At 49.3% G+C, this 72089-nt stretch overlaps 1 protein-coding gene across 4 annotated transcripts; it reads right to left on the bottom strand.

Annotated features, from left to right (window-relative positions):
• Positions 1-11968: 11968 nt before the first annotated feature.
• LOC119112131 (allantoicase) lies at positions 11969-70176 on the bottom strand. Of its 4 annotated transcripts, XM_037236165.1 has the most exons (11): positions 70072-70176; positions 49763-49887; positions 49383-49461; positions 48465-48524; positions 30316-30430; positions 27442-27543; positions 25682-25770; positions 23229-23420; positions 15300-15459; positions 14005-14219; positions 11969-13318 (listed from the first exon to the last, which is right to left on the bottom strand). In XM_037236165.1, exons 3-11 carry the CDS (start codon positions 49455-49457, stop codon positions 13058-13060), a joined length of 1269 nt encoding a protein of 422 aa, XP_037092060.1. In that variant the 5' UTR covers positions 49458-49461; positions 49763-49887; positions 70072-70176; the 3' UTR covers positions 11969-13057. The 4 variants fall into 4 exon arrangements, with proteins under 4 accessions (XP_037092060.1, XP_037092058.1, XP_037092059.1 ...); XM_037236163.1 differs by lacking the exon at positions 49763-49887; XM_037236164.1 differs by lacking the exons at positions 49763-49887; positions 70072-70176 and adding an exon at positions 64626-64696.
• Between the last annotated feature and the right edge of the window lie 1913 nt (positions 70177-72089).

Below are 72089 nucleotides of genomic sequence, written 5' to 3'. Positions count from 1 at the left end.
CGTCGGTAACAGCAACGGCCACTAAAGATGTGTCAACATTGTTATTCACAATGTTGACAAGGACACGCTGACGTCGTGCATATCAACGACAGCGGAGGGTAGAGGAGCCGGAGTCGGAGTCATAGGGAACGGAGGGAGAGGAGCCAGCTACGTCGTGAATATCAACGAGAGCTGAGGGTCACAGGTGGTACCGGGGTGGCAGTCAAAGGGAGCGGAGGGAAAAGAGCCAGCTACGTCGTGGATATCAACGAGAGCCGGCTTACCTTCCCGGCGCCGCCCGGACCATCTCTGACCTACCGCCGACCCCGACCCCAGGCGTGACCTACTCCCCGGCCTGTGATTGGCCGGGTCATGTGACCACGTAGCTTCGGGAACAGACGCGAAAATAAAAAGGTCTCCTTACAAAAGAAAGGCAGCCACTGTTGAGATTTGAACCCAACACGAGATGCGCATACGCTCACAACGTAGGCGCTCTAAGCCACTGTGCCACCAGGGCGATGGTCACGTTGGCAGGTTAGAAGGCAACTTATCACGTACACAACAATAACATCCCATGTGCCGAAAAGGCACCTCTCATCTTTTAGGCCCGGGATGAGCCCACGTCTGGTTAAACCCGAAAATGGCACATGTTAGGTCTGAGAAGTATCATTTTTTCATGCCCAGACAAGCCAAAGGTCAAGTCCGGAAAGATCAAATTTTGCTCTTAGACCTGAGAACATGGCCTGCAAAGACCTGGGAGGGGATGATCCTATTTAGGTCCATAATGGGGACGGAGATGAGCCCAGATGATCAGCCCAGAATGAGCTATCCATTCTGGGCCTCTCCCCATCTCCATTGTCGGGTGAGGACCGATGTTGGCACACCCACCGGCAAAACACATCGATAGCATGGCCAGAGCTGTTTTCTGTCACCAATATTTTCAGTATTCGATAGAATTTGGAAGGTCTAGAACCGGCTAATGTTTCTGCTTCTGAAACAGTAGCGCAGGCAGAGGGGGCAGGGTGCTGGGCTATGTGCCCCCGCTTCGTAACCGAGAGGCCTGAAGGTACCCTCGGGACCTACGATTAGTGGTCCGACTTGAGGGCCCGAAGGGTGCAAAAGGCCATTCGGAGGTCCGGTCACTTCCATGCCTGCCAGACGGCCCTGTACGGATCAGGGGCCCCTGAGTCGGTAACAAGCTATATGTCGGATCAAACACCATCAGAAACGCAGTCGGCTTTGTGGCGGCATGGGCCGCATTGCTCATTTCTCAAGCAGGTAAAAAAACCGGAGCCAGCGATTTACATTGGTCGCGGACCCACAGCGCCTAATTTGCAAAGGAGCCCTGTGCCACAGCGCCTAACCTGTGCTAGCAAAGGGCTCCAAATCGGTCTGAGGCAATGTTGGAGGAGGCCCGAAGAGCCTGGAGGACCCACCGGGTCCGATGATCGAGAGCTCGATTGGAAGGTGTAAGAATACGAAGGACTGGTCGGTGTGTTGTTCAGAGGTGCCGGCCTGCGGGGACTGACCCTTGAATGACAGTCAGAGGGCCGTTTGTACCGAGCAGGGGCGTCCTGATCCGATATATGTCTATATGTCGGTCAGGCACCACCAGTGCTGCACAGCCCGCTCCGCATTGGTTTATGAGCGGACTGGGAAGTAGGCCTGAGGGCTCACTTCCCAACCAGCTACAAAGCTGGGACCAGTGATTTACACTGGTTGGTGCACCTGTATTTATCAGTGGTACCCAGTACCTAACAGAGGGCCCTATACTCGCAATGGGCCCGAAGCCACCAAGGGTAGGTGTTTTATGAGGCCCGAAGAGGGACCGGGGCGGCCCAACAGAACAGACTATCGAAGGCCCGGCTGAGGGGCATAAGGGCCCGCAAGATTGGCTGTGGGTCACATAAAGAATCGTGGTCCGTAGGGTGATGACCTGAAATATCGGTCAGAGGTCCTCTTGTACCGTTAAGGATCCCCTGAGACAATGCGGATGTCTAACTCGGCCAGAGACCGCGAACACCGAGCAGGTGGCTCCCTGTCATCCTGAACCTTTGGGGCCCAGTTGCCAAACAGGAGCAAGATCAGGGGCCTTCTAGGATCTACGAAACTTTAGGTACGGGGTTCAATCCCTCGCGGTGCTCGCCCTTCCCGCCAGGGCGAGAGACTGGCGACGCCGTGTCGCTCTGGCTGCGCCCTTGGTCCCTGGCTGTCATTTTAAAACTTGATTAATCTGGTCCAGCTTATTTTTTAATGTGGCGTGAAGGGAAAGGAATACGCTTAAAGCTACCAGCGGTATTGACTTAATAACATCGTGAGGGTCCGGGTGTAATAACCAAGCACTTTGCTGATCTCTGGAAGTCCTAAAATTGAATGCGGCTAAAGATGAGTTAAATTGCCGTAATCAGCATGTCAAACATTGATCTTGACGAAATTTCAGAAAAAAAATCGCTGATCACATCCATTGTCAGTACGTCATAAACCTCCCATGACTTCGAGCAAAATGGAAGGGGTCTGGGTTTGAATGTAAATAAGAATATGACCGGCCTGAAAATGCAAACTGGTCTTCTGATCCATCAAACATACTTAGCCGGAAGAAGAAGGCAGCCGCTTGCTTAGAATCTTTCCAACGAACATGACTTCAAGGCATCGAAAACAGACCCTTGATACGTACCTCCCATCGTACCGCAACCTATACGTTGTACCCGAGACGGGATGCGTCGCGCCGCCCGAGACCAATCCAAATCGAATGAATGCTAATGAAATAATTGAATGCTTGCATATCTTTTTGCTTAAACCTTGTTTCAAGCTTTCGTAGTATTTATTACACAAACAATTTGGCACATTGGTGTGTTGCAAACATTGCAGAACACACACGTTGAAAAGCACGGGGCAAATGAAGTGCAATGCTGTGATGCGGTGAACAGAAAGTGAAATGAGGTTTCTCTCGCAGGGGCAGCTGCTTCAAATCACAATTCTTGGCTATTCAAAGGGATTTCGAGAGGACTGGTGTTGCTGATCAAATCTTTCGTGCCTGGTGTCACAAGAAGTCAAAAGTAAGGAAGTGGGATGCTCCCTTTAACTAGCAGCAACGACGTCTGAGATGTAATGGTCGTACCACCGCCAATGCACCTAGCAGTTAAGGCATATGCCCGTCCCACCACCCTACAGACGTCATCGTATCCACAGCCGCGGTGTTTGATCGGCGAAGCAAATAAAGGTGGGGAAAACTAGGTTTCAGCGTGACTGACATGCTGCTTGCATATGATCTGAACTGAGCCAGCGAGCCTCCACTGAGCCTGCGCCTCGTTCCGAGTTTTTGTGGCCCGTTGACGTTGTCACGAGCGTTCTGCGCGGCCGGGGCGGAAGGCGGAGGCTCCGGAGGACGGAGCGCCGAGCGAGCGTGGGGCCCCGCCGCCACAGCAACCGAACTTGGGAAGCTCCGCCGGCCGGGTCCATCGCTACACGGGCTAGATTCAGGTTACTTTACCATTCGGGTGGCATTAAAACGCTTCGGCGTGCGCCAGCAGGTAGTGAGGCCGGAAATAGCAAGGAGAGCGAAGCGCAGGGAGAGAGAGGATTGACGTCCAGCCGCTCTCGCGGTGTCCAATCAACAATGAGCTCGGATTCTCTGCTAAGCTGCAAAGTATCGGCCCATGAGCCGTCAAACGCAAAACTAAAGTATCGGCCCATGAGCCGTCAAGCGCACAACTAAAGTATCGACCCATGAGCCGTCAAACGCACAACTAAAGTATCGGCCCATGAGCCGTCAAACGCACAACTAAAGTATCGACCCATGAGCCGTCAAGCGCACAACTAAAGTATCGGCCCATGAGCCGTCAAACGCACAACTAAAGTATCGGCCCATGAGCCGTCAAGCGCACAACTAAAGTATCGGCCCATGAGCCGTCAAACGCACAACTAAAGTATCGGCCCATGGGCCGTCAAGCGCACAACCAAGCACGACGCGCAGCTCAGGCCTGGCCATCCTCATTGGATGCGAGACAACCCCAGCGGCCATGGCAGCCATGCCGTGATCACTCGCCTTCTTCTGAACAACCCCAGCGGCCGTGGCAGCCATGCCGTGATCACTCGCCTTCTTCTGAACAACCCCAGCAGGCCGTGGCAGCCATGCCGTGATCACTCGCCTTCTTCTGAACAACCCCAGCGGCCATGGCAGCCGTGCCGTGATCACTCGTCCTTGTTCTGAACAACCCCAGCGGCCGTGGCAGCCATGCCGTGATCACTCGCCTTCTTCTGAACAACCCCAGCGGCCGTGGCAGCCATGCCGTGATCACTCGCCTTCTTCTGAACAACCCTAGCGGCCGTGGCAGCCATGCCGTGATCACTCGCCTTCTTCTGAGCCACTTCCTGCCGGTCTGAATGCTGTACCACTTCCAGGCCTGGTTGGCTGGGAATGGGGCCCATCGGCTGCCGCTGATTAGCACGCAACTGAGCAAGAAAAGTCCTGGCCTAGTCCGTCCTTATTGGACGCAAGGCAATCTTTAATGTTGTGACGCAAATCTCTCATCACCTTCTCCAAATGACTCTGTTCCGGCTGGAAGGCTTTACTACTGGCAGAACACGGCGGCCGCGAATGGGGCGAGCTGTATTGACCGCGATCCGGGGCAAATAGGAAGGGTTGCCAGAAGCGATGGTGCCACAAAACTAGCAGTCTCCGTGCATCGATCACCGAGGCGCTGCGACCAATCAAGGATGACTGCCGCGAGCGCAGTCCGAGTGAGCACTACCGCCGATGGTGGTCTAGTCAGGATTGGGGCCAGGAGGGGCTAAATCGGCTCATCGCTAGCCAAGCTAGCCAAGCTGAGTCCCCCTTTGCCTCTCAGTGACCTGTTTTTATGTGGATGCCTTACAGAGTCGGGATCATATTTTAACTCATCACGCTGGCGTGTAAAAGAATTCATTTGTGTAGCCGCAGAGGGGCAGGATCAAAGAATTTCACGTGAAAATTTAGTTCAATGTGCCGCATATGAGTGTAAATTTATTGTTAACTGGGGATGAGCTGCGACCGCAACGTCTCAGAAACTTAGCAGTAGGTCTATGCCGCTATATAGAAGGAGTGGCCTCGGACACGACAGTTAATCACGTGTCCAACGCTTTGTGAAGTTTCTTTTCTGATGCCGCAGCCACGCAAAAAGTTTTACGTGGCGTAAAACAGCATCACATATTCTCGATCTGTTTACAGTTGTGCGTGTCCACCCTGGTATTTTCACTTACCAGCATGCATTTTCTGATGCTAGCAGCTATTGCCCCATGGGCATCTTTCACCTGCGCCCAGGGGGGGGGGGGGTATGCGGACATAGCCCCTCCTATGAGACAAACGACATATGCGAGCTGTGACATGTCGTGTCAGGTCAAAGTGGTGACTGTGATTGCTACTTTGATCCGTCCGGCCATATCCAGAGCTCAGCGAGCCACGTCAATGGAGATAGTCCTTTAAAGCTGTGCATATGTGCTATTAAAATTATGTGCAAAAATGTCTGTTTCCTCAAAAGATGGGAAAACATCTTTTCGGGTGGGGGCAACACTATCTTTTTGCCCCCACTTATTTCAGGTAGCCTTGAAGAGGCCATGGGATATGTGGAAGCAGCTCGCTTACTACGTCACCAAAGTTGGCGCACGATGTCAATTGGTTCCTAAAAGGGACGATCTTAGGGCGCTTTCGTAGATGAAAAATTATTCAACGAGTTATTTTTTCTTCGAAAATCAACCAAGGGCAGCCTCCATTTCCGTTAAGTGGGTGGGTCCGGAAATTATTCCTCAGTTTCGTCTCGCATGCATCATATACACCCAAAAGTCATAGCTAGCTATGGCGAAAATGGTTCTTCTTGATGGGTATTTTCTCTCGGTACGGATGATGATCTGCTTCAGGGGCGGGAAGGGTTCATTTATTGCATGGAAAGAGTCTATCTCTGACTTCGAAAGGCTCATCTCGGACTTGAAGTGCCAATCTTGGATCATGATCATGGAAGACCCATTATGAACTTAGAAAGGGCCAGTCTCAAGGCTGGAGAGAGCCCAGTATGTGTTTAGGGAGATCCCTGTCAGATCTGGAAAGGGGTCATCAGAAACTGAGAGGCACATTTTCTTAAGTCAGGAATGGCCCAATTTTAGACTGAGTAAATAAGCATCTCAGACCCGGAAAAGGCCTATCTGACGTAGTAGGTTTTTTTAAATTTCTAATCTGCCCCTGTGGCATAGCATCAAAGTAGTGATAGGATCTTCCGTCCTATAATAAATGACTGTCAAGCCTCAACAGTTGGTCCGCCTTTTCCGCTTCGTAAATTCGCCCGAGGTTATCCAAGTCGGATTTCTCAAGCTCAGCCTGAATTTACCGGTTGGCAAGAGCAGGGAGGAGGCACTCTTATCTCACACTGGTCTTATTGCGCACAGCCATCCGTCTCGCATGACCAGAGCGGACTGTAATTATTCACGGAAGTCTGCGCGCCGTTATTGCGGGACAAGTTTAAAGTTGGTATTTTTAGCCGGCCCGGGATGGGCGCGCATCCGTGATGGAGTCGTCCGTGACGGCGCGCGCCGCCCGCACGGCCGGCAGGCGCGCCGCTCGGCCGGCGCCCACGGGTGGCACAGCACCGCACATGTCAGCCTGCGCCGTTTGGACTGCCCGTGGCGAGAAGTGTAGTCCGCTTCTCATTGACTCAGTCGACTCACTGAAACCAACGGTGGGCGTTCGTGACACTTGGAACTCTGAACAATAATTGAAACACGTTGGTGTTGGGAAAAGAGGGCATCTTGTGGACCGTGGAATTCAGATAGTGATCATTGAAATACTCACCTGACACTAACTTATCAAAACCAGCGCCCTCTATCGGTAACTATGTCGCTGACGTTTACAAACCCCTACCCTGACGTATTGGCGCAAGTGCATTTCAAGCCCAAGCCAACATGGTCCTGTGGTTTTCAAATATGCTGTTGGAACACATCACCGGGAGGAATTCTTACAAAATCGCGCAGCACTAAATTTAGGAAGTTTGCTCGTAGCACGGGACTCTTTACTTACTGTTGAGACTAAGCAGAACGTCATATAAATGCTACAGGATGTGTTGTTACTATAATGTTTGAGGTCTACATGCATTCGATCGCAAGTACAAATTTCGTATTTTTTTATTAGTAGCATGATGATCCACTGCAATTCATTATTATCCACCTTATTTTTTACATTACATGGAGACAACGCCTCAAATGTCCACCACATAGGCGCAAAATGGCTATTGTGTTGACGCGCCTTTAACCGCAAATAAACAACAGCCCACCCCACGCTCCAAAACGGGAGACGTGTTCAGCGCCCGCTCTCCCCAAGTGGCGTGCATCGGACGCGTCCGTACGCCGAGCAGCACTCTTCACTGGTTGATCAGACACCACGCCGACCCTACTTGAGCCGGGCCTGTGGACACCAAGCTGGCGCCTAGCCCGAGCCCGGTCACTTTCAAGGCATGTGGTCCAAGGGCCGGCCCGGCATGAAACTGAGAGATGGTTAAACATTTGCTCTACCTTGTTGGAGGTGACCTTGACATTGCTTTGATGTAAATGTTAATACATGCCACAAATGAGCAGCCAATTTACAATGTGGGCATGCTTTGGTTGTCATTTTGTTACGCGTGGCTAAACCGGCATTGCAAAAATTACCAGACAAAAGAAACAGGTACTCGACAGGTATTCGCCCCGATGGTACTGATAATTCATGGTCGTGAAAAACTGTCAAACAAAGAATGACCCTCTTATGGCTGTTTCCGGGACATCAGTGTAGGGATATAGTGCGGATAGGGATAGTGTATCAGTGTAGGGATATAGTGCGGGTAGGGATAGTGTGTCAGTGTAGGGATATAGTGCGGGTAGGGATAGTGTATCAGTGTAGGGATATAGTGCGGGTAGGGATAGTGTATCGGTGTAGGGGTATAGTGCGGGTAGGGATAGTGTATCAGTGTAGGGATGTAGTGCGGGTAAGGATAGTGTATCAGTGTAGGGATATAGTGCGGGCACGGATAGAATATCAGTGTAGCGATATAGTGCGGGTACCGATAGTGTATCAGTGTAGGGATATAGTGCGGCGAACATGATTGAGGGAAGAAATGCGATCGTTGTCTAACGAGTCTAGTGCGTATATGCTGTACTTTGCAGCCACCTCAAACTGGGAACATGCTGGCAATTGCCCTGGGGCACAGTATGAACGAACCCAACAGAGCTATTGATCCGAAGCATGCTTATGTGACTAACCCGCCTCGGAATTATCTGAAACCAGTGCCTTTGAGCCCATTGCCACGAGCAGGAGCACGCCAAGGTACCACTGATGACTGAGGGCACGGGAAACTGCCTGCCAAACTGTCAGATACCTGAGCTCAGAAAATGCGATGAAGTCTGGGCCTGGAAAAGCTACCAGATGGGACATTGTTAGTGTAAAACGCATTGCCATGCAACAATTTCAACGCTGGACAATAATGCACGATGATACAACTGCGTATTATAAAAGTTGTACATCATCCTGCTGGTAGGGTCACTCAATAGGGCCATGTTTTGTAATTTTCACTGAAAAACATGCTGTATAATGTAGGCAAATGAACTGGCTACAACTGGCTGATGGATCTTAAAGCTGTCCTACCCACAGGCTCGCCAGCAGTCGGCCGGAGAGCGGCCCGTGACACCTTCTCCGAAGCTGTTCTACCCACAGGCTCGCCAGCTGTCGGCCGGAGAGCGGCCCGTGTCACCTTCTCCGAAGCTGTTCTACCCACAGGCTCGCCAGCAGTCGGCCGGAGAGCGGCCGGTGTCACCTTCTCCGAAGTTGCCCTACCCACAGACTCGCCAGCAGTCGGGCGGGGAGCGCCCGGTGTCACCTTCTCCGAACCTGCCCTACCCACAGGCTCGTCAGCAGTCGGCCGGAGAGCGGCCTGTGTCACCTTCTCCGAAGTTGCCCTACCCACAGACTCGCCAGCAGTCGGCCGGAGAGCGGCCTGTGTCACCTTCTCCGAAGCTGTTCTACCCACAGGCTCGCCAGCTGTCGGCCGGAAAGCGGTCCGGGTCACCTTCTCCGAAGCTGGTATTCCAGAGTTGATCGTGAGCAATATTTGCTGTAAACATTTGGGGTTTTTGCAGTGATTTTCAAAAAAAGAAAACAACAAAATTCCAGCTTTAAAACCAAAGAAAAGCACCATCACAACTGTATCAACTACTTTGATCAGAACAGCCCAGCAGGGGCATCATAATTGGTGATCAGACCATTACAACTGCCGATCGGGGCGTCATAAGTGCCGATCAGAGCGTCATAACTGCCGATCAGAGCGTCATAACTGCCGATCAGAGCGTCATAACTGCCGCACAGAGCGTCATAACTGTCGATCAGAGCGTCATAACTGCCGCACAGAGCAACATAAGTGCCGATCAGAGTATCACAACTGCCGAGCATACCATCACAAACGCTGAACCTACTATCACAACCACAGAGCAGAGCACCACAACTTCCGAGCGTACCATGAAAATTGTCCAGCATACCACCACAACTGCCGGGCATACCATGAAAATTTCCAGCATACCACAACTGCCGGGCATACCATGAAAATTTTCAGCATACCACAACTGCCGGGCATACCATGAAAATTTCCAGCATACCACAACTGCCGGGTATACCATGAAAATTTCCAGCATACCACCACAACTGCCGGGCATACCATTAAAATTTTCAGCATACCACAACTGCCGGGCATACCGTGACAATTTCCAGCATACCACAACTGCCGGGCATACCATGACAATTTCCAGCATACCACCACAACTGCCGGGCATACCATCACAACTGCATCGTCAGCAGTCCGACCGGGCTCAGTCCGCCATTGGCAAGCAAATGAGGCATGGATTTGCGAGTGAGAGCAACATCATGCGACAGTGAAACTTTCCCTGTTAATTATCATGGAAGACATACTTTCTAATGCATTGGCGAAAGCTGTGGGTGTCGGCTGCCGAAGTGGCTGGTTGCATTTATTTAACTTTTGGTGACTGCGTAAAAACTTCATGAATGAATGATTGAATATAAAGATAAATGAATGTTAATATGAATGGATGAAGACATGAATGAATGAATACATAGATGTATGAATGCATGCATGAGTTCATGGCCCATGGTTCGTGGTTCCGGTTAATGAAGAACCTTTAGATTTGTTGTCAGCTAGAGGGCTTTACGTTAGATTCTCTGTATTGGTCTGCCATGCGTCGGTTGATTTTGAAGCAGTGCAGCTCCGCGTGGCTTCGCCCCGGCCCATGGGCCATCTGGCCCGTGGCCAAGACCAATGCCGAAGCATGACGGTGGATACCAGAGCTGTACCTATCTGAATTCTTGTCACACGAGGCAAACATCACACCACCGCTAATCAGCACTCCTTGTGGTCGACATTGGCTTTGTATATATCTTATCCTTTCACTTACGGCAGCTGGTTAAAAAAACAACGCGCTTTTCTTTCCTAGTTTTATTTCCTCCCCATATTCTGGTTTTTCAATAGACATGCACCCAATGTCGGCATCCAAAGTACAGTCTAAGATATATGACAGACCTCACGTAACAGACTTATCGATCGACAGACGCGGCACAGCCGTCGCTGGCGTGCTAGATTCAAGGTTTGTTTGCTGCACACCAGTGCTGACTGGTGTGCAGTTAGCTGCTAGAGACGCATTCCTTGCACGAAATGGTGAGCATGCGTAACGCTCGCACTGTCGCACACGTTTGCTCCCCTAGCCCCTCCGTGCAGCTACGTTGACAGTATTGGTTATGCAGTCACCAAAACGCTCAGGTCAACAGCACCAGGCTTCTGAAAACATAGGGATTAAGGTGGATTTGAGTTGTAGCGGAACATCCCAAGAGTCATGCGAGTGCGAAAACCACTAAAATTTTGGCATTTAAGCTGTTCACCGCATGTTTAGAGCTTCAAAAGACATTTTGCTTTCCTCTGATATGCCGTGTTATAATGTCGTAGCCGCGCGTCCGCCGATTGCCCATTTGGGAACTTGAGTACGGAAACACCTGTCGTGTCCCAGCCCCAGCCTAGAAAACTGAATGACATTTTCACATTCTTCGAAAGAAAGAAAAGTCGGTATATGACTGACTTCCTATGAAATCACTCGGATTAGAGTATTTGGTTAAGTAATTGACAGTGATCGAAGCTGTTTTGAGTTCAGTTCCGTCTGTGCTCTTATCTCACGTTGCTCTGTTGTCCCTTAACACGCGCTCGAGTGGGGGTCAATTTACCCCTTGGTTGCACCCCTTGGAATTTGGTTGTACCCTGTAGTACCCTGGTTGTACTTCCGGCAGGTCAAAGTGAGGCTATAGATTCAGAAATGTCAATTTCTAGGGAATCGTTCAATCTGATGCAACAACGTTAAAAGTGTTAGACAAGGCCATACATCTCCGAGATACTTTCTTAGGCAATACAACAATTGAATGAACAAATTCAATTAGCCTAGGGTCAAGAATGGAGATCAGACAATAGCCAAAGAACAGCCGCTTGGTTACTCCGGATCTTGCAGTATGGATACTTTCTGGTGCCCGTTTTAGATTTATTGATTACAATGAGCCGCATGATACGCCTTCCAGGAACTTTTTAAAGGTCAGAATAGGTTACTGATCTAAAATGTCCAAGGTCAACATTATACTTTAAGAATATACTGCCTAGCACAATCTTGGTCACTTATCAAATACAAATTGTGCATTGGTGCAGATCTTGGTGGTAGTAGCTAATACACAAGCAAGATCCCTGTGGACCGATGTGGAGAAGGGTTCCCCGCGAACAGTACTTGGACGCGGGTGAGTCGGCCGTAAGACAACGGGTAATTCCCGCATCCCGTGTTGCTGGCCAATCATTAGCGAATAACATGGGTTGATGGCGAAAGGTAATGCGGTCAATATTCCGCAACCGGACGCGGGCACAACGCCCAATTGTTGTGACCATGTCGGAAAGAAAAAAACGCCTTCATCTCCAAAATGTGTATTAGAATGCAATGCCACAGTCTCGTCGTGAACGTTGACCGATCACATGGTCAGGAGAGAAATCACCCTCGGAGTATGTGAGCATCATCATCACCATTTTTTGACATCACTGCTACCAAGGATACCAAGACGGCTTTCCGACACTGCATCCAACCAAACCACAGTTCATCGTTTGTGACCAGGATACCATGTCGCGCTGTGCGAATTAATGCGTGATCATTTGTCTCACGGCCCGGCTTCGTGACGGCCGATCTGACAGTTCGGCAGCGTGACGGCCGATCTGACAGTTCGGCGGCGTGACGGCCGATCTGACAGTCCGGCAGCGTGACGGCCGATCTGACAGTCCGGCAGCGTGACGGCTGAGTCATGGAAGCCGAATCCTGCGCCCATTCTCGAGTCCGCATTGTGACCGTTATCTGTACGCCTGCCGGTTTTGTGGTTGCTCAGTCGCAGACCGACAACGTCAGTCCTCCCGTGACTCTCCGCTTCGGACGCAGCTCTACGCCGACTCTTTTGTTTGGCGATCAATCATGTCATAACCGAATTGTTCGAACATGCACGGCGTGGAAACGGGTTGAGCCGGGCTGGTCGGGTCGGCCATGGTCCCCTCACGTTCCGTGTGTCCGTGCGTACGATGACGAGAGAAAAGGCCTACCTCTGATACAAGGCCCGCCCATTTTAGACACGATCATACGCCCGTATGGACGCGGAACTGCGTGCCCATAGCTGCGGCTTTGTGCCTATTCAGTGTGCCCTCCACCTTCATCTGTGCCTCATATTCACGCGAAGTCATCTCGCACTTAAATAATCACGTCGTTGAAGAATACCAAAAACAGCAAAAATACGACGTGCCCTTGCCATCCCGCGATTAATTTTACAAAGTGCAGACTCGGTCCCTGGACGTAACATTGTCCTGCCGCGCGTTGATGCTCCAGTTTCGTTACTTATGCGCGCGAGCACGTGACGGCCCGGCTGTTTGCCGACACTGTGCGCTGTTTCCGCCTACCAGCCGTGACGTTCATCCGCAGGAGCACCGGGTCGCCAAGTCGGGGTGGGGCGGTGAAGCGACGGTTACGCCCCGGGCTGTGCGGCGGCGGGCGGCTCGATGGCTCCGTTCCTCGCCTTGTCACCGTCGCCACCGTTGCCGCTCAGGCTCTGCGTGACAGACTCGATGCCGTGCGTCCACGTCTGGAACCGGTCGAACTGAAGCGTGCCGTTGATGCGCACGCGGCTGATGCCACCGTCGGGAGACATGGTGATGCGTACGTACGTCATGGGTGCGTGCGGCAGGATGTCGTCACCCTGGAAGAGGTGCTGGTGGTGCGGCTGCATCTGTTGGGCGATGCGGACAGCAGTGTCAGCCTGTGTCGTTCAGGGCGAACAGTATCGTCACCAGCCGACATGATTAATGCCGTAGCTTTACGACGCACTCAGCAGCTGAGACTGCATGGTGTGGCCCGTTGCTCACCCTTGCAGGGAGGGCGGAAGACCCAAACCGCGAATCAAACCTCGCACAATGTCGCTCACAGCTGACCGAGCACGCCATTTTGCTCCAAGTGATTTATATCTGGCACCGCACGTACACACTTTCCTGGTTCCCCACCCAGCCTGGCCTGGGTTCTTGCGTGCTCTCCACTCCGGCCACGCGGCAGTGCCTTGCTGCGAAGCACCGCGGGAATGCCGGCAGGCAGCGAAAGCCCGGGCATGCCACACCGGCCAGTGGACGGTCGGACTTTAGGGGCAGAGAGCTCGTCTTGTTTGGTTGTACTGACGCGGAAAGTCAGCAGGTGACCAGCCAGAGCTTCAGTCTGGTCCTGGACGGTGTCTTCACGGGGTTTAGCACGCACAAACTCTGCACTTCTGTCCGACAAAAAATGCAGGATAAAAACGAGTGAAAGAACTGATCAGCCCGCCACGGGCGCCGATCTCTGGGTATGCCGAATGAGGTCTGCCCGGTAAATGCTCTAAACCCAGGGCGACCCATGCAGGTCCCTCGAAACCAGTATGCATTAGAGAACCTTCTGTGGATGCAGTATCGGTGTCCAGTTGTAGTATGTATCCAGGTGGTCCTCGGTGTAGCGCTCCACATCGCAGGCGTCCACCTTCACGGCGTCCGGAAAGTTGCCCTTGAAGTGGCACGTATCTATCTCGATCTCCATGATGCTGCCGCGATGGCCCAGACGGAAGATGGCCCACTCCTGACCGGGCACCCGCAGCACGCCGCGAGCGTCGGCTGCACAGAAACACAGTGGCGTCAGATGGGTGCCTGCGCAGCGCACCACGCAACATTGCCAGCTCGACAAACAAACCAAACACAGGAAATCGATGAAAACAAAAGCTGTTTTATGCAAGGTGATACAACAGTGGCTTAGCAAGCGTTTGAACGCGTCGAACATCATGACATCCCAAGCTCAAAATCAGTAGGCCCAACGTTACACTAAAGGGGCATATTTGCTAGCTCGGAAGATTCCGTTACGAACTGGGAGGTTCCTGCTCGGGCTAAGGAGGCACCCGGTATGTTCAGGAGGCCCCATTCCTGGATCATAAGGCACTTTCATGCACCAAATGGCCGAGGTTCCGGATCAGGATGCCTTATTTTGGATAACTAGGTCACTTGGTTAGATTTAGAGACCCCTTCCGTGAATGGGAAGCCTCCTATCAATACGTTATCAGAGAATCAGATAACCATGCAGATAATCAGAAGGCCCAATACCGGATTTTCAATCGTCGATATTTTTAACTTGCATATGGCACTCATAAACATTTGACAATGGGGCACATGTCCTCCGTGCAGCTCTCCCTTGAATACGACACTGTCCAGGACGCCACTCTGTGAGGAGACCCCTGGAAAATCCTTGCCCTCGCACCCCCCCCCCCCCCTCCCTCAAAAGTCGTGGCGTCGTTCCTGGGAGCACCTGTGTTCAAAGTTCCTGGAGGTTTAGATAAATTGAACAAAATAAACCAAAAGTACTTATTTTCATTCAATACTTCTCCAATGAAGGTCCCAGTACGCACCAAAGTTCTTTCCGAGCACAATCTCACATGTCCAATAGAGCGAGTCGGCCCAGGCCCTGACCTCGGCGGCCTGCCCTCGAGGACCGCAGCCCAGTCGGACAGCACCCCGGCTGGTCACCCTCGAGGATGGCGAGTCGACCCAGGCCCTGACCTCGGCGGCCTGCCCTCGAGGACCGCAGCCCAGTCGGACGGCACCCCGGCTGGTCACCCTCGAGGATGGCGAGTCGACCCAGGCCCTGACCTCGGCGGCCTGCCCTCGAGGACCGCAGCCCAGTCGGACAGCACCCCGGCCACTGACCTTCGAGGATGGCGGGCCGATCCAGACGGCGCGCCGTCTCCCAGCCGTCGCCCATGTTGGCGCCGCGGCCGGGTGCGATAAGGTTCCGCGGGTGGCCGTAGTGGGCGTTCGAGTGCGCCACGCACACGCCGCCGGTCTTGGCCAGGATGAGGTCGACGACCTGCCACAGGCAGACGACTGCTGCCGGTGAGAGCGCCGGAGATCGCAAACCGATGGCCGGCTGCGACGTCAGTGATGAGGACGCTCGTGATGCAGGCCCATGCTGATGGCGAAAGTTTTTCTAACACGCCGACGGCCAGGGATTATCACGGCAGGACAGAATTACGAGCTGGTCGACCCGTAAAATCCCATTAACAATAACCAGCTTGCCCATCTCAGCCTGCTACAGCGAAGGCTCGCAAGTTTCCACTCCCTCGGGGGCTGGCCGGGCACGATGTCTGGTGACGTACGCGGTAGTTCAGAGGGCCCCGCCGTCATGGAAGCTGAGTCGGTCGCTCCGTCCTCCCATCATGCCGCCCTGTCACTTCCCACATTTCGCAACTGCACGGCGGCGAGGTGACGGATATACATACATTCAGCATTCAATAGTTAGAGTTATCAATATTCACCCGTACTATATATATATATATATATATATATATATATATATATAATTCGTCAACGTTTCGATATCTTGTGTAACATCATCAGCATCATCATCATCAGCAGCACAAGAGAACAATGGTAATGTTATGTCATTGGGGCTTTACGACGCACTCAGCTTCTGAGGCTATACGGCGTCGCCTGCCTCTCACCCTGGCAGGAAGGGCGGGTACCGCGGGGAATCGAACCCTGTACCTCTGGTTTCCCAGACGGGCAGTGGTTGACCGAAATGCATTAACCACTACACTACCGGTACCCCACAAGAGAGCAATGGTACAATGTGTAAAGTTAACACAGTTCAACACGACCTCTCTGGGTGTACACAGGACAGCTTGAAAAACATAAAAACCAAGCGACGAAATATCTTTTTGACTCAGTGTGAAATGGATGCGTTATAATTCACGAAGGATATGCAGAACCCATGGCATCCGATGCCAGCTTTTTGGCAAAAATGAAGCGAGTCTAGAAGTATAAGATCGAGAGATTACTGCAATACCCTAATACGGACAACTTTTAATGTTAAATTAAGCGTCACACACCAATAAATGGTCTCAGATGGACGACAGGTCTAGCTAAGAAAGAGCATTACCTATACGGTCAGACCTAGCCAAATGTTGCTGTAGTCTGCAGTGCAGCCTACAAATGGTTGAACCCACGTCAGATGTTCCACACAAAGCACGACAACATTTAGAAATGACGGCAGAGACAGAAACTTCGAACCGTTCTGTCAACGCACTCAGAAATCGTGTTGAGTTGTGCTAATTTTTAACTTTGAGCCATTGAACTCTTGCCCTGACGACAAAAAGCGATGTATTGAAACTTTGACGAACAACATAACTGATGGCGATCCTTGCCATCGAATTTTTACTTCGTCTTGCTATCCGAGGATGTTCCAATCTCTGCGCCGGTAGTGTAAGATTCAAACACGGAATCCCGCTTCATGCTACATGATACAAGAAGCTAGACATGGGTATGCTGCAGCAACTGGACTTGTAATCGAAAATTTATGAGTAGCGACCTAACAGGGTGTGTGTATATAAATGAACTACTTAAACTCACGCACAAATATGCAAAAGCACCACGAGAAATAGTCAAAACACGGGCCCATAACGATATTCCCTTCAGCAAACATGTCCAGCGGCGCCACGTCCATTTGCCGGCGAGTTGATGCACACACAGGACTGCTGGGGCGCTAATTTTGCGTGGCTAATTTGGCAGCACCTCTAATATCATACAAACGTTACAATACGCAACCATATAATGACCGTTTTTCTACTTAAAGGCATATTAATAGCTACAAGTGAGCTCATTTCATCACATCTAATGCCTGCCTTAATATCTTCAAATGTGAAGTATTCCGTTCAAGTCGATTTGACTTGACTTGACCACGGAATGCCTTTCTAGCTTCCTTCGTAAGCACGTTTCTCTTCAGTTTAATTAACCCAGATTAACCTGGAGACACCTTGCAGCATGAGGTGTTTGTGGCTGGGCCACGACGTTATGAAAACGGCCAGTTTACAGAGAGTGATGTAAGATGGCAGACGGTCGGCCAACCCTCTACAGACGCGCTTGAACACGAGACTGACTGGTCCACTAATTTGGCGCGTCAGCGGGACCTCGCTCAAGCTCAGAGCCGACGATGATCATCTTTCACCAGCGCGCCGACGCGCTCTTGCGCGGCCGCCCAAAAACGGGACACGCTCATAACCAATCCCACTGTCGCTCCTTGAACGAAGAGCGTCAGTCGTCATTGGCCTTGCGTTGCACCGGACTGAGTCCTAGTTTTAGCCCGGAAAAGAACTGCGACGAGAAGTCGGGTCGCGTTAGATTAGATCTCCGGGCTCCAAGCGGGTAGCGAACAAAAGAGGAAATGTTATCACGCTTCGTTCACGACAAGCTTACTTCAGACTTCCGCTGGAGGCGTCCGTGATCTCCGGTGTTCAACACACAAATATGCAAGGGAAATCAGCTCTTTGGTGCACTTTTGTGATGACAATTTAGGACGAGCTTCAAAGCATGGTAAATGTGTGGAAAAGATATGCTGATGTATCTTAGTATCAGTTGCCTCCCGTGCTCCATTTAATGTGTCCCTATCGTGTGTAACATTTTCCGCAAATTGTGTGTGCATATCGGTTTTACTTTTTCCTTGAAACAATTTTCTTCAACAGATTAAGCTGTCAGAAGTTTATGTTATGTTTGATGCATGTGTATGATTGGTGATTGAATTCCAACGTAGTCATTTATTCTCAGCATACTTGGCATCACTGCATCTTTTTCTGGTGGTTCAAAGTATATTCCCGCATGTCAATTGAGTTTATTTTGTGCCTAAAGCAATGCTTATCCGGAGAAATAACGCCCGTCTGTCACACTGTCTTCCCTTCAAACGACCAGGGTCGTGTTTCTTCATCGTTTTTCTTTCGAATGTGGTTTCGAATATGTTTGGCTTTTGGACAACCTATGTAATATTCCCCCTTTCAAAGTGAAAAGTTTTTGACCGACTCAGATACAGACTTACCCACGCAGAACGTGCGTGCACTCCACGCCCCGAATCCACTGTCTTATCCCTGGCCAATAGCAAAACACGAACGCTAACAAAACCTAAGGAGCTTTCCTTCGTTCGCTCCTATTCAAATCTGGCGACTGAGGGGAAAGGATGGGGAGTCACTTACTTGCTGCTTGCGAATGTGAGACTACAAATCACAATAATCCAATGGTAGTGCCCGATTCCTGGTATTTTGGACAGAAAATCTAGAACTCATCGTTCTTGGCACCTTACGCGAATACGACCCACTCTATGTCACCAATGCCAATTAAAGTGGAATTTATTTGGCAGCTCCAACAGCTTGAGGGGGTAACACACGCACAATTTACGACGTTCCTGAGCTGCCGGAAATTCGCTGAAGCGCTGAACTAAAATGCATCAATGGGCTAATTTAGGTACGTGAGTAGCTCTTTACGCTTGCCTTAAGCTCATTACTGATATATGTTGTGTCAAATACATTTTCCCTCTGGCTAACGCAGTTTATAGAATGTTCGAAGCTCGGTGTAAGGATGGTTAACGAGAATGGCAACGCAAAACGCCACAGGGAAGCCCGTATAGCCTGACGCAGCAAAAAAAATTGTCATTCTTTAGACAGCATCATGCAACCAACGTTAAGATACATTTCGTCCATATTTCTGGGGAAAATCGGCTGAAGGATGTAATTAAACGTCCAGGACGAGAAGTCGCGGCTCTGCAAAGAAAAGTGCACATTTAATTTACTTTAATAGGTAATCCAGGACAGACGAGATTTCATGGCGGTGCACAATGGGCAGAAATAAGGAAAAAGCCCAGCAATCACTGCTTGCGTCTTTACAAGTCAAGGGCGGAGGCTAACTGCTTCAAACATACTCACTCTACAAACGTTATTTTCACCATTGCCGCCCTACGAAGTCAGAACAGCCTCAGTGATCCCCCTCCCCCCAATTTAAAAAAAAAAACGTTCCACCTTTACATGGGATTTTGAACTGAAATAGCCAACTTGAGGACCTTTTCATGCAATTCATGGCCATGCTCCTTTTAAGGCCCAAAGCCCTCTGGTTCCTGAGTTAAACGCCTGCGAAAGTGCAAAAAGGTTTATTGAGAGACCACCTCAGTCACCGTGGCATTGATGTCGTCATAGAAACGTCATAGGATTGCCGTTATATTGCAGGCCGTTTTCTGCTTATGGCCAAAAGCATGACCGCTGGTACATTTGTAAGTGTGATGATACGGCACGTATGATACAATCCGCGGAAGGTGATTGGCTGTTTAGCTGTTTGTAAGATTTCGCTGCTGATTGCGTGTCGCGAACGTAAGTGTGAGCACTTTCGGGTTGTGCGGCATCCGTCGCCAACGGATCTTTGTTTTTCTTATTTCTAGATGAGAAGTCAATGTTATGAAAAGAGAACGCTGCAGTCTGCAAAAAAGTACAACACCAAAAAAAGAACGGCACTCACCCGAATATCATGGCGGTCGGCTGCACCTGCTCCTGATTGGTCTGACGTTACAATACGAACGCTGCGGCTGTCGGCCGGTACCGCCAGCTGCAGCGCCCCAGAAAAGAAGCCGAAACTTCCGGCTTGTGGTTTCTGAATGTGTTTGTAATTGACCGTAGTATGAAACTGGACCACCGTTTTCTATGAGCCTCCCAACAGGTGTCAAATGCAGACCTCGGTACAATAATTGGCGGCTCCAGAGGGATAGAGCGGAATGCGCTAACGACGCCGTGCTTTACTGTATCGCTTCGGCGCTGTCATGGGGGCTTTTTTCACCTGGCGGTCGACGTGTCGGCCTCCCCTGCTGATACAGAGTAGGCACTGGCTAGCATCGAATGCGAGAAGAGATTGGTCCGGGGCGGGATGAGACGCCCTCTTATCTGCCTGCTACCCGATCCTTATCCTCGTTTCATTTCCACCGACATTGGGTCTACCGTTGCGGTGGGGGAACAGTTGACCCTCCAGCCTGTCACTTCTTCCGACGGGGAGCGGGCATCCCCCGAGCTCCCCGACCTGAAACGAGCGAACTGAGAAAATGAGTCGGCTCCCATCCTGCCGAAACTGAAGGGATCGCTTGATGGGCCACCTGTCCTGACGCTTCCTATTTCTCGGCTTTAGAAGTTTTTACTTGCCCAGATCGCTGTCATTATCATGGAGTTAGCCCTTTTAAGCAAAGTTGTTGACAGATCGTGTCCATGTTAAGCTTGAAACGTTGGACTGCATTAACGCCGAGTTACGGTGTACACGGCATGATTCCTTGATGTAACCAGGACAGAGGCGAAGCACTTTGCAGCAGCGGGGATACTTCCGCGGAACAGCAATTTGTTGTAAATGACATGGGAGCAAGCTGACTCGATGATTGGTCCGGAGGTGCTGCGTCCCAGCACCTGTCACGCCGCGCCACTCTTGCCTGCACGCCGCCAGCTGGCCGGGGAGCCACCTACCTCCTACTGACGGGGAGGCGGCTGCCCTTGCCTGCACGCCGCCAGCTGGCCGGGGAGCCACCTACCTCCTACTGACGGGGAGGCGGCTGCCGCCATTATAAGCACGCGGCACATGGCCGCAGACCTCAAACGTGCTAAGGCTCCCGCAATGCTCAGCGTCGCCGAAAACATTACAACTCGGCCCAACAGCCGTTGGACGGGACTGCAGAAGCCATGTAAATGAGCGGAAACTAATCACCGACTTCTGGCGAAAAGGTGGCCGTTTCGCGTTGGCGGTTATGAACTGGCTCGTGTCTCTACTACCCAGCACCAGCGGGCGTCTACCCTGTTGCTCTGGTCCCCATCTCTCATCACATGCGTTGGTATTCACCCACAAATCTTTGTGAAAAAGTAGCTGTCAAAAGAAGCATCAAGCAGCCCGTTATCGGCGTTTGTAGAGTTGCTGCACGGTATCTAGATAAAGTGTCCCCATTTATCCTTACGATGCTTAACTGGCGACCTCGGATGATCGAGCTGGAGTAGTTCAGGTACATTCAATAACCACTCTTGTTTTGCTGCACATGATTTAGAGCCATACCCTGCATAAGTTACGAGCATTCCGTGAGGTTTCTGGTTTGGCTTTCCGACCCACCCTGTTCATAGATGTCTACTTTCTCTCTACTCGCTCTGGAACGTGTTCGAATCCGCAGCTGGGGGGGGGGGGGGGGGGAGAGGATATCGTCACGATATCCTCGGATATCGTGACGATCGTCGCGACCATTTTTAACCGCCATCATATTTTCACCTGCTGGCAAGCGACTTCCCAGTCGCAAAATATGCGCTCTGCGCGGTCCCATTAACAACACAAGGATTGGTAAATCGCACTGGGAATTGCAGGATTTCTTACAGGCGGATCAACAACTTGAAGGGCGGGCAACCAAAAATAACAAGGGAGACGAAATTACATGACGTCCTGATACGTCCCGCACACTCCTGCAGATGATACAGATGATACAGATGATAATATCTGCTACGATGAGTGGATACTCCCACAGAACAACACAGAATGACCGTGGTTAATTTAAAACTGTGCAGGAAACATGGTGCATAGCCTTAAAGTCTGGACTAAGAAATAGACCAACAAAAGAGAATATGACTGGTTGATTACATTACTGAGAGATCATCATGATGAACTACTAAAGATACCAAAAAAGCAAGAAAAAAAACACAGCTGCCAGCTGAAGAGGGGATTAGGGTATATGTGGCCTTGAAAAAAGAACACTTTCATTCTCAAAATGGGCCAATAGGTTCTACACGGAGCGACTTTGCTCCTTAGTTCACCTGGATATGGCGGAAAATGCAGGGCAGTGAACGAGCAGCGAGAACTATGCTTTCGAAAATTGAATAGATGGGGAGGATAACTAGGAACCGAACATCACTACCTTGATCCTATGATACAGCATTAACATAGAAAATGGTTAAGCGATGTCCCTACCTCAGAAGAACAGATACTCCCTGTTGTCATTGCAGTGGAAGACTGTTCTTCGTCGCGAAGTGCGGAATTACTGAAACATTCCATCACAAGAGCGTCCTCAGAAAAACCGATGCATTGTCCCATGCACTGTGGCGGTCAATCATGGAAAATGTAAGCCAAAGGATGTAACTGACGGCCGTCGGCCAAACGGCTTGCTAAACGCACTTAATCGCGTGCTTATTTAAGATTTGTTGAGAAAACTTTGTTAAGTCTTTGTGACGTTATCAGCGGGGACCAGGCAGGTTTATCAGTGGAGTTTTCTTGCAAACGTTAAGCTCATTTTGGATTTAATCGCCAAAACAAGACAATTTTTCGCGCACCTTCCTTCTGGACCTTCCGGGAGTAAATCAACCACAAAAAGGAGAAAATTCCCGGTGAGATGTGAATGGAATCGTGTGAAGGAAATGATGGGTAGCTTCGGTTTTGTATAAGGCTTGTGCAGATGGATCAACATTATTCATTCAACAAGATTAGACAGAAGCTCCTCAGCAAGCACCCAATCAACGCGTATTTGTGGCTGGAATGTAGCATGCAAAGAGATCAGGTTTGGGCTGTAGCTTAGGCAGTATACTGTTTCTGCTCACGATCAAGCCGCTGCCACAGCCGGCAAGGAAACGTATTTAACATACAAAAAATATCAGCATACTGGGATATATTTATTGCTATTACGCATAGGTTCCAGGCTACGGAAACGCATGAAATGTTGGGAGGTATGGGATCCCATAATGGCAGGCCACTGACACATGGCGTCACGACCGGGCGGTAATGTAGTGTGTGACGTCACACCGGGTCGGCGCGGGGGGGGGAGCTCACCTCGCCCGGCTTGACGGCGCTCCAGTCGGGGTAGGCGTGGCCGAACACGTTCAGCCGGGCGATGCCACCGTCCGGGTAGGCGTTCAGTCGCACCACATTGTAGACGCTCCTGTCGCTGACCGGCACGAAGTTGTGCCGCGACGGCTTGTAGCCCGGCCGCAGGCGACTCATGGGCGTGATACGCGTCCAGCGCTGAAGGCACAGACGGTATGATAGATACTCTGCAGCGCTGGTGACTCATGGGCGTGGCGAACGTCCAACTCTCAAGGCACAGACGGTATGATAGATACTCTGCAGCGCTGGTGACTCATGGGCGTGGCGAACGTCCAACTCTCAAGGCACAGACGGCATGGTAGATACTCTGCAGCGCTGGTGACTCATGGGCGTGGCGAACGTCCAACTCTCAAGGCACAGACGGCATGGCAGATAGTCTGTAACGCTGGTGACTCATAGGCGTGGCAAACGTCCAGAGCTCAAGGCACAGACGGCATGGTAGATAGTCAGCACCGCTGGAGGGCACGTATGACGCGCCCATTGTGTTTATTGAAAGCACTTTTTAAGAAACATGTCATCTGAAGAAACATATCCTTGCGTCTTAACAAGCGAATGCCACGCTTTTTGCCACGAAATAAAATATGATCTATTATGAGCTAGATCGGTGTAAATTGTGTTGTTTTTACAAAGCGTGACTGGCCGGGCGAGACCTTCGGAGCTACAAAATCATCGGTTTGCTGGTGTTATGGCACCGCTAGGTCTGCGGTCGCACTCGTAGCCAAAACATATTGATGCCTACTAGATTAACTTCCACGTTGAACCCCATACAATACTGCAAATGCCCCTAATGTTGAAGCATTCCGTCGATTTGTCTTCAGCTCTCCAGAGATCCCGCGAGCTGCACCATATCCACGTTTGCCTATTCTCATCACTAGCAGATCCCGATTATGCCATGGCCCCTGAACGCTGATACGATCCTGCGGTGACTGGCGCCCCACGGCAGCGTTCGTCGTCTGTGTCGCGTTCCGTCTTGTTCTTGTTGTTAAATAGCGTCAGTAGCCAGCGGTTCACCAGACGCCAACCAGGCCCGGATCGGGCCGATCACCGGGCCCGGTTATCGCAAGGACGTTCCTAATCATGGGACCTAATCATAATGGGGACCCGGTCAGGCCCATGAACTGAAATAACATGAAAAAGAACTGTAGTCTGAACTATTGCTGTACAATACCTTGCGTGCATATGTTGATAAGAGTGGCCATATTAAATCATTTTCTAAGAAGTATTTTATAAGTAGCTTTGTATGGATTACTTTGGCATAAATAAGCACAAACGTAAGTTTAGGTGTAACTTTTCCTGAACAAATCGTCACCAATTCATATATTCAATCGTCACCTGGAAAACCGCAATAGGGTGGGTAACGAGCGAGTAAAACTGATCAGCAATGGTTACCGAGTGGATTGGGGAAGACATCATCGTACGTGAAGGCCCTTTATATACATTCAGCCTCAGCCTCGCACCTTTCACCCGTGGCGCTGTCCCTTTTCCTGAATTTGTAGGCACGTTGCTTGGAGTTTTTCCTTCGGCATTTTAAAATGTTCTTTACCCGAACTGAGGTTGCCAAAGACAAAATGGTACACAAAGCAGTTTTCCGAATAGTTTGAAAACAAAACCAACAGCACGAAGCTTTGCATTTTATTACCTTACAGGATACATGCGATATGTGTCCTCAAATCACGTAATAGAATGGCGCGATATGTGCCATCAAATCGCGTAATCAAATTACAATTACGTGTCCTGTACAAATCAAGTAGAGTGACGACGTGTTTTTCACTTTATATACAAGATGTTATTGGGTTGGGTCTTTATCCCATCCCATATCACATCCCATCCCAAAATATCAGATATAGAAAACCGTTAGCAGGGTGCATGATAATACTTCGCCTATTGCGGAGTACCTTCCAAGGAGAACGGTACGTTAGTTGTTTGCACTGAGCAGACATTTATCTTAACGACCTTTTTGCTGGATTTACGAAATTTGAGAGGAAACACTAGGTGGAAATTATGGCAACAGGGTCTCTCAGTACCAGTTGGTCGACTATCGAGTGCACGAACATTTACCTATTTCAGAAGCCTGCAAGCCTGCAAGACCGTTCATGTGGACAAGCCTGATTCGGGCCTCGCGAGTCAAATGCCTCTGGCGGTTTCAAACGGGCGTTTTCAGCGCGAATAATGCCAGCAGTGTTTAGTGCGATTCGTTTTTTGAATTAGGAGCCATCCGGCCGGCCCTGAAGGCACAGCCTACCGTTCATGCCCACTGCCGTGTGTTATCAAGTGTCGCTGTGTGCTCGGGGCTAAAAAGAGCACCATCGTACTTCCGTGAGTTCACACACCGCTGCACGTGACTACCGCCCCCCCCCCCCCCCCCCGCTGGACCAGCTGAACGACATTCCACTACCTACCTCTGTTTTGAGAGACTTCACTGTCTTCAGTTCATGGTCTTCAGCTGCCTTTCCCGCCCCCGTCGCCCGCGGTGGAAACTTCGCGAACTCTGTCAAGAAAAGAGTTTAAATCAGTTTCGAATGCAACGAACGGCGTTCCCACATTCTGAGGTTAGCGATATATCTAATACCAATGCCCCCCTCATGCTAAGCTGCTGAAGTAAACTGAAAATGCGAAAAACAAAAAAACAGCTTTTCGACCCCATCAAGTCCTGAATAACTGAGACATTGCAACCGTTGTGTTTCATCTTAGTCTTAGCGTTATGGATTAAAACCTGCGAAAACAGAAGTGACAAGCACATGTATAGGGGTCATACTCACATCATACTTTTGCTGAACCATTACAGCATAAAAAGCTTACGGAAAAAGGAAGCCACCGAGACAAAAAATATGGCGTAAGCTTTCTGACTATTTCATTCGAAAACGTTTTCGGTGGCGCAATCTCCTTTACGCCGGCGGTGCCAGAACACCGGATACACTCTAGGTGTTTCATTCAAAGTTGTGTTTTATTCACATCTGGCGAAAGTACTGGTTTTGCCGATTTTAGTTTGCCAATGAGTTTCAGACTGGTACCGACATGGTGACAAAAGAAGGTTTTCGGAACAGATCGGTTTATTGCTTACCTGCATACTGCATATGCATACTGCATACTGCATACCTGCATACCTGCATACTGCATACTGCATATTGACTGCATATGAAGAACCGTACCCAATATTCATACTCATATATATGTGAATATTGAATGACAAACTTAGAGTTGTGCGATCGACTTGTCTTTTGTGATTGCGTTAAAGCCAAAAAGTCACATGTATTACGGAAATTCAGTGGTCTGAGGGAAGTCTATCCCGAAATACCTTTGGCTCGAATCCAGTGGCATAGAAAGGGGTCCATTTCAGTCTAGAGGTCCCTCATCGTCGCAACAGGGACCGTGTTTTATATCTGGAAGACCTTCCTAAGGACATGTTTTATGCCTCGAGGAGCAGTTTTTCATGTTACAGAAGACATGCCGGTATCTTAATCTGCCAGGCAGTACAGAGGCCTTTATTTCCAGGAGGCGCTGCCACCTCCAGAGGAAAGGTGGGGGGGGGGGGGGGGTCCCCCGTCCCACCTACGCTTGTGCTCGAGTCTGCTGTCCGAATTGCCGGAAAGTGAACAATTTGTGGCACGGTGCAAAGCCGGATTTTTCGTGACCATATTGAAGTGCTTGATCAAAATTTGATTTTTGCACTAACTTAAGTTAACGACACTTTTCACTTACTGCATAACGTGTAATTTTTTGTTTCGATCAAGCGCTCCAGTAGTCTTCTTGATCACTTGCGCTTTCACTAAATACACATCGCATATAAAGGTAGCTTGGCACACCTGTGTTTTATATTAAGTTTCTACTGCCAACTTTTCTTTCCTGACATAGTCACAAGTGCATCTTCATAACCGATGGCGCTTATAAGTCTGCTTGTCAAGTCATAACGGTTCACACTGCCTTGCACGAGACCGCAACGTGCATGCAGAGAAAAACCAGCAGTGGTTTCCAGCAGGAGATTCGCGCGAAACAAGGCGTTGCGCACTTCCATGCAGCACACGATTTGCGACTTCGGGCAGGAATTTGCAGCGTTGCTGCATTCAGAACTCAGCTGACAAATCTACGGCCTCGTCAGCACGGCGTGCTCTTGTTAGCCTGTTAGCTCTCGGGAGAACACCGGTCTGCAGTACTATGTTACCTTCCTTGGAGAGCAGGGCTGCTTGCAAGGACACCCGAGGCACGTAGTTGCCGGTGAAGAAAGCTGTGTCGAAGTCCACTCCGTAAATGACGGCTGGCATGGCTGCGGGCAGACGGACTGTTCTGGGCCTGGCCGGCGATTAAGATCAATGCTCTGAGAACTCCGCCAGTAGACATAGTGGAGAAGCTTTGCTTTTGAACATTTTGAGCACTAGGCGTTGTTTGGCTTCATCCATTGTGGTTCAGCTTGCATCAGCTGTAACCATGTTACTGGATGAAGGTAACAATTAAGTTCATTAATCGCACAATTAGTTAGTTCTGAGCTATTGGTATAATTCAAATGATTTCGCACACATGGACTGCACCATGCAATATACTTTAAATGTCCAACGAACCACGTCAGAACTTTAATAACATCAAACAAAACGTCTGAGGAAATACGCCATTTCTCACCCGCATCAGCCCATTCGGTAAACACTTTTGTGGCTGCTGTCCTCGCTATAGTTACTAATTGGATTCCATATGCGAGAAAATCCCAAACACTTTAAACTCCCATAGGAACTCGGACGCACAGGGGCAAAAAACTTCGGAATCTTTTGGACAGCCGACATCAGTTTTTATTCTCCCAAGGTGGCACGCATCTCGACTTATTAAATGCTGCTCGTGTTCAAAATCATTTGACTCTCGAACAAAAGCACGTTGTTTATGGAGCCCACCAAAAATATTACTATTTCAAACACGCGACAAATGTTTTTGCACATGAGGGTATTTATAGAAAGAACACCAATATTAACGTCTTCAGGAGAGCCCGTGATGCTCACGGCCTACCTTGATACGAACCGTCACCGCTCACCAGACGACTAAGCTGCCTTCACCGAGCTCAGTGACGATCACGCTTTGCGGACAGCGGTGTGAACTGTGAGTTAGGCTTGTTTTCACGAAAGCCTGTACTATACGTAAGGTACCTGCCCGCGATCATTTCTTTTCTTTTCATTCCATTCGAGTGATGAATGTAGCGGCAAGAGTATTGACTGGGATTAAAAGTATAAGGTAGTGCTTATTTAAAGTTGAAAGCAAACATAGAAACTTATGACACACTTCTTTGGATAACCAGACTTTTTAGACTCTTTTTTGACCGACCCGTGGTCCACACTTAGCATTTCATTGGACTTTGGACAAAAACTTCCATAAAACGGCATTTCTAGTCCTAACCAATGCACAACTTGTGACGGTTTTGATCCGTAATATGTCGTGCGAGCACTCGAGTAAGTGATGTACTGCGGGCTAAACATGCAGATGTGATCAGTTTGATTTGGTTTTTTCATCGATGTTGGACGTACATCTATTTGGGCACTTTTCAAAAAGGCATTTTATGCTGCATAGACCTAAACAAACACACCTTGCATTTTAGCCTTAATCCCCTCCCTTGAAGCATCTTCAGCTCGCTCTACAATGATACATGTTTGTGATCAGGTGCGTCACTTTGTATACTTTGGGGGCCTAACCGCCCCCCCCCCCCCCTCCAGTCATGATTTGATCCCGCCATGCTTCTTTGAGCCCCAGCGCCTGAGCCCAAAAATGGAATACCGGGCCAATAAAACGGGGCGTATGAAATGCTGACATGCTAAGCATCTTACGCATAACTATCAATATGATCATTATCATGCATCCTCATTATCGCTACCAAAACAAACTCAAAGGGGAAGTCTCTCCTTAATGAACGGACCCAATTTTTCATGCATTTTAATTTGTACATCAGATATGTCAAACAAAGTGACCACAATGCGAGGAGTATTAAGGACTTCGGGGTAGGTTGCGGTAACTTAACTGCCTCAACCCTATCCGATTTTAGAAAGATATACCCCTGCGTGTACTGTGAGATTGCTGTGTAGCGGCTCACTCGTATCCCCTGCGTGTACTGTGAGATTGCTATGTAGCTGCTCACACGTATCCTCAGCGTGTACTGTGAGATTGCTACGTAGCGGCTCCCACGTATCCAATACGTGTACTGTGAGATTGCTGTATAGCTGCTCACGCGTATCCCCAGCGTGTTCTGTGAGATTGCTACGTAGCGGCTCACACGTATCCAATACGTGTACTGTGAGATTGCTATGTGGCTGCTCACACGTATCCCCAGCGTGTACTGTGAGGTTGCTCTGTAGCGGCTCACACGTATCCAATACGTGCTCTGTGATATTGCTATGTAGCGGCTCACACGTATCCAATACGTGTTCTGTGATATTGCTATGTGAAGGCTCACACGTATCCAATACGTGTGCTGTGAGATTGCTATGTGAAGGCTCACACGTATCCAATACGTGTACAGTGAGATTGCTATGTGGCTGCTCACACATATCCCCAGCGTGTACTGTGAGGTTGCTCTGTAGCGGCTCACACGTATCCAATACGTGTTCTGTGAGATTGCTATGTGAAGGCTCACACGTATCCAATACGTGTACTGTGAGATTGCTATGTGGCTGCTCACACGTATCCCCAGCGTGTACTGTGAGGTTGCTCTGTAGCGGCTCACACGTATCCAATACGTGTTCTGTGAGATTGCTATGTAGCGGCTCACACGTATCCAATACGTGTTCTGTGAGATTGCTATGTAGCGGCTCACACGTATCCAATACGTGTTCTGTGAGATTGCTATGTAGCGGCTCACACGTATCCAATACGTGTTCTGTGAGATTGCTATGTAGCGGCTCACACGTATCCAATACGTGTTCTGTGAGATTGCTATGTAGCGGCTCACACGCATCCAATACGTGTTCTGTGAGATTGCTATGTAGCGGCTCACACGTATCCAATACGTGTTCTGTGAGATTGCCATGTAGCGGCTCACACGTGCCTTGTGCGCGCCGTGCGGTCTTACCGAGCTTAATGATGCACCAGTCGTGGCCTGGAATGCGCTTCCGTCTCGTCTCCCATCCGTCCATCCACTTCCCCTCGCTCGTGAAAAGCCCGTCTTTGAAGACAGGCTCAGTCGTCTGGAGCAAAAACACGACACAAACATGTACACCAGCATTCGGGACCTGATCTCGGCCCGTTCTTGCCCTAGATGAGACCCAGATCAGTGAAAGACGGATCAGCTCCGGATTATTGAATTGTAACCCATGGCACGGCGCTTCACTGCTCAAAACAAATGATTATTGGTGAGCAAGGTTCACCACGCCGCCTTACACCATGTTAACGAACAAAATGTTAACAATTTTGCCGTCCCCTTTTATTTGAACGCAACAGCGAGTCCGAGTCCCAAAAAGCTGTTGCAAGAGAAGCCGCATCCCAAGCATGCCTCGCTTCAGCAGTGAGATGTTTAATTTCACTACCCGGGCTGGCTCGCGAACGAGCGCCGAGACGTTACGCGATCTCTGCAACCACAGTGGGAATATACCTCCTTTCCAGGAAAAGCGTGGCAATATTTTTCTTTCTGACCGTACGTTTACATAACTTTCCGCAACACAAAAAAGTTAGTAATTTGGATCTTTTCGGAAAATATGAGCTGAAACTGGCCCCCATGCCTTGAATCAGTGTTGCAGTGGTAAGGTATATTACACATGAATAAATATATCAATATAGACGAACATGCATGTCAAGGTGTACTGTAATACAACATTTGTTTATAAACACCCGCACCAATATGTTGTACAACTAATTATCTGGTTGCAGGTATACCGCAACATTGTAAGGCTCGAAAACGTTAACTATCAAACCAGCGGACAGAGCTGCCCAGATTCCACGTTGTTTTGTCATGGCATTGCAAGTCAACAGTGCGCAATGTGCTGGTCTTCTCACGACATCGACCTGGTATCGAGGATCGTGTTGTCTTGCCGGCTCGACTTTCCCGCACCGAATTAGTGATTCAGCCAGCATCTGCCTGCGGCCCGCATTCGTCCTGACGCGGCCCGCACGACGCCCGGGGGCAGGGCTGCTCCGCCAGCGGCGAGCGACGGTGTCGCCGCAGGGACTGGCGTGGCCTGTACGGCGCTCCGGGGCAGGGCTGCTCCGCCAGCGGCGAGCGACGGTGTCAGCGCAGGGACTGGCGTGGCCTGTACGCCTCGTGTGGGGAGAGCGGTCGGAGGCTCGTCAAACGGCCCCGTCACCACCATCTCCGTTGGCCCTTCGCAGGTGGCCGCTTTGTTGTTCGAGCGGTTGGGTGCGTGAGCGCTATCGCTCGGCACGGAAACTAGCTATATGGTGCAGGCACCGTCTGTCGTATGTAATTGAAAAGAGATTCCTTTTGTATTGTGAAGACGGGCGCAGATGGATTTTCTTGGGGGGTGGGGGGGGGGGGCAGAGGTCAGCAGGAGTTGATCAAAAGAAAACAAACGAAGGTCGTAAGTTAAGACTGCTTGAGATGTATCTGCTTAAATTCCATGGATCTCTTTCATCGTTCAATCAAAAGTGCATGGGATGAGATATTGCAGTTGTGACCGCTCAGAGTATCACAGCGATGGTTACATTCGCCGTATTTTGAGTATGTGCCAGACACATGCACATATGTACATGGGTATGCATCTAACTCGAACTGCCCGCATAGCTTGGACAACTCTCGACACATTTGTCCGCACACATCAGCTACTGAGACCATGGACAACTCTATTCAAGTGGTTATGTTTCAATTGGCTGTTGCGCAAATGCGCCCGAGAACTGCCCATTCTTGTAAAAGTTGTCTTCTCCCTCATTTGTTAAGACTTGAACTATGTGGGAGGATCCCAGCAGGACACGCCCTCGTTGATGTATCGTCAGCACATTTTTATATTTCTAGCATGCTCTAGCCCCGAGATCCGAAACACGAAGACCAAAAACTGGTGAAGAAAAGTTGGTGACGACGCGTGCCGCAGGACCCTCACGGTCCTAGCGAACAGCATACACCAAATGGCTATACATGGGGTAGCTCCTGTTGAGGTCATACTTCCGTAAAACTGATTGGGGAGCTACTCCGCCGTGGGTCAGTCAAGTTAGGGAGGTATTAATCCTGCCTTCGGATTTTTAGTCGTTTCTGATATTCATAGTTAGTTTCTCATCGTTCTGCCTTAATTTTTCGTAGGCATAGTATATAACGTTGGGGTCCCTTTTCAAACTGGGTGGGAAGGAGCCGAGCTGGGACAATGGTTGGCATTGCTGGCGTCGCCGCACCAGTCTGCGGCCAAAGCCGGCTGTGAGCCGGAACGATGAAAATGAATGTTCATTGGTCGACATACATACGATAAGTACGATACCTTCCAATGCATGAAAGCAGCGAGACGATGGCGATCGAGAATCCTGTCATTAGGAGATGAAAGTCAAAGCCAAGTGAATATGAAGAGCCTGGTGCCCTAGAGCGCGCCACTAAACGAGTCATGATACGTGAATGCAATCTCATGTGAGTTTACCAACGGAAGGGCTGGCGTGGTATTCGAGAGCTTGTTCAAGATTCCAATTGCTTAAAAATTGGCTCGCCAGAGACACGGCCAGCTCTGGAGAATTTCAGAAACGGAACAGATCACTTAAAAATCATTTATATGTCGATACGATGACTTTATTTAACACTAACGGTACCTTAAGGAATATTCGTCATAGAAAATCGTGCTGCAGGCTTGTTAAATTTTATTGGAATGCGTCGTTTTTTCCATACACAAAACGCGACAAAAAGCAACACGAGACTTATCATTGATTTAAACATAAGACTCATTATCGATCTGATTCCAAGCCTTTCAAGCACCGTTAAGTCAGCACATCTAAAGCTGCTCTGCTGAACACCTGGTCACATCACCTGGGCCCGCTCTATAGCTGCTCTGCTGAACACCTGGTCACAACACCTGGTCACAACACCTGGGCTCCCCTTCGAGCCGTGTTAAATTTACAAAGTGATGAATTTGTTTCGTAAGTTTTTGTCTGACCTCGACCACCGACGGACGTGTATCGAGGTCGTGCTGCGTGTGCCGGGCGGATCGTGCGCTCGGGCCCGGTCACGCGCCTCTGCAGGACAGCTGCCGTTCGGGCTGTTTTCAGCTAAAAGCGACAAAGAGTTAACACTAAACCACAACATGGCTTCCAGCTGGACCACTCATCGACCTAAAGAAGTGAATGATTTCATGATGGAAGAGGCATCAAATGTGGTCAGAGAATCAAGAACACACATGGGAGTCGTCTGGGAGTGAGTGAGGACCCTCTTTCATCCGCTCAGGACATCATCTCGAGCGTAGGCAATCGGCAAAGTTCAGCCAACGTAGAGCTATTAAAGTTTAAGAAAAGGTGTTGACCTGAGACGGGGACTGAAACAGATGGAATTCTACGAGGACTGCTGATGACTGATTTGCTCGGTACCGAGCATACGGCCCCAACCGGAAAGGCGAGGCGAGGGGATAACTAGTGGCCACAAACGCATGAGGTGTAGTTTGAGCCAGAGTCAGAACGCGCAACGCCTAGCTTTTGTGTTTTTTGCTGAGTGATCTTTTGATGTGACGGGGTTCTCCAACAAAAATTTGAATTGAGGAAAGTGTAAAAAAGTTAAACAAAAAATTCAAGGAAATAGTCCAAAGGGATGCAAAATTTATGTAAAAAATAGTCGAACGGAAATGAAGTAATCAAAAGAGGCGAAAGGAAAAAGTTGGAAAGAGTCTACAGGGATAAAACCGACGGTGTTACATGACTTGAAATTAAAAGGAAAAAAGTCAACAGGTACAAGCCCCGAATACAAAAAAATTCACACGGAAAAGTTCCATGGAGTTCAAGGTCAGATGCTCCCCAAAAAATCCCAAACCGAGTGCTGATGATAGCCTGTTTCCCAATGTTGGTTTTTGGTTCCCAATTTCTCTTTCTGAAAAATATATTTGAGATCTTTAGCTCCGGTAGGTTATTTCATAAATCTCACCTTTAGCTCCTGGATGGTATTGGTTGTTTTGCAAGCACAACACCCTGTTTCTTTGTTTTCGCCGGCTGTTTTACAAATAAAAAGGAGATGCTACTCCCTCTGGTCTTTCAACAAACTTCAGAACCTTGTTCCCGGTTCGAATTGGCTGGACAAAAAACGTACCCCAGCTTCCTGGTTTTCACCGGTTCTTTTCCAAACACCTGGCTCTGTTCACGATTCACACTGGCATTTTGGTTCTACCGGTCAAGTGTTTTGTGGTCTTTAGTTCCTGTTGACTTTCATGCCTTTTGTTTTTTTCATTCATTTTCTATCCCTGTCGAGTGATGACTGTTACTCATTTCGGCGTTTTGTCCTTTCGCCATGTTCTATTTTGGTTTTTATCTGTTGGCTTTTTCTAATCCGACTTTTGTGGACCGAATTTTTGTACGACAGCCATCTCACAGAGATACGCTGTTTAAGACCATCACCAAACCATATGTATCAATAATTTACTTATTCAAATTCCTGACGTTTCGAAGGCAAGAAATATTGGCGACACTCCTGCTAATGAAGAAAGCATGGGTGCTCTATATGCTTGCTGGATCCTGTGATCTGCTCATTCCGAATTCACCCACTCAGCCGCTCTGCAAATCTTGGATCTTGGAGCTCTCAGACAGTTGCCACGGCGGCAGAGGTGGTCGCGCGGTGCAAAGGCAGCCTCAATCTCGGGAACTGACCAGCGCCAGCCTAAACAAACCAGCCTGAGCCAAGCGCGGGTGAAGCCCACCCCTGAACGGTGGGCGTAACAGCTGGCAGACCCCTTCCCGAGCCGCCTTCACGGTCGGGGGTCTGGGAACGCCCCCTGTGAGGCGGCGGCCGGATCCCGACGCGCCGCGATCGTCCGTAGCCACATTCGCCACGTGGGACGGCTGGAGGCGCCCCTACCAGCGGCCTCGGGAGCGCTCACCCCAGCCATGCTGACGGAGAGGATGCAACGGGCTCGTGACGCCTAACCTCCCGATCGGAGCGCAGTGGCCCGCCACACAGCAGGGCAGCCGAGGACACCTCCGGCTGTGACGTCAGACAACTGCTCCCCAGCTGTGGTGACCTCTGGCTGGGTACGGTCGGCTTTACCATGCCCCCGGGGTGTGTGGTCACCATGGAGACCGGCCGCCCTGCCTGCCCGAGCTCACTGCGTCCCATCGTCGACACGCCGGCGGGTTATGACGTCACTGACGAGATGAGGGCGGAGAGGCGGATGGGGAAAGCCGCTCCCGCAGCATTCTCTGCAGCTTCGCTCAGCAGTGCGGAGATGCTCTCGGCCGGCAAGAGCGCTCCATCTCGGCAGGAGTTTCCGGGTTTGATCAGGTGAAACACTGGAGCGGCGGCAAGGAGAATGTCCGACGCCGTCGGAGGATGTCCGACGCCGTCGGAGGATGTCCGACGCCGTCAGAGGATGTCCGACGCCGTCAGCCCTGTCCGCTCAGGGGGCAGGCGATGGCCTATAAAAACTTCCGCCACGGAAGGAGCACATTTCTTCATGTTTGAGCACACGTGTGTAGAGGTCTACTGACCATTTGTTACTCTTCCCTCGCTCCGGATCCCATAGTCTGTATCGAGCCCGTTGGCGAGCAACCCAGCATCCACGCGACAGCGGCTAGGCAAGCTCGGTGGGCAAGGCAGGATGCGTTTTTTTGTCGGGTTCGGGGACCGCCGGGGTTCGAGTACGGAACCGTCTTCCTTCATGCGGCATGCTGAGTACGGAACCGTCTTCCTGTTATGTGGTACACTGGGAAATTCTCCGATCGAGTTCTTTGGAACGTTTGCCTGAACGTGTACCCTTGTGTTTTTGTTTATTGTTTTGCTGTTATAGTTTCGTGGGCCTGCCATTTGGGGTACTACAGCGCTAGGACAGTTTGGTATAAACGAGAACGGTCTCGGGCTCATGTTTTTGTTTGTTTTGCTATTATGAGTTTGGATTTCGCTTGCTGGCAATAATTGAACCCAAGTAAACCAGGAAGCGTTGTGCAGAGATCTCTGCAGAGATCCGCATTTTGATAACCTAGCCAAGCATCATGCGAAATCACCAGCAGCACTCGACATTGGTACTGTTCCTCAACGAGCGCCTCAGATGATATTTAGTGAGACCGCCTTTAATTCGTAGGTAAACGCACGATCTCCGGGCGACTTTTGTGGGTCTCCTCCCATACAGACAATCGTATGAACTAAAAAGCATGGATGAGATTCCCGAGCGCGCTCAGAGGCCATGCTTGCGTGGGTTTCATCTCACGAGTCATATTTATAAAAACTACGAAAGGCAATTTGACCAACAGGCTCCTTCTACACTGGCGTTCTTGTAAACTTTGGCTCTCTGCAGAGATCGAATCGCCGTTTATATTATCCCCCGAACGCAACTGGATAATCCCTTTTGGCTTTCATCTGGTAAGTTTCCGCACAAGTGCCTGTGGTTACAGCTTTCGCTCGCAATATTCGATCATGACATATACTTCCGGTTGCTGATTCCCCGTCAAAAATCGACATCACACGTTCGAAACCAAATAAATTTCGACACGACCCTTCGATCCTCTTGTATTTTTTTACACGCGCATCATTAAGATGATGGATAAAGCGGAATTTCTTGCATACTTCATCATCATAATATCAAAAGACATTGAAGAGTTGAATGACTCAATTTAAATAGGCTGGATGTGGGTCACTATGGTGAATTAGTCTGGTGCGTCACGTTCGCAAAACAATGACGCACATCACGATTTGACGCGACGGAAAACATTCACTCACCATTCTATCCCTCCAAGAATACTACGAGCTTCATTGTGATGATTGCTTCGATTGCGATGATTGCGATTGCTTCATTGCTTCAAATGCGACACATTTGTCTCAAGCCAAGCAGCCCGACTGCAGTAAGATGTAACTTCCACATATTCGTTTTCCGGAGCAGGCGGTTGCGAACAGCCCATGTGGGCTACCAGGGGCGCGGGAACTATATTCAAGTTGAGGGGGAATCAAAAATGCCAAAATGGGTTCCTAAGACTAGATAGCGGGACACTGCAAGCATGAATGGCCCTTTTTTCTATAATGACCCTTCTGCAGCTCAGAATGGGTGCAATAGGGTGATCATGAGCCCTCTGCAGGACACGATAGCCCTCGGCAGTCAATAATGGGCCCTCCACAGGTCAGAATGGGTGCAATAGGGTGATCATGAGCCCTCTGCAGGACACAATAGGGTGATCATGAGCCCTCTGCAGGACACAATAGGGTGATCATGAGCCCTCTGCAGGACACAATAGGGTGATCATGAGCCCTCTGCAGGACACAATAGCCCTCGGCAGTCAATAATGGGCCCTCCACAAGTCAGAATGGGCCCGCTGTGGGCCAGAATGGGATCTCTACGGTCCAAATTAGTGCCTGGTTAGGTCAGTTTGAGCCATTTGCAGACCACAATGGGCCCTCTACAGGCCTTAATGAGCTCTTCTACGGGTCAGAATGTGCCCTCCATAGTCGATTATATGCCCTCTGCATGTTAGAACGGGCCCTCCACAGGCCAGAATGTGCCCTCCACCGTCAGTAACGGCTCCTCTCAAGACCAGAATGGGCACCATTCGGTCAATAATAGCTTCTCTACAGGCCTGAATGGGCTGCTGTACATGCCAGAATGGACCCTCCACGGTCGGTAATAGGCTTTCCACAGGTCAGAAAGAGGCCCTTGCAGTCCAGAACAGACCCTCTAAAGGCCCAAATTCGCTCGCCGCCTTTGACACTACATTTAAAATGATACACTACATTGGCGCATTTAAGCTTATCGAGTTTGCCAGTGATGCTTCTCATAAAAAAGCTGAAATTTTCCTGCTCCGATGACAAATAAAAATGTCTTTTTGTGGCCACTCATGCGTCTTGTGTATCGATAGGTGATTTCCTCGTAGAAATTTTTCGTCTTGTTTGTGTGCAGATGCCATTCAATTCTGATAATACTGATGGGGGCTGGTTGAGCGGTTTACATGTCAAAATGTCTCGTCATCTACCGTTGAATTTCGCTCTAAACGCCAGAATTTGAAAATCGTTATTCACCAAGGTCCGTCTGATCCGTACTAATGCCGAATGTAATCCGGTCCATACAGGACAATGCTTATATGCGCGCCTAAGGAATGACCTTATGACACTAATTTTTAACGTCGAGGACATTCACTGTCAACATTGAAGCAGCGATTTTGTAAGAACAATCTTTTATCTTAACGATACCATTAAGTCGAAAGCTCGGAACTTCCAACGATGCATCAAGATGCTTGCCAATGCGAAATCAGCGGTCGTTTTGTATTATATATATATATATATATATATATATATATATATATCCTCCATCTTGATGCACCCACCAATACAACGCAATAATATCCCACACCTTTACTCCCAATTTCATTTACAGTCATGTAGATGTTCAGTCACGTGTCATGTTCCCCGCCTCTATGACAACAGCTCACCTCTATGCACAGATCACCTCAGTAACACTTCTATGCACTCCCCACTTGGCAGCATCTGATAGGGCCTCTACCGGAAAATGTGTGTGCAAACTGCATGCACAATATATATATATATATATATATATATATATATATATATATAACGATGAATCCGCTCTATCTGGTCCACCTCAAAACGCAAGGGAAGTGGATGTACAAACTTGGCCTGGTTGCCTCTGACGCAGAGCAGCCCATTGAAAACAACGGTCTGGAACGGCCTTCGCCGGGCCAACGGGCCTCAAATTTGAACGATGCACGTAGCCCTTCTGAGGAGAGTATATGAATCAAACAAGTCCTGCATGGTGGTGAAATGAACGGTTCAGAGCAACAACCCAACACCCTTTGAAGAGAACTAAACCATTGGGGAGGACCTGCTCTCAGCACAGGTCAGTGAGTGGGAGCTGCTGGATGCTTGGCGAGAACGAAATCCTGGTGTAAAGCATGACACGCGGCACGAAACTATCAAGCTTCGACACCCAGGGTTTGATCGTTCCTTTGTGACCGAGGAGTGATCGGCTGTCGTAAGTTACGAAAGCCAATTCCGACATTGTTATCCGTCGTGACCGCGACATTGTCGCGCTACTGACGGAGCTGGATTTTGGTGAAAGAGGTTCTGAACTCTATTCCTACTATGGCCAGCTGCTGAAATGTCATGAACTGGTCGATAAGATTAACGTCCAGGTTTCAGAAACCTTGGAAGATGTGCTGCACTGGGTATGTGAAATGCGATCATTCAGAGCCAAATGCCGCCTTCCCACTCTCAAATTCTCCAGGAAATTGCCAGAAAATAACGCGAGAAGGATGCTCGGTTGACACGCGCACAATTTTGAGTGCGAGATAGCGGAAGAAAAAACGAAACGCGATATTGACAAATCACGTAATACCGGTGTGAAGGCAACTAAATGTTTGTATATCTCATATGATTTCGGTATATACTCATTAATCGGACCTCGGTATACCGTAGCAAAGGCAGCACAAAACAAACCCGAAAGCAAAAAGCCATTTGACGACGGCTAAAGTGAAGCCGGTTTGCTCGAACAGTGGTTAATAAGACTGATACCGAAAAGGCAGCTGGGCAAGCCATATGCATGCTAGATAATGCCAGGGAGAATTATGTGACAGACCAAACTGCAGTTTCGGAGCCTGCGGGGACATAATCCATACTTGCGGTCGGTCGGTAGAGCAACAGAACAGGAACTTATGTTTAGAATGAATACAATTTACCAGACTTCCAACCAATCCAATAATATCCATGTTTGAGTCATCAGGATAGTGAAGGGCAACAATGAGGCGGGAGCAATGAATACATCGAAGACCAGTCGTTCGCAGTCATGTTCAGGGCATGCAATCCTTTCGTTTCTTTTGAATCAGGTTTGGTGGCATTATTGGGCATATATCAAAACCCACGTGCAGCGGAGCGGCTGTTGACTGCGTAGTGGAGGATCACATTACGCTGATGCCGAACAGGTGCGATTACCTGGAGTTGGACAAGAGACGTCCGATATGTTCGTCGATATGCAGTTTGATGTGCAAGGCAATTACACAGGACCTGGGAAACATGCTTGGTAACATAAACGGCACACTCGCTGATTCCAACAACAAATGTTTCATGCAGGGACTGGGAAATAAATACCATATGCCGCTCCGTGCCGTAGAGAAAAGTCCATGCGTAAAGAAGAAGCTGGGACCTCTGCAGTTAGACGTTCAAATCTGATGCATTTTGCATCATCTTACACAACTTCAACCATGAACACAAAAGTATGTAATCAGCACCACTAAAGATATTCGTGAATGTCTGCAGCGGTTTTTGTTTCCCAGTTGTCTCGCCGAAGGTTTGGGTATTTGTTTGTTTCCTGCCAAGATAGGTTTCGGATGGTCTTTTTACCGTCATTTGAAACATTATGCAGGAATGCACCTATATTATTACCGCGTAACGTTTCGCTAAACTCATTAACATCACCAGACAAACAAAACAGACACAATGGCGAAACATTTATACATCCTACAGCGTCTCGGATCGGTAGCGAATTGATATGTGTTTTCCAGTTACCTCAAATGTGCTCCATTGAAGTTGATAGAATGCCTGCAAGGTGCTATAAGGCGTTCTATGCACAGAAGCACCTCTGAAGAACCGAAATATTATTTCAAATATTCAATAAAGATAAGACAGCAATCTGGGTATACAGTGTGTGCGGTTACTTACTCATGCAAGCAATGATATACATGCAGGATATATATCAATACCGTCCATATACATTTGTGGGCGAATGGACATAGGAGTTACCCTGTCTTGATATCACGAGAGACCTCTGGCACCCAGGGAATATGGTGTGAATGCGCGATCCTCGCACCAGGCCGACTGCAGATTTTCTCTTACAATGGATAAATAGAGATTATATATACATACATATAATATATACATATAATATAAATACATATAATATAAATACACATATATATATATATATATATATATATATATATTCATACATGGTTTACGGCTCACCCAAGAAATACTGCTCTCTGGTTGCTCTGCTATTGAAAAGGCAGGCTTCCGCCGGCTGCGGAGGGGGCCGCAGGACCGGTGACGGCGGCCGCGTGTGCGGTCAGGAGACATTATTTTAAACGAGTATCCAACTCCACCCATTTGGAAAATTGACGTGAACTTATTGATCAACCATAGGCAAGACTGGTCGATTTTCAAATTTTCCACAAAGAAATCATGCATATCACCGGACCTGAATAGCCCTGAGGAGACTGATGTCAGGTGACCGGACTTGTGTCGTCGCGTGATGAGTTCGCTGTGAAATCTGCTAATGCCCGCGGACAAAGTCCGCGAGATGCGCCGCGGCGCCCTGTCAAGCCACTGCGCCAGGTGAGAGTCTCTCAGGCAGCTATGCCATCCGCGTTAACTATGGTCGGTTCGAACAAGGCTTGTGGAACCGACAGCATCAGCGCCCGTGCAATGACAGAGAGAGCGGGTGAGTTGGTCATTTGGCTTAACCATATCTGTAACTTGACATTTCATCCAGCTGCCTTCTGTATGCCGATGATGCGAAAATTGTCGCCAAGATTCCGTCCCCGGCTGACAGCCCGCTGCTGCGGATGGATCTAGACCGCTTGAATAGCGTGGACCGTTAGGAGAGAACTGACCCTCAGCCCTGTGAAATGTAAAACGTTCTCGATAAATTCAGGCGTGCTTTTGTCCGGACCAAATATGCTGCCGATAGAGCTGAACTTTAGCGTGTGTTAAATTGGGAGTCTTGGTGAAAATCCGGGTACCAAGCTAACATTTGGTCCATATGGCTCTGCCATAGCCGTTAAGGACAGTTAAACGCTCGGCGCCTCCTTGTCTGGTCTTTCAAAATCTAAATTTAAGTAGAAAAAACAAAGCCCCTGCTCAAACCCAACACTGAAGTCAAAATTCAACCGAAGCAAAGCCATGTCAGCGTATTTTGCAAACGTGCGATCGGTTTTAGAATATGCATAGCTCTGTATGGACGGGGCCGCCAGCTGCCACGCAGCCCAGGTCGATCGAGCACAGAACAACTTGCTCACGTGGTTACCTCGGCTCCTTACACATCATCTGAGCAGTCAACTTTTCTTGTGAGTTGGGAATCCTTATCTTCACATCATTTGGCCTTCCTTATACCAAAAGATGCAAAGAAACCTTGCTAAACAACCTCATCAACCAATATTTCATGATACAATGCAGGCCGATTATCGTCAGCATAACAACCCCCATCTCACAACGGCGGAAAATCGGGATCTTAATACACTATTTTGCTGATCTCAAGTCTCTCTTTTGACAACCTACTGCGTCTTTTAAAATCCCGTCCCAAGAAAAACAATGCACGTAATTATATTGCTGAGAAACATATTCTAAAGGGAACTAATCTCAAATCTTGCTCAGTTGTTTCCCTTGTACATGTCACCTCGATGGGCCGACATCCTGCTCACATGTACCTCGCAGGCGTGTTCGGACTGCAGAGCGTTCTGTTTTGAGCGCCGCCAGACTCTGGGAACACATGCTTAGCAGGCAGTGCGAGCGGACACATTTCTTCAAGTGATCAGTTGTATGTTAGCGCCATAGTATCTTCACTTACCTTAACATGTCATCATCCGTCAATTTCCATGCTACTGTATGCTGTGCAGGCATCTATCGCAATTTATTCATTTTTTGTGTACCGATCTTTTGTATTTTACCTTTATTTTCGAGTCCTGTGTCGGTACCTACTCAACTTTGTCTAAACCTCGTCAGTGTGTGATATTTGTTTGTTCCCTGTAGTTTAAGCCAGGTTCTTAACCGGGCCATGAGACAAAACAAGGTCGCCCGGTATGTTTTTCATGGCAGTCGGGGATCTAGCAATCCCAGCCAGTAAAGTAACAGATGTGAAACCACTATTAGTGTTGTGATATCAAGTAAACTTGAAACCCTGATTAGGGCACATCACATGAGAGTAGGCTGAATGTATCGCAGTCCCCGTCAGTACAGACGAAATAACAAGTGAGGCAATAAAGTTACTGGGGGAGGTTGGTGACTACGCCGGGCGAGAGCTAAATCTTTGTACAGGGCATGTGGGTGCCGTTGGAAAAAAACTATTGCTACAGCCTTACTCGTAGCGGAAAAGCATTTCGGTCGCAAAACAAAGCAAAATAGGGGCGATATGGGCCAATGGAAGAGATAAATCGAAATCAATATAGCCAAGCGCGCTGCTTCACTGACGCCATGCACACACACACACTACACCGCTTTTGTAACTAAGCGTCAGAAACCATGCATTTACATGGATAGGTGTCGCTCTGTACTCTGTTATTTTCAGTGTGGTACAAAAATACAGATCTTAGGTGTGTGGTTTAGGTTGACTAAAATTGCTTTAACGACACATTTAAAATGACTTACCATCGCGTGGCACCTGAAAATAGTGGCCATCCAGTGACCTGAGCATCACGGGCATTGATATGAGCATTACACGCAGGTCAGCAGACCGCAAAACCATAGTTTTTTCGAAATCTCTTCACATTTCCCTTGCGTCAACTTACTATGAGCTTCTAGCAGAGACACGGGTCCTGATAACTCAATACATATAATGTAGTAGAAAGCCGAAGGGGACGAAGACAACCAGACGACAAACGAAAAAGGAAAGTTGGCTTAGGGTGACGGACGTCCAGCTGTGACGACGTGTGAACAGTGCTGGCTTTCGGGATGTGAAGGAGCTACCAGAAGTAGGCTGACAGGCGTACATCGTTGCTGCCTTAAATATTTTAATATTTCTGATTTAGTTCTAGGTAAGTGTCAACAAACATGTTATAACAGCTCCAGCTTGCAGCCTTATTATCTCAAGGATTTAAAAGCAAAGTCAGCCGCTTACTAGCACTGGAAAGTAAGCAATGGACGTTTTTGCGAAGAATTATGGTAAAAACTTTCAAACAACAGAACATTTTTCAGCGTATACTTTTAACGACAACTTGTATCAGAGACTTTTGCCTTCAAATGCTCTGCAGATCTTAAAAAACATGTTTGTTGAGACGCATCTTTTCATAAAATTGTGGTTTGCTAGCTAGAAGCAAGCTCACACTTTTAACAGCAGGTAGGACGTCAGCTTTTCATCAGATTTCATCATTTCGTCAGAGACAGTCAGATCTTCAAAGAAACATTTTAAGCTGTTCGGCACACTGGGCCATCGTAAAAACGGCTAGGGTGAATTGGCCGCTGAAGAAGATGTGATCCAGTTGTATATTGCAAGTTTGGCAGCATTGCCAAAAATTTTTAAGTGGAAGCCGTTAAATACATGGTGATTTAATCTCTCTTGATCATTATCCTTTCCTTACCACTGACTGGCTGCCTCACAAATGTCCGATGTGGGACTACAACTACCTCCACTATTGAGCCCTAACTGAAAAGCGTTGCTGACTTGAGATTGAATTCCCGATCTACCACTATTCGATCAGAACGTGGAATTGACACTGCGGCGGGCAGAATCAGACGTGCAATTGGCAGCGCAGTTGGCTGTATCGAGCTTGGTAACAGCCCGCTCGTCCAGACCAGCTGCATTGCCGGAGTGGGCCGTTCCTCACGCCCAACGGGATTGAATTATGTACTTCAAATGCTTGTCAATGTAAGTCATACACCATGCTACAGCCTATTCAATTTCAGACAGCACACAAACTGTCGCGATAAGGGCGCTCCTTGCAGTTAGGGAATCATGGAGGATTCGAAATGTTCGTTGTTATTTAAAATAGACAGCATAGTTCACTCATTCATTGCGATCTTAAAAGAGCTGTTTTGAGCCCTCATCCAAAGGATAAATGACCAAATGAGAACGAGACATGTGCACAATCCGCTCACAGCAGCACTGAGGGTGACAAATAGTAAGTACACAGGAAACCTGTTGTTACTCGTAGTGAGGGCATGACCACACCACCAGGCTTCCTGGCTCAGCGCTGGCGGCCCAGACGCTCCGTGGTCTCCATATATACGAGCATTTTTAAACTGAAATGCCTGCAAAAGTGTTCTTTTCATAATTTACCTAGTACAACTGCAGTTCGCAAGCCATCGCCTATGAAAGCATAATCGACGATGAGAAATTAGCGGGGAATAAATATCAGTAAATAACCACTAACGTTCTCGTTTACTGAATTTGTGAAAATGTTTCGTTTTTCAGTTAATGGGATTGCATTCTTTTGTCGCCGTGCAGTATCATTTTGAAAGTATGAGGAGTAAATGATTGCAGGCATATATATATATATATATATATATATATATATATATATATATATATATATATATAAATGTATATATGCATGGTGCAGTGCCAGCCACCTGCCCAGGACCCGTTTTGTTTGCTTTTGATTTGCTTCGCTGGTGGTCTGTGATAACGTTTCTTTGTACTGCGAATGTTAAACTTATACCTGTCCTTGAGAGTTATGGTAGGTGTAGAGGGCTGCTCGCAGTGAGCGCTGCCAAAAGTTGGGGTTGCGAGGTTTCACTCTAAGCTTGACTGTGCGACTGTTTCTCACTTTGTTTCCACGAACATTCTACGCAGATGCTCAAAGAAGTTGAGAAAGACAATAAATGCACAAACTACTCCTGCTTTTCAACATCTATGAATCAGGCTTCAACTACACAGCCAAATGAACACACGCTGGGCGTGGTTTGGGGCCTCTTGCCGAGAGCCAAACCACCCAATATGGTTAGGCCATAATGTCATGCCAAATCATACAAAATCATTGTAATGTTATACCAAATCTGACCACAGGAGAACCCAGGTCCGACAGGCAACTTATACAATATCTATTGATGAATCACATTTCATTATAGCAAACAACGTTTCCAACTATGCAGTGTGTACGCTAGTTGGGTTGTCTCACATTTCTTCCCAGCCTGATGATAACAACCTAGTCGGTAATCATTGTTTCACCAGTGCGATACAAACATGTCAAGAGATCCTTTAATGAGCGCCCTCTTTCTGCCCCGGATTGAGACGGCCTGGGACCAGTGACAGTGGTTCGACTGAAGGTTAAAGGAAAGGTTCCACATTTGAAGACATTGAAGCATCAGACATGATGCAATAAGCTCACTTAAAACTAGGCATACATTTAAGTGAAAACACTGCTCTAGGCAACACAATTTCTCTGTTTAGTTATATGCTTCTCAGTACGTCATTGTTTGATTATATCATCGTACCTAGTACAACATTGATCGAGTGCCAATTGACAGCCGCGATGTTTGGAGAACGTGTTCACGAATGCCAGATATGTACGACTCGACAATCATGTTTGTCTTGGCCTTCATCGCTGCATGACCAAATGAATATCAGGATTTGAATGACGTCATTATGCCGTCTTGGACGCCGGGGGAACCTTGAAATAGACCGCATATCTTTGAGGGCGTATAGCTCAGAAACTGGAGGGGTTTAGTCTTAAGATGGGTGGGGCTGTGAAATGCACCGAGAGGTCTTTAAGATGGCCCTTTCAGCTCAAAATCCCACGCAAATATGGAATACTCTTTTTAACACGCGCTCAGGTGGGGGTCAACTTGACCCTCCGAAGGTTTTTCCAAAATACTTTCTGGACGGCGAGGCGCAGCCACGCCAAATTTTGCATAGCTGAAGATAATAAAATAGCAAATTGTTCGCTATAAAAGGTTCAGATTTTTGCTGTATGGTCGCTGACATGCGTAAGGTCAAGTCGGGCTATGGATTCATTGACGTTAATTTCTAGGGAAACTTTCAATCTGATGCAATTACAGAGTGTTAGACGAAACCACACATCTCTGAGATAACTTTTTAGGAAACACAACTTGAGTGAACAAATTCCATTGACCCTGGGTCAGGTATGAAGCTTAGACAAAGGTCAAAACCAACCTGCTTTATTGTTCTAGACCTTGCTGTATGGGATAGTTCCTGCTGCTCATTTGGAATTCATTGATAACGGGAGCCACATTATACTCCATGGACTTTTTTAAGGTCAGAATAGGTCACTGGTCTTAAATAACCCAACTCAAAATCTATTAGGAACATGCTGCCGGGCGTAATATTTGACGCCTCTCAAACTGCAAAACTCAAAGCAATCGTATCTTTTTTCGTTACCATGGCCTACGAAAGGCGAGACAAGGTCACTGACCTTAACTGAACACTGGTGACCTTTTGCTTAGAACAGGTATCTAAGTGCTTGGAGTACTTCTAGCTCCAATCTGGACTTTGACCTTGTTTTACCTTATTTGACCGGTAGGTCATGACCTTCGGTTATGTTGGTATCTCAAGAGAAATCCAAATGGCACCGTCATCAGTGAACTGGAGAGAGAGAGCGATCATTTACAAATAGCTATCTTAGCCCCTACACACGACAAACAACTGAAGCGTTACTACCGCGCTGGCGCTCTGACTTCGGCCCTGACGAGACACCACACGTGTGTGTCGTGGTCCGCTCTGCCTTGCATTTCAGGCTGACCGCCGTGCTCTCTTATCGCCCCTCTTCGGGACAACGCGCATGCCGAGGCTGCTGATCACCGCCGTGCTGTAGCCTTGTCCCTGTGTCACAGCGACGGGCATGTCCGACGGACGGGACTCTTATCGCCGCAGCCTTACTGGGCATCGCGAGGCGATCGTACTACACATGGGGATAGTGAAGAAGCCGGGCCGGTCTTCTTCGCATATCCTACGCTCGTGAAGCATCGGTCAGTGCGCGCAACGCACATGACGCAAGTCCACCTTCGTGCTCCTCGTCGCCGGTCATTGATCTAATTACCTTTCCGATGAAGCGACTTAGAGGAAAATCTATATTCCCCAGAGATGCTTCACAGGGCGTGACCTGCGACTACAAGAGTACTGCGGCATGTACCACCAAGAAGCCATAACACATGCACTCTTCTCAAGTCTCCTCGGCCCCCGCCAGTCAACAATCCATCAAGCGTGCTGTTGGGGAGCCCCCGCGGGAAGCGGATACGTGGGCTCATATTACCGGCTTGTTGTTTCTCGTCGTCGATTCTTCAGTATCAGATAAGACACCGGTGGGAATGCGGACTCCACAGTCACGAGTGTAGCAGGACTTTCAAATTGTCGTAATACGAGCATTCACCTGTCTTATTGCATTCCAATGTGCGACACTTTCATACATCGTTAAACAGCAGTGAGAGAGTACGTCATGGCTTACCCTGGTCAGGTTTTCTGCAGCAGCAAACCAGTCATCGGTGGCGAACAAAATCTCGGCTCCCTGCAAAAGTGGCGGCTAGTCAGGTCACCCCTCTGAAACAGACGGCAGTCCTCTCGCCTTTGATCACGAAAGATCACGAAACTCGGCGTGTTGGTTATTATTAACATCGAAACGTAAGCGGCTTTCAATATTTGTTGAAGAAAATGACTATTTCGTTCACGCTGTTGTCCAACACCACAGTGCAAGGCGTTTGTCACCAAGCACTATTACCAGCCAAGGACGTATCCTGACTATCCAGAGGTTATCAAGTGTTATAGTGGTATAATTTAAAAGTATGATAGCTAGAAGACTATTCTTATACAAGCATGCTGCAAAAGAGGTTATGTGCTGGCGCATTAGAGATGGACACCATTGCGTCAACGGATTCCGCAACATGGACGCGTCGTCAGTGACACACGTTTTGGAACGTTATTTTGTGCGAATAAAGCAAGTTTCAGATCAATCCTGAAAAACGCAAAATCCTTTTAAAAATTAGTTACGCCAAAACGTTCATTCTTGGCGACGTAACACTTCCGGCAGTCAACATAACATTGTTTGCGGCATGCAGATGACATGACTATTTCGGCAAAAATACCTGTGCTTTACCTATTACGTGCAGTTGATGCACTGGATGGTGACAGGTATTGCTAATACCTATAAGCGTCCAGTGGATTTCCATAGCTGTAGTGTTGTACACGTAAGCATGTAAGCATGCAGATAATACACACCCACACCCACACACCCACACACCACGCCCACACCCACACCCACACTCACACCCGCACCCACACCCATATCCACACCCACACACGCACGCACGCTCGCGAGCACGCGCGCACACACACGCACACACAGCATTGTGTGTGTTACGAAACATACCTGTCCGGCCGTCAGGTTGTTCATCTCAGCGAAGCGCGGAGTATCCACGCGGTAGCTTTCTTGAAAACTCGCCATGCTTCTGAAAGCAATGGATATTCATGCGCAATTTAACATGATATTCGTTTTGGACCGGGAAGCGAACTGCACGTTCGCTGCTGACGTCAAGTGCGAAATGGGCGACGCCTACGGATAGCATTGACAAAATGCCTGCAAACCCCGCGATGCAGCGGTCGCGGGCTTTTTTGTCCGAGACGAGTCCCGGATAGACCCATACCGTAGGCTCCAGTGTTGTTTTTTGGGAGCGCATATCGGGCGTGGAAGCCCGCAAGCGCAGATGTCCCAAAAGATGAACCAATAACATTCTATGCCACGAAGCAAACCTGTCAGCTTCTAGCGGTGGCAGCCAGCGCCCGCGCCCTCCGGCCTCGTCAAACGAGTGGCTGGCTCGATCACCCCAGCCCGACGAAGGGCGCCGCCACGTGACCCCGACCTGGCAGGGGCGCCCCTGGAACCCGAACATCGGGCGGCTAGCATAGCAACACCGACCGGCCGGGTCACACGAGCGGCGGCAGCCGGAGCCGAGCAAAGGCGCCAGCAGTGCCGCGACAGCCGGCTGGCCGCAAGGGGCCATTGGCAGCAGGCCGGCATAGAGCGATTGTGTACTACACATGCAGCTCATACACAAAAACCGCTCCACACAAGGTATGCGCACTGGTACCGAGAGAGGTTCAGGGGCCATTGGCAGCAGGCCGGCATAGAGCGATTGTGTACTACACATGCAGCTCATACACAAAAACCGCTCCACACGAGGTATGCGCACTGGTACCGAGAGAGGTTCAGGGGCCATTGGCAGCAGGCCGGCATAGAGCGATTGTGTACTACACATGCAGCTCATACACAAAAACCGCTCCACACGAGGTATGCGCACTGGTACCGAGAGAGGTTCAGGGGCCATTGGCAGCAGGCCGGCATAGAGCGATTGTGTACTACACATGCAGCTCATACACAAAAACCGCTCCACACGAGGTATGCGCACTGGTACCGAGAGAGGTTTAACAATCCGGCCTAGCTCGGACAGCCTGTGTTCAGGGTGGAGTGTACGCTATTTTTACACACTTCCTGTGTATTTTTACGTATGCTATCTTGGTTTTTTGTTGTTGGTTATTAAAACTTCATTTAAGCACCTCATTTTGCCCCTGAAAACGAAGGGCTTGTCATTAAAAAGCTAATTATTGGCCCGAGTGAACTCAGAACAGACTAAATGTTAGCGCTGTCGTGTTTCTTCTTTCGTCCCGTAAGGCCATCATAACTTGCCCTAATGGACTGCCATAATGCAGCTACCGCCTTAATGTATTCGCCTCTCTCCAGGCTCGTATCAAGAACAAAAATGTACAAAAGAGATATAAAGAACGAACATTTGGCAACTTGAAAGCCACATTAATGATGTGGAGATGGCACATAGGTCTACGCATACATCTCAGAATAACGTCGTATCTGCACAATTGTGTCATCACATCTAATATAGAATCAGCCGCTGCCAGTAACGTTTTATCTAAAAATATCAATAGCCGTATCGGTGCTATCCGTCGTGACTCACAGCACACAGGTACGTCATCGCTCACGATAATAAGCATGTACGTTATCGCTCACGGCAATACACATTGGTGCCCCTCATCGCTCACGACAATAGACAGTTACATCATCGCTCACAACAATACACAGTGTTGTCCGTCATCGCTCACAAGGCACAATGTTGTCCGTCATCGCTCACGACAAGGCACAGGGTTGTCCGTCATCGCTCACCAGGCACAGTGCTGTCCGTCATCGCTCACGACAAGGCACAGTGTTGTCCGTCATCGCTCACGACAATACACAGTGTTGTCCGTCATCGCCCAAAATACACAGGTCAGTATGGTTTCAAGCTCGCAAGCAGCGCGTCAAGACGTTGGACCTGTGGCTGAAACTGCGGGACTGTGATATTATTGGTGGGAAGGCATTGTACGGACCTCTGTCTCGTAATGGAATGCAGAGTTGCACAACCAGCTTAGTTGCAAATACGTGAAAGCGCTATCGAAACACGCTATCTTGGTAATATTGGGTATCGGAACGCATGAAGCCTTCAAGTTTTCGAAGAAAATAAGCACAAAAAAACAACCGATCCATGGCGGTTGCGGTTTTTGCTATGGTCGTGTTTTATCGTCGGTGTTAACTCCAGTGATTTCAGGCGGAGGGATTGAGTTATGCGGGGCAGGAGGGTGCCCGTCGTGACCCCGGCCGCGGACTAGCCTTCCAAAACCTTCTTAATTCACTACGGCTTTGGTTGTGGCTGTAGCTGTTTTGCAATTTGACCGTGATAGCAAATGCATATATTTCCCAGCGTCATCGACTGGCAGCATCATCACACGACGTGTTGGCGTCGTGACAGACACGAAGCTAAGTGACAAACTGATGGCATTTTTGCTACCGCGATGCGTTGCGCGAGTGGGCCACTCCACGGATGCTTCGGACGTCGTGACTGATGAACAGCAGTCCATATTTGCCTCTTCGGGCAGCTCTATATGTTGTTCTTGTGTGCAGTGAGTGCACCTACGCGTTTTCATGTTGTTTTTTTGTTTTGTTTTTTGTTTTGCTCCTGCATGTCTCCCAGCCCAGCGCGCATGCCATCTGATCCGCGGGGTTTCAGGAACATGCTGGAGCTCGCCCAGCGCGGTAATGGTCAGCCTCTGAGGCGCGCCACATCACTCCGCTATTTGATAAAAAGCACCGAGCGTATTTTGTGATACTGTGAGCAGTGTCAGTCGGTGGAAAGCATTGCTAAATTGGAAAAGGAGCTGCAGCACGCTCGTTTTGTGCTGGCAGCTTAAACACCGATTCCATATTACGCTTGTTTTGATGCTTTGAGCTGCCCATTGCGCCACATGTTATCGCGTCTTGTTATCGTGTTGTTATCGTGTCCTGTACGCTACTTCTTTTGCGCTGAATGGGGTCATTTTTCGATCGCTTCAGTTCTCAAGGTCACGTTGATGCCTAACTCCATGTCACCTTTGACCCCACCTGCGGTAATACCTTTTCGGACGTTTGATCACGTTCCGCCGAGGCCACTCGGGGGTTCCGGGGCACGTGGCATTGTCATCGGGACTTCACCTGCCGGGCCCTGGCCCGCCGCACCGCCGCACTAGAGCTCTTGCCGGTACCTCAAGCCCTCTTTCGGGCTAAGTTCTCATCGCGCCATTATCGCTTATTGGGACGGCGCTACAATCGCTTACTAATTCACTTCACAGATCACTGCCTAGAACTCTCCTACGAAGTCCACAACGAAGAAAAACGCCATCCATCTCGACTCCCATTGCGTGCAGTTGGGCGTACCCGATAGCGTTGTCACTGCGTAAGTCCTTTACGCAAACAATGTCCTAGAGGCGCTCTTACTGGCAGCATGCGTGGAATCTGACCCTGGGCCAGTACTACCGTGCTCGTTAAGAATTACGCACTTTAGCGCAGATAAAAATATAGCCCCGATTGAAGTAGAAAATTTTTGTCGATTGGTGAACACACAGCACAAATATTTTTGTGTTAACCGATGAGAATAAAATGGCACCATTCACTCGGGTTTCCACAATCTACAAGTTCTTCAAGCAGCCATCACCAGACATTAAAATCGTCGTGGCGAGTGTTTGCGCGAGTGTGGGAGCACGTGCGCGCCGTCTGCTCCGCCAGACAACGGCTGCCCGGCCAGCTGACTGCAGACGGCTGTCCGCTCAGCTGATCGGACGAGCTGACTGCGGGCGTCGCCGCCGCCCGTCCGGACAGTGACGGACCGGCCGGCTGGCGCGGCCCCGGCGTCGGCGGCGCCTCTCGTGCATAATGAGCCCGTTAACAAGGCTACCGACGCTTATCGCCGGCACAGGCTGCCTCCGGCCCCGCGACGCCACCCCGCTCGCGCCGGCCGCAACCCCGGCCTCAGCGAGGACACAGCGCAAGCAGATGTGGCCGTCAGGGCAGCGGGGCCGGCGGCGGCGAAATGGGCGGTGGGGCTGGCGTTCCACCCGCTGCGGCCTAGCGCGGCCGTCTGGCGACCGGACAAACCCCAATCCGTCCGGCCATTGGCGCATCAGAGCTGGCGACGAGACCGTGTGTCGAGGCGGTCTGGCGACCGGATAAACCCCAATCCGTCCGGCCATTGACGCATCAGAGCTGGCGACGAGACCGTGTGTCGAGAAAAAAATGAGACGATTTCTTATTAAAATGCCAAACTGGGAGCAGAAAGGCGACTCAGCAGCGCGACCCAACGTAGACTATGTGCTCGAAGTCGTCGGATGCAACTTGATGAACAAAAATTGCTGTAGTGAAACATCACTTTTATGGTTTTCTGCTGTTAATTATTTCTGACATCCGAGAGGCTCAACGATTATATGTGAACTCGGTATTCCACAAGAACCACAGAAAATAGCAAGCGACTGCTAGTTGTAATGAGAGCTTTCCTCGAACTTTTCCTCATCCTCCCAATAAAGGCTGAGTGGCTGGACGGTTTTTCACGACGAAATCTTCTCCGGAATGTTAGTGACGCCACCCGGGCTGACAACAGCGAATGCCTACTATATACCGCACTCATTAAACCGGAGCAGCTGCCTGTTGCCACGTCCTACCCAATAGGAGCTGTGGCCAAAAGAGTTATCAGCGCTGAGAGGGCTGGGGATAACATGCCATAACATTCGCCGAACTGCAATTTGACCCGGCAACTCGTGTCCCACATTCCCACCTTTGACCTCATATGTGTCTTGTAGACCATAAGAGGGAGCGTTCCCCATTTGAAGCTGTTGAGGCAAACATGAGATATGGTGAAAGGAGCTAACTATTGGTGTACTTTTAAGCGGGAAATACTGCTCTAGACAACAAAGATAGCTCTACATAGCATCTAGACGACGAAGATTTTCTCTGTTTATAAATACTCTGCTCAATGCGTCTGATCGCGACATCGCATCATGATTGGAGCCAATTGACGACCACTTTATCTGGAAATCGCTTTCACTTATACCAGATATGAACGGCTCTACAACTACATTTTTTGTTCTTCATTGCCGTATGGCCAATAAAATGGTAGAATTTGACATGGTGCCATAATGTGGGAGCATAACAAATGACGTTGTTGTAGCGTCAGGAATGCCTGTGTGACCTTGAAATAGTCTGCACGAAATAGTTTGCGTGTCCTTGCGGGTGTGTGGCTCGGGAAATAGAGCGTTTTAGGTTTTAAGAGGGACAGTGTGAACTGCACCCAATGATTTTCAGGGTGGCCATTTCAGTTCAAAACCCTATGCATACGTGGAACACTCACTTTAATACCTACAATGCCGGAAAGGTGTGCCTCCTGCACAGATAAACTTGCAAGGCATGCTCGCCATTCTATTGTGGAAAATCACTTCAATTTAAAGGGAGTATCCCACCTTTTTTACTTTCCACTTGTTGTTACATTAAACGCGTACCATTTGATCAGTAACACCGGTTTTGCTCGAAATCCCTCTGAAAAGGAGAATTTCTTTTTGAAGTAGCCAGTCCTGCGGGAGAAATCTCACTCGACTCCCTGCTTACCATTGTGGGAGAAACACATTTTATTTGTCTCGCATTTGGCTCCCTATTGACCGTTCACCAAAAGTGAATTAAAGCACCCAAAATGGCAACTTCTACCAGAGTGAATGGCTAAAAACCAAAATGAACATTTCACCACCGATTAGATCATTACCATTTATAAGGAGGTTTTCGCCACCGGCTTAACGAAGTTGTTAACTGTAATGCATACTTAAGCCGCCAAATGCACAAAGTTAACGTCTAGAAGGAGTAGTTACTACCACACTGGCTGAGGTTCCACGCAATTGGTAAAACAAAACACTAAAATATAGTGGGACATCAAGAATTTGTACCGGAATCTAGGATACTTAGCCCACTAGCAAAACAAGATGATAATTCAAACCAAACTGGCATCAAGTTGCTATTGTTTTGGGCCGCGGACGCCATTATTCACCTTTGAGTTGCGTAGTAAGAGCGAGTCGCTCACTAGCAGTTGATCCAAGGCATAGCCAGCTGGAGTAAGGAGGAGGGGGCACACAGGATATATCCTCCCGCTAGACTCCGGGTGGCTTTCGGGACCATCGGCGCAGACTACTAAGAGTCCGATTGGCGTGTCCGAAGTAGAATGGCCGGGGAAGACCCCGATGCGAAGGCCTGGCCCTCAAAGGTCAGCCAAAAGAACTCGTCGCGCCTGTGGGGGGAGGGGGGAGGGGGTCCTCGAGACGACAGAGACGTCCACATTGGTCCCAGAACACCAATGCTGAGCAGTTGGCTCTGGGTCGACTTGGATCTTGGGGTTCCATGTACGAAGCATGGACAAGACCAGCGCCTGCAACTCATACTAAAGGTCTCCTGCCTTGGCCGGCGCCCCTGAAGCAAGGTGGCTCCCTGTATCAAGGCACATAGTGCTTTACAAGGGGGCCGGTGTCGGCAAGGGGCTCCTTGTCGAACAGACGCGCACCTTGCTGAACAGGAATAGGACGGGCCCTGAATGTCAGAGAGTCACTTGCGGTGGTCAGGGTCCTCTTACTTGACATGAAAAAGAAATAAGAGAAAGTTCAATGAAATGGTCCACAGTGAGACAATGGAAGGGTCTGGCCAGTCACGGACTCTGGCGCCGAACAGAGGCTCTTCAGCCCACCTAAACCTCATCCATTTTGGTGATTGTTTGTGCCACCGTCCACCTGTGATCGCAAGTTTTAGCCCTGATGTCTGGTCGGTTCCCTGTGCCAAATGTTAACTGAGAGCAATGGTTTTGACTCAGCTTTCCGGTGATAAACTGTCCGTTTCGACTTGCTGCTCCAGTTGGTGATCAGAGTGTTGTTGTTTTTTTGGTGATAATATTGGCCACCCTGGTTATCCACTTAATTATGTTCCCTCGCGTCTTCCGAGGTGTGTGTTCTGTAAAGTCTGCAGCACACTAATGTGCCAAAACGCTTGTGTAATCAATGCTAGGAAGGCTTGAAACACTGTTAGGCAAAAAGTTCTGCGAACATCAAGCTTTTATCCCACGAATTCAACGAGTCTTATACTGTGACTTTGAATTATCCGCTCTGGCAAAACGTTATGCAACGGCATTCATCACAATGACTCTTTTCGAGGCGCACTTTGTCTTTGGGAATGGAAGTATCACATGATCCATGTGATGCACTGGTTCAAACTCCCACTAGTGCGCCTCTCAGACCCGGGCTCTTGCCCGCTGCACTGATCACAAATGTTCTTGTATTCGCACCGCTAGGGGTGAGCACGGGGGTTGTCATGACTTAGGCGGTTGTGACTGCGTGGAAGAAGCATAGTGCTGTTACAAGGCGTGACGGTGTACATAACTGAGACTCGAAAATAGCTGAAATTGATATTATTACCATGCATTGACAGTGGTCCAGTAACACTTCACAGTAATATCATTGTATACCCGTGACTATATTGCATATTATGTAACATATTATATAATATTACATAATATATATTAGTAAGTATCACCGTTAATATATTATATAATATTATATACCCGTAACTGGTCCTGAGTTTTCACTAGAGTTAGTTTTTGAGACATGCCCCAAAAATGCGACATTCCCGTGAAGTTCAAAACGAGCAGCTCGGCTAGCGATGGATGCCTCGAAGCATTTTGGAGCTGACGTGTTCGCACGTCCAGTCCCTTTTTCCAAAGTCGACGTCAGTGCACTGACGCCAACCTTTCTGATGAGACTGTGCGTCCTAAGTATGCTGCAACGCTTATAAGGCAGCTCGTTACATTTATTATTATTCCCCTGTACGCTTCAAGGCTCAGCTATTTTATGGACATATCCGCCAGTTAGCATTAATGTGTACCCAAGGACGAGATGAACTGTCAATTTACCACGCAAAAATTACTCTGCGCAGGCTTATGCTAGCCGTCGCAAACGTCGGAGAGCGCCGTTATGGATAACATGCATACGGTAGAATGTCAGGGCCTAGTCAAAGCCGTACAAGCACGCCCTCGGCTCGGCGATCGGTTCAGTGCAACAGTAGGCGATACTAGGTCCGACGAACCTAACGTGACCAAGAAAACGGCGCATTCAGCGCCGCTGCTACCGCTTAGCCGGGTCAATGAACCTGTTGGTGTGTGTTGTGACCTAAGTGGGATGCATTGCGCCGGGGAAAATCCTGATTACTACAAACGTGAGGAGGAGAGTTACGCTATCCATTCCAAAGGTTTGTGGTTATCAGATCTGCAGTACACATCTGCACGCGAGGTCTTATTAGGTTGCGATGATTTTCACTGCGCGCTTAGTCAATATACCTGAACTCGTATGCCTAAGGAATACATATCACTGCTGTGTTTCTATCACCACCTTCTAGCAGTCAAAGCAGCAGCGCAAACCTCCAGATGTCGGCACCGAAATGACCCTGGATGAGTTCCCTCTGTTTGATTGTAAGATGACACAAGTCTTAGCAGAACTGAACACATATTCATGTGCACAACTCTCCTAGGGGCATTAGTGTTCACCAAACCACGCATGTGAAAAAATCTCCGCGGCACATGAATTGACGCGTTCTTAAAAACCGGGTGTTCCAGCACGTTCTGCGTGGGCGTGAGACAGAACAAGATGTGCGATGAGTCTGTGACGTGCAAGCCGCTCTCAGAGATGACACGGACCTATCCAGTCAATGCGTTTGGTGATGTTCCACCCGAAGTCTTCCTCTGAATTAAGCCATTCCTAGCACCGACTAACACTCCATTTCGCCAGTAGTGCATCTGCATACGACAGTCTTCTAACTGCAGAACATCGCTTCAACCAACCGGGTACACAGTTCCAGCACGGCCCGGGTGCAGCTCACTTCATGGCCGTGTTTTCAAACCCTTCTTAATCCATTTTCTCCTGATAATAGATAAAATTGTGATCCACACACCGTCCCAACCAAACAGCAAAGCTCAATTCAAGTAAGCGAAGTGTACTCTCGTATTTATGCGAGGCATGCGTATTCTTGACCTTTCATTGTGAGCCGGGTCAATTAAGCGCCTGCCAGGTACACGGGGTGCAAATGATGTGGCTTCCTATCCGGTTGTGGGGCCGTAGTTCTCCCCCCCCCCCCCCAATCAGAGATACGAACTCTCACTACTTTACTCGTGCCTGAATCCTGCACGCAAAAAGAAACACTGCCTCGGGTCGTTCTGACTGTAGCACACATTTCGGTTCTAGTGCACGTGGTGCGTGGGAGTGAATGCAGTGACGTCACCCACTAATCCGTTCCGGCCTGTTGGTGCTGCCTGAATGTCTGTCTCTCTTGACTCTCATATAATTTGTCTTGACGACATCGCCTCTCCTGAGACTCTCGCATATCCCCTTTGCGAGAAAAGTGTATCCGTTCGGCACTGCATCCTTTACAGCAAGGACAGGCATTTATTTTCAACAGATTGTGCGCATTTATACAGGTGCCATTCTCTCGTTTTGTCTACCAACTTTTAGTGTATGACATGTTTTACGCCGTTCGTGCTCTCTGATAGCGAGAATAAAGCTTTACTAAGCATTAGAGCCCTTGTTGTTGTTCATTGGAGTTTTCGGGCGCGTCGACTGCAGTGGTCATTTTGCGAGTTTTACTTAATTAGTACGGTGTGAAAATGACTTCAAAATCAATATCTTTTAAAAACGAAAAGAGCTGTTTGGGATCAAGAAAGGAGGAACTGTCACCAAGCACATCGTTAATCGTCAGGGTCGAAGCCTGTGAACCAAAGTGACGTCGTCGTTCTTCGATGAGGCATGGACATGATATGATGACATGATGGACAGTGAGGACGGCACCACACCGCTGGCATAGGGGTCTGTCGGCTCCATGCAACAGATGGCCATGGGTGGCATAAGTATGCCCAATGCGCAGCCTGCATAAAACCACCTCTTCCCACCACACACTGCGAGAGCATGACGACCACAAGCCCAACTCTGTCTTTATCGCCCTGAGCTTATTGCCACCCACTTGGTCCCAACAACGCTGCAATTTGCTTCTCAGGAAGGTCTTGACTGCCGGGTTAAAATCTCTGGCAGGGATAGGCAAAAACCGGGTATATGGTGTTACCGCTACTCGCTTAGCAGCGGCATCAGCCAGTTCGTTGCCCACGATACCGACGTGACTAGGGATCCAGCACAGCGCAACTCTCTTTCCAACCCGATTCAATTGTGCCAGGCGTGATAAAATGTCCTGTAAAAGGGGACATGATGGATAAAAAGACTTCAGTGCAGAGAGACTGCTCAGTGAATCTGTAAAAATGGCGTGTGAAGATTCTTCACCCACTTCTATGAAACATATCGCCTTGGTGATTGCAACTAATTCCGCCGTAAAAACTGACGAGTGGGCCGGTAACGAGAACGATCGAGTGACGGAACCGCTAACGAAAGCACAACCCACGCCATCCGAGGTTTTGGATCCGTCTGTGTATGTCAGGGTATATCCTTCGTAACACGCCAAAAGCTCAACTGCCCTGGATCTCAACAGGTGTGGTGTGACGTCTTTTTTCCTAAATTCCGCAAGCGAGGTGTCAGTGAAGAGTGTGGTCATTTGCCAAGGAGGAGAAGCCAGGTGGCTTACTTGCCTTACACCCCGAACAGGAATTCCGCTCTCAAGCAATAACGCTCTCATTCGAAAACCAAAAATTAAAGCGTGCTGCTGCGGCCCATGACGAAGAGAACTTACCGCAAACCGCGAAAATATTGCAGAATATGTCGGGTGAAGTGGGAACTGCCGCAGCTTCAAGGCATAACGTATGCCAAGCATTTTCCTCCTCGTCGAAAGTGGTGGTTCGTGTGCCTCCGTTAAAAGGCTGACGGAAGGTGATGTGCGAAATGCCCCTGTAGCAATGCGAATGGCAGTATGGTGGACGGTATCAAGAACACACTTGCTGGATTCAGACGCGCCATCATAAACAAAGCGTGCATAATCCAGTTTGGAGCGGACGAGGGAACGATATAAAAGCATAAGCGTGCTTCTGTCTGCCCCATATGATGTGCGAGACACACACTTTAGTATGTTGAAAGATTTAAAGCATCGATCGCGTAACATTTTAAGATGTGCGGTATATGTAAGGCGGCGGTCAAAGTGTATCCCAAGATACCTGGCCACGGCCTTATTTGGAATAGAGCGACCATATAGACGGATGCTCAGATCATCACATCGCTGGCGACGACAAAAATGCATCGCAACGGTCTTTTCGCCTGAAAAACGAAACCCGTTCATGTCACCCCATCTTTCAACGCGGTCCACAGCCAGCTGGAGACGCCGCTCCATCGCTGGTGCCCTCGCTGCACTGGTCCAAATAGTAAAATCGCCAACAAAAAGGGCACGTCCAACCGACTGTGGGAGCACATCACAAATATCATTTATCATAACTGCGAACAGTGCTACACTTAACACGCCGCCCTGGGGCACGCCGTTTATTTGTTCGTACCTATCGGAGAGGACGTTGCCGACCCGAACACGAAAGTATCGTTTGGCTAAAAACCTTTGGAGAAAAGTACCCATATGGCCACGTATACCATATTTAAAGAGCTTTTGAACAATACCATGGCGCCATGTGGTGTCATAGGCGGCTTCAATGTCGAAGAATACTGTCCCCATATGCGCTTTTTCTTGAAAAGACTTGCGAACCGTGGTGTCCAGTGTTAAAAGATGGTCCACCGTACTACGGTTTTTCCTAAATCCGCACTGCGAGTTACTAAAAATATCGTTGTTCTCTAAAAACCAAGTGAGTCGCACGTTTACCATCTTTTCCATGAGCTTGGACAGTGATGACGTCAGTGAAATGGGTCGATAATGAAGAGGGTCCAGCCCACTCTTTCCCTGTTTTAGGATAGGCACCACAACAGCTTCCCGCCAGGCCGGAGGGAACTCACCTCTTGACCACACCCTATTCAAGGCCGCCAATAGTGCACGACGTGCACGCGGTGGCAGATGTCGTAGCATCTCATTGTGGATGTCATCAGGACCTTCCGATACACTACGAAGTTTTCCGATTGCCGACTCCAACTCCACCAAAGTGAAGGGCTCATTGTACGCCTGTGGTTGCCTTGTAGAAAAGTTCACTACGATTAGAGCCCGAGAACTAGAACTCGGAACTAAGCACTAGTTTTGTAATTTGCTTTTTAATGGTGTTTTCAGCCATTACCTCCTCTTCACCTTTACGTAACGAGAAGATTGTGGTAGATTATGGCATTAGAGAGATAGCTGTCATGCCACTTTGCTGGGTGAATCTGAGTGGCGGTTCCCTGCTCACAATTTTTAGACTAAACGGGCAAAAATCCAACTTCGTCCGTGATGTCGGGCAGCTGGGACACCCATACAAACCGAGAACCTGACGCTGCCAAGGCGACCGGTGGAGGCAGACGCACCAAGTAAAGTAAGCGATGATGGTGGCGTGGAGCACCTGCAGCTATTGAGTCCGACGGCAGCGTGCAATCGGGATATGATGGCGAACGAGACTGACCGGGCGCCATACAGCTGACCCAGGCGCTGGGCAGCTGACCCCAGCGCCGGACAGCTGACCCCAGCATCGGACAGCTGACCCCAGCGCCACCCCGGCGCCGCACAGCTGACCCCAGCGCTGGGCAGCTGACCCTTGCGCCGGAAGCTGACCCCAGCGCTGGACAGCCGACCCCAGCACCGGACAGCTGACCCCAGCGCCACCCCGGCGCTAGACAGCTGACCCCAGCGCCGGACAGCTGACCCTAGCGCCAGACAGTTGACCTCAGCGCTGGGCAGCTGACCCAAGCGCCGGACAGCTGGCCCCAGCACCGGACAGCTGACCCCAGCGCCACCCCGGCGCCGGATAGCTGACCCCAGCGCCGGACAGCTGACCCCAGCGCCACCCCGGTGCCGGATAGCTGACCCCAGCGCCAGACAGCTGACCGCGGCGCCAAGCAGCTGACCCCGCCGCCGTCAGTCGTCAGCCGCCGCGTTCTCGTCCACCGTCTGCCGCCGCCACCATCTCCCCCACCGCGTGCCACCACCGCCTCATCGGCGCCCGTTTAGGCCGAAACGTGACTGACCAACATGAACAGATGTCGAAGGCCCCGAGCTGCCTGAACGTCATACGTGATGAGGTGGCCGGAGCCTGGGGCACGGACAACTGGAGTTGGGCCGACTGGGGGCGGCGGGCAAGGGAGCCGAACCGGCCGGGTGCGGGCGGGCAGGCGAGACGGACCGGCCGGTTGCGGTCAGGCAGGGGAGCCGGACTGGCCGAGTGCGGGCGAGCAGGGGAGCCGGACCGGCCGGGTACGGGCGAGCAGGGGAGCCGGACCGGCCGGGTGCGGGCGGGCAGGGGAGCCGGACCGGCCGGTTGCGGTCAGGCAGGGGAGCCGGACCGGCCGAGTGCGGGCGAGCAGGGGAGCCGGACCGGCCGGGTGCGGGCGGGCAGGGGAGCCGGACCGGCCGGGTGCGGGCGGGCAGGGGAGCCGGACCGGCCGGGTGCGGGCGAGCAGGGGAGCCGGACCGGCCGGGTGCGGGCGGGCAGGGGAGCCGGACCGGCGGGCAGGCAGGGCCGTCGTCACCGGCCACCTACGACACCGGCCACACGTACAGAGGCTGCCGCATAAATACTAGGTCCCTGCACTGTCACAGCCTTGACCCACCCGTACAGAGGCTGCTGCATGAATACTAGGTCCCTGCACTGTCACAGCCTTGACCGTACAGAGGCTGCCGCATGAATACCAGGTCCCTGCACTGTCACAGCCTTGACCCACCCGTACAGAGGCTGCTGCATGAATACTAGGTCCCTGCACTGTCACAGCCTTGACCGTACAGAGGCTGCCGCATGAATACTAGGTCCCTGCACTGTCACAGCCTTGACCGTACAGAGGCTGCTGCATGAATACTAGGTCCCTGCACTGTCACAGCCTTGACCGTACAGAGGCTGCCGCATGAATACCAGGTCCCTGCACTGTCACAGCCTCGATGGTTGTGCCAGTTTCCGTGCCAACGCGCTCGCGTGTATTTGTTCATGTGTTGATGCGTCCAGCGTTCGTGCGCGATGATGGAGGCAAGTACCTGACGTAATCAACAAATACCGACATCCGCGAAAAAATTGGCGGCGTTGTAGGCTGCCCCGGCCGCACACCTTTTCCGTTATGTATATGTTTTATTTTTTTCACAGTTGTTTTCCCAGTTCTATTATTTTCCTATTGCTTTTCCGGTTGTGTCCATCAGTATGGTATTGAAGACGCAATAATTTCGAGAATCAAAGACCATTGGTAACTCAAATTGTGAAATATATCCAGTTTCAAAACAGCATAATCGCAATTGCTGAATTAAGTTGTGCAAACATTACGACTGGTTACAGCGTGCTTACCCCAGCATCTCAATGCTTAACATGAGCTGAATGTTCAGCTTCTGTGTTTCAGAATATTCGCCGGGTTCACTGGAAATGTTGCAGAATGTTCAGTGCGTACGCAAGAGCACACACACGGTCCCTTCACTCTCTGCACCCCAACAGACAGGCAGCGGTCCTTTCACTCTTGGTGCATACCGTCAGACCAGGGTGGATCCCCATGTCTTCCGTGTCCACCAGGCCCTGTGTCCCTGTGCCCTCTGGCGCGCACCAGACCGTCAGACCAGGGTGGATCCCCATGTCTTCCGTGGTCACCAGGCCCTGTGTCCCTATGCCCTCTGGCGCGCACCAGACCGGTCAGCTCGCCGGCCGGCAGTGGGCACCGGCGGGGCAACGGTCGCGTCCGCCAAGCTGATTAGCTAATGACCGGCGGGGAGCATACGACGGCCGCATGGCCCAAGGTGCTGACGACTAACGGCTGAAGCGCGGCCGAGGCCGCAGCGGGTCAGGTCGGCCCGCCGTCGGGCTGCAGCAGGCAGCTCGGCGTCTGTATGGCACACCGCGACGGCCACCCTCGCACCAAACTCATGGCTTCGTGTATGACAGGCGAATGCACGGCAGGAGAGATTTGTGAATGACAAGCAGACGAAGGAGGCATCGATAGCGTGAAAGGTATTGTGAGGTACAGGCGATTACTTTCACTATTAACCACGTTCTTTGATGTTTTATGCATGCAAGTTTGACCAAAATGTAAAAATTTCACTCGATTGGATGTAGCATGTTAACAAAAGGCGGCACCTGGCTCACACCAGTCGTGATGGGACCACGGGGGCGAGGGATGTATCCCTGCCCCTCCTGCCTCTCAGCAGTGGCGCCTCTGGCTGATCGCTTACCCGTGAGCTGCCCAGCGTGGGCCGCTCCCTCTGTGTAGCGTTCACGACCAACGTAAAAACATGGCCTCGCGATCACATCATGGTCACGTGACACATGACGCGTCACCACACGGGGCTCAAGCCGTGCCGGCCAGCTGAGCCCACAACGATGGCGCAACTTAATGACGTCGTTCATCTCAGCACGAGACAAACATAAACAAGGACGCGGCAGCCAGGGAGGGGGCGGGGTGGGAGCAGCGCGCCACCATCCCCTAAATTAAAAGCTGGCGTGCTGTGTCTCGCCCCCGCCCCCCTCCCCCTCCCAACTTGGAAAGTCTGTGGACGGCCAATTCTGGTAGGTCAAGGGTCACTCTGGCAACGGATTATGTAAGCCTTCAAAAGGCCAGTCTGATCTGTCGAGGGCTCATTCCGACCTATTCAGGGCTCATTCTGATCTATTCAGGCCTCATTCTGACCTATTCAGGGTTCATTCTGACCGACAAGAGCAATTCATAGCCTGTAGAGGACCCATTCTGAGCAGTGTGAGGCCCATTATTGACTGAGGAGGATCCATTTCTGTCTAAAGAGACCCACTCAGATCTGTAGACGGACATCTTTGACTGTGGAGGGTCTATTATGGCCTTAGAAGTCCCATGCTGGTCTAAGGAGGTCAAATTCTGTCCTTAAGAGAGCTCATTATGGCCTGTAGAGCATCCAGCATTGACTGTGGAGGGCCAATTTTTCCCCGCAGATGACCCAATTCTGGCCTACAGAGAGCTTATCCTGACCTCTAGAAAGGTTATCACCGATTGTGGATGGTCCATTTTGGCATGTAAACCCTTTCAGAATTGTAAAGTGCATATTCTGGCCTGTTAAGGTGCCATTGTTGGCTGTGAAGGACCCATTGTGACCTGTAGAAGGTCCATTCTGACCAGCGGAGGGCTCATTTCTTGCTGTGAATAACCCATCCTGGCCTAAAGAAGGCCAAGTCTGACGTGTAGAGATAACATCCTGTCCCATAGAGGGGTGATTTAATTGTAGTCCGTAGTGGGCCCATTTTGACATGCAGAAGGCATATTGTCGGCCATGGAATGCCCATTCTAGAATGTAGAAGGGCTTATTTAGGCCTGTGGAGGGCCCATTCTGACATGGTGTCTAATGGGACATTCTAATTTGTAGAAGGCCCATTAATGACTGTAGATGGCCTATTCTGTCCCACAGTGGGCCCGTTCTTATCCGTACTGGACCCATTCTGGCCTATAAGAATTATTTATTATATACATTATTAAGTATCATGTATGATATAAGTGATATAAGTTATTGGCTGTACAAGGCCAATGCCGGGTGCTACAGAGCCATTATTCACTGTAGTGCTTCCATTCTGGACTATAGAGGGCCAATTCTGGCCTGTACGGAGGTTATTCTGGTCTTTAGGAGGGTACATTACTGACTGGGTCATTTTGGCCGTGGAGGACGAGTTCTTGCCTGCGGTGGACCCGTTCGGACCTTACAGGACCCATTGATGAGCGTCCATTATCCAATTTAAAGGACTCATTTTGGCATTGTGAACCTGGCCTCCCAGCCCCTAACCTGAATGTCGTTCCCACGCCACTAGATATGAATGCACCTATTTCCCAGTTACATAGTGCTGCTTCACTACTCGCGACAGGACCGGACCAAAAATCACACCTACTCTTCACTACTCGCGACAGGACCGGACCAAAAATCACACCTACTCTTCACTACTCGCGACAGGACCGGACCAAAAATCACACCTACTCTTCACTACTCGCGACAGGACCGGACCAAAAATCACACCTACTCTTCACTACTCGCGACAGGACCGGACCAAAAATCACACCTACTCTTCACTACTCGCGACAGGACCGGACCACAGCCGCATCTTTTGTCGCACTCGCCGGCTCGTCCCAGAATGCCTAGCTCCCTTCCGCATTCCTTCTGTTTCCGTCCGACATCTCATATTCCTTCACCACATTTGTCCCAGGATGCTTTCACCCTACAGTCTAAACCCGGATGATCTGAACCATAAAATGCAAAAACGCTTACTGTAGCGAAGTAATGTTTTTTTTTCAAAGCACGGTCGCACAAAAACAAACAATTGCCAGTGATTTATGTGGAACGCTCAATCGGAAAAATCAAGTAAAAGCCTACTCGTGTATGATGTGAATTAGTCAATCATTTATCAAACACTTACCAGTGTTTCAGGTGTGATTTTTGTGATAATTGCGCTGAGATTTTGCCAGGCCTTACCTTGGGTATTTTGCCGTCTGTAACATTTGAACTCAGAGTTGTCAACTGGGGACAAAATACCTCAGCAAGCGGTGAGATAGCCGACGACAATAGCTTCTCACACGAGCGTATGGCGGTAAGATAGCCGGTGATAATAGCTTCTTACGAGAGCGTAAGGCGGTAAGATAGCTGGTAACAACAGCTTCTTACAAGAGTATAAGACACGCCGCAAAGTGACTTTCCTGGGGCTGCCGGCACCAGAGTGTTGCTCTGGTGTCGGCATCATGTCGGCGAGTGTCGGTATCTGTTGCTCCAAAAGCCCCGTAATCTTCAACTGAATAATTCGATAGACTTATTAACTTAAAGTTTTCATAACATACATAATCAATTTCATTCACGCAGCAAAACATTTCTCCAATCATTTTTGATATATTTTGAATGTGACTCTCTCTGTATATGCATATATATATATATATATATATATATATATATATATATATATATATATATATATATGGGTGGATATTTGTTTCCTTCGAAAAAAGGCTCCAGGTTTCGCACCATTCGTTTGTCATCTTCAGAACAACTATGTAAAAGTGAGCCTATATTTTGTAACGTTTCCTTAGCTCTGCTAATATCATCATACACAGGCACCGTCAAAGCCAATGCAGGGAAAAGGAATATAATAAATCCCCTCTCACAACAATGAGCGCGGCCTCAAGTATTCTGAGTTTCCACTTCTGTGGACACTTAGTAAGGAGAGTGGCATTGACTTCCATCACTTCTTTCGTGAGCTGGCGTTGTTTTGAAGGTACAAGGAACTGAAAACCTCAATAAACAGTTGAAGATATCTTCGGTTGGCGTACGTCCAGAATAATATTTCAAGAGCTTGTAAAGATTTAGGTCCTTTATAATTCAAGTTTCATACATCCACCGACACTACATGACTAGGATTCATTAGCATTCCAGAGATAAGGAAAAATTATCACGTTACACCCTTGGTGCCAGAGGCTAACCATCACGCGGTGAGAACGTGCCTCTCATATTCATTGGTCCGTTGATGGCAGGACATTTGTCTTTTATGTACACGGCTTCAAGCACTTTGAGTTCCCACATTTCTAAACACTTGGCTAGGATAGTGGTATCGCCTACCATCACTTCTCTTCAGAGCCTAGAGTTGCGCCCTCTACAAACGTGTTGCTTTGGCGCACCGTCTTGAACGTGCATTGTGATGCGTCGTGCCAGGAAAGTTGTCGTCCATCGTGTTAATTTAGTCTAAACTAAATTCAATGCAAAATTCAATTATGTAAACTTCAATGTATTTCCAGACCCAAAAAAGTAGAGGCAATTTATTGAGGTCTTGGTAATTTATCATGGTCTGGCACACCTTGTGGAAATCTGTGGAGGCCCGCCATACAGTGCAGTGCAGTACTATTTAAGAGGGCAATGCGTTCATTAAGGTTCGGCCAAACATGAACCTGCTCCGTAGAATATGATGGAAAGTATGCCTAAGACCAGAAACTTAGCCAACAACCTGGTCACATGTTTTTTATTAAGGATAACTCGGCTTTTCGAGTCTTGCAACTGGCTGTCACAATATGCAAATAAGGCTTGCTTCAAGGAGTCTTATTAATCCCAAATACATAGCTCGAACCCTCGGAGCGCTTTCAATAGCCCCCCCCCCCCCCCCTCCCCGAAGACCAGAAGGTTGGCTGGCCAGAAATTAACACTGTCTACTGACAACGCCTGATAACATCAACGCTGTCTTCTGATCTCACTTGATGACACTAACACCGTCTGCTGATAACACTCGGGCTGAACTTCACTCGGTTGAGATGCATGAGGCTCAAGACATATCAACCCGGCAGACTCGAGCTACCGATTTAGCACAGCTCCACGCCCCCCACCACACACTGTACGCAACGAGGCGTAGCGGCGCGCGCTCGTGGTCCGCGCCACGGGTTCTTGGAATCGTGTGCCCTAAATCCCGTGGGTCCCCACGGGCATGCATCCAATCGATGTGTTTAAGCGGCTTCTTCAGCAGCAGCGGACGCCACCACCGCGGCGCACCTGCTGAACGGGGACTTGTTTGGTTTGAATAGGTGTTGTGCCGCGTCGGTTTGTGATTTCTCAAAAGATATCCCTATACAATGGTTGCTGAAGAATATTGGCCTGCTCTTTGGATGATAGACATTTGAGCGGAACGGCTGCGTGCAATAACGTGTGGGATGTTGAAGTGGTAATGTGTAGAACTATGCATGCGGTGATATACATGTGTTGAAGACAAAGAGTACTGTGCTGTGAGAATGAATATGAGCTTACAGTATGCTGCGACAGGCCAAGAAGCAGCATGTCTTGTTGGCCATGTTGTCACTTGTTGGCAAACATTGACAACACCTACTGCTGACACTTGTGTCACGCCAACAGAAATTGTTTCAAACAGAGTCGCAGTTTCGCAAAAAAGTTAGGTGGATAAGCGAGGCTCAGCAGTGAAAAATGAAGTCAAAATATCGGAAAAATGAGCAAAAATAGCGTATAAAACAACTTAACGCAAAACTACGTCAACAAACGGGTCTCTCCCCGGATTTCGTCCATCTCCTTCCCAAAGTCGGGGGAGAGATGCAACCCAAGTGTGTTGGGGGAGGGGGTAGGAGGGTGAGAGGGAAACTGGATTCTCCATTGACAAGTTAACTGTACCCGTAGCCTGAGAATAGCTCTTTATGTATACCAAAAACATCGACTCAACAGTCGAAGGCTGGGAGTGCCCCAGCGTTAGTCCCGCCCAGCCACATGCCTTTTCTGTTGGGTGGGTGGCCGGTACAGAGCTCTACGTTTGGCTGCGATAGCCTACGCTAACACTTTTTGAATGCGATTTTTGCAGCGCAAAATAATGGTATGCTCACATGCAGGCTTTTATTAATTGTGCCAAATGCCTACATCCGGGCCGAAAGACGAGCGGACAGCCGTGCTGAAAAGCGAGTGGCCAGCAATGCTTGGCGAAATAACCAATGCAGTTGACTCGCCCTTAAAACCTAATATTAACTGGGGCAGTTGTGTTTACGCCTGCCGTGCAGCATCATGTGCTCCAGGCAAGGCACGCCTCTAGAAACGCCATGTGCTTCTCGTCATGGACACTGAATACACCCAATCTGAAAACAACCAGGTCGTAGTCACGCCGTTTAAAAACAATAGCCTCCTAATGTTTTCCGGTACTTACGTATCCGCTCTTCTTCCTAAGGGCAACAGACGACCTGGTGCTGAGCACAGGAGCTGGCCGGGTGCTGACGACTGGGTAGGACCTGAACCGGACCGGCGCGCCCGGCCGCCTGATCGCCGCCGCAGGGTAGACTCCCCGCCCCCCTGTCCCGCGTTTGGGGCCGGCAGGCGGGCGCCACGGAGACAGGCCCCAGGCGGAGCATCCGAGCTGCAAGAATGATGTGGTCGTCGCCCGGAGTCGGGGGTTTTAAGCGTGTGGCGTGATGCACTGAAAACAACTAAATTCGACGAAGTTAATGAGTCTGTTATCTCTACACGCTGCTAGTCTAGTGTTCCGACTAGCAGCGATACGCCCAGGAAGCAGTGAAGGGGAGGCCTGGAGGAAATCTTTTGAGTTGACGTTCGGTGACGGCACACCAGGCTGACTGTCATTTAGGATGTTTGGCGGTGAATGCTGGTATCTGCAGCGATATCTGCTGCAGCAGCGGTATCTGCAGCGAAGTCCTCCCGCGTGTAGATATGCATCATGTGCCCAACACCACTAACAAACAGCCATCCCGCCGCCGACCGCGCCTGATCGGACTGAGAACTTCGCGACCGTCGGCTTTGAACCTGCGAGAACGTCCACTAATCTTCGTTACTGTCAGTCGCCCCTAAGTTTGCTGGTGTTGTTTAAGGAAATTATTGAAATTGTATGCTGGCCACGTTTGGCAATCATTTGTGAGCCGATTTATATGCCACTTATGATTTTAGACCAATGAGAGGCTAATGCCATTTGGCCTTTCCAATGCAAATTATGCAAATTCAGATGGCTCATGCTGAAACAACTTCCCAGTGGTATATGGAAAGGCATTGACACCATTCGTTATGAGCTATTTTGAAATCTGAATTTGTCTTTAAGAGGGCTGGGGCGAATCGATTACAGATATTTTGTTAAATTAATAGAAAGCGATGGATTTTGCGCTGGATCATGTGGCGTCTGTCTTCGTGCGAGGTAGCTGCACTGCTTGCACAATGCTTCTTGCACTGAAGCTGTCTAAGAGAAACGTGCGGCGAGTGTTCCTCCTGGAGTCCGACATTGATCTTCCTGAATAGCAAAGGTGTCCCCTTATTTTGAGGGGAGCTCAACCTCATCCTAGTATCGCACAACGATCACTGCAGAGCGAGGTAGCCGTGTCGGGATTCTACGCTGTCTGATCACATACATTGTCTCCGAGAAGAGCCGGAAAATTATATCCGAAGCATTTTAGTCCGTTCGTGGAATTGCAAGTTAATGTATCTGAAAACTTCTTAACGGTTTCCTGCATCATTGCGCTGTGCAGCGCTCGTCTTCTTGATATAAACATGTGTACTTGTAATGTCCAGGGGTACGCTTGCGGATACTGCCACGTGAGGGGTCAATCCCCACCAATGACTGCCAAATCCTCTCACTAAGCAGCGAAATCTCCTCCATTGGAAACGTTGCTTTGAAAGCAGCTCACGCTCCCCCAGGATTTTGACCTGCTTCAGGCAGAGACCGTGAAAACCGTATAACTAAGGTGAGGCAGCTTAAAGGGAGTGTTCCATATATATATATATATATATATATATATATATATATATATATATATATGGGGTTTTGAACTGTATAACCATCTCGAAGGCCATTTGGTGCTGTTCATAATGCAGCCCTTCTTAGACCAAAGCCACTCTTATTCCTGAGCTACATGCCCTCAAAATGGGAAAATACATATCGGGAGAGTATTTCAAAGTCACCTTTACATTCACGACGTCATAATAACGTCATTCAAATTATGTCATTCCATAACCCATGCGAAGATCAAAATAAAAAGGCACGATGATCGAGGTGTTCATTGCTGGTTCATTGCATTGCGTTCATTGCATTGCATTTTCGTGAGCGCGATTTCCAGGTAATACGACCATACATTGACTCTTAATCAATGCCGTGCAAGACACGATGACATAATCAAACCATGATGCATTGGTGAGCATACAAGTAAACTGAGAATTGCACTGACT

This window comes from Pollicipes pollicipes, unplaced genomic scaffold, assembly GCF_011947565.3.
Source record: "Pollicipes pollicipes isolate AB1234 unplaced genomic scaffold, Ppol_2.1 Scaffold_7261;HRSCAF=8764_pilon_pilon_pilon, whole genome shotgun sequence".
NCBI lineage: Eukaryota > Metazoa > Arthropoda > Thecostraca > Pollicipedomorpha > Pollicipedidae > Pollicipes > Pollicipes pollicipes.
Note: the sequence above shows the minus strand (reverse complement) of the source record. Positions and strands in the feature narration are given on the sequence as shown.

Bases quoted from the DNA above. Each gene is read 5' to 3' on its own strand.
- LOC119112131 (XM_037236165.1), bottom strand. From the start codon at position 49,457: ATGGCGAGTTTTCAAGAAAGCTACCGCGTGGATACTCCGCGCTTCGCT. The intron at 48,525-49,382 runs GTATGTTTCGTA...CCACTTTTGCAG, and splicing joins ACAACCTGACGGCCGGACAG to GGAGCCGAGATTTTGTTCGC. The intron at 25,771-27,441 runs GTAACATAGTAC...TTTTCTTGACAG, and splicing joins AGCCCTGCTCTCCAAGGAAG to AGTTCGCGAAGTTTCCACCG.